This window comes from Gavia stellata, chromosome 6, assembly GCF_030936135.1.
Source record: "Gavia stellata isolate bGavSte3 chromosome 6, bGavSte3.hap2, whole genome shotgun sequence".
In the NCBI taxonomy this organism is placed as follows: domain Eukaryota; kingdom Metazoa; phylum Chordata; class Aves; order Gaviiformes; family Gaviidae; genus Gavia; species Gavia stellata.
The window spans coordinates 47,283,480-47,337,419 of record NC_082599.1 but is presented as its reverse complement, the minus strand read 5'-3'; the positions used below and the strand labels follow the sequence as shown (position 1 = coordinate 47,337,419).

General features: G+C 39.5%; 1 protein-coding gene across 1 annotated transcript; it reads right to left on the bottom strand.

Moving 5' to 3' along the window:
* Window positions 1-4,029: 4,029 nt before the first annotated feature.
* Window positions 4,030-53,424, bottom strand: COL6A6 (collagen type VI alpha 6 chain). The gene is given in 39 exon segments (XM_059819075.1): window positions 4,030-4,202; window positions 6,119-6,390; window positions 6,592-6,685; window positions 7,576-8,247; window positions 9,337-9,427; window positions 12,076-12,563; window positions 12,665-12,676; window positions 13,257-13,293; window positions 14,157-14,192; window positions 17,614-17,676; window positions 18,000-18,062; window positions 18,187-18,222; window positions 20,179-20,229; window positions 20,670-20,732; window positions 22,320-22,382; window positions 23,258-23,320; window positions 24,160-24,222; window positions 29,477-29,512; window positions 30,460-30,513; window positions 31,625-31,690; window positions 32,680-32,742; window positions 32,988-33,041; window positions 33,271-33,315; window positions 35,312-35,338; window positions 35,813-35,884; window positions 38,219-38,272; window positions 39,740-39,832; window positions 39,927-40,072; window positions 40,655-40,733; window positions 43,782-44,128; window positions 47,905-48,480; window positions 48,979-49,049; window positions 49,051-49,513; window positions 49,794-50,280; window positions 50,282-50,418; window positions 51,102-51,692; window positions 52,212-52,397; window positions 53,248-53,344; window positions 53,347-53,424. Coding segments are annotated over 39 exon segments (6,162 nt in total).
* Between the last annotated feature and the right edge of the window lie 516 nt (window positions 53,425-53,940).

Here is a 53,940-nt window from a genome sequence, read left to right as displayed (position 1 = left end):
CAAATTCTGCACATGCATTGCACCTTGCCAAGACGCGATGGCATTCACCTCATGTCTTGAGGAAGAACTTAAAAGACTTGCATTCCATTCACAGTGGGTTCAAATTATGGCCAGGACATGTTACAAAATGTAAAATTTACCCCTTACATGTTTTAGATGAGCTGGGCTCCTTTCTCATTAGAAAAGCACGTCAATTCACCTGTCAGATATGCAGCCAAATTCTGCAGTAGGAGCTAGAAACTAACACAAAGCCAGAAAGCTGGATGTTTTCCCTCAAACGTGCTTCAGATCTTTTCTCTAACACAATTTGGCCCCATTAAATTAATTAAGATATGTATCACTAGGTCTAGTTAATATAAAATGCAATCATGTGAAACATTTTACAAATTAGTACTAGATTATGAGCATTTTCACATCATTATAACCCTTATAACAAAAAATAACCTAATAAGCAAGGGCATTAAATTTACTCACTTTCACTCAGCAGAACGCACAGGCAGTGTTTTGGTCCCATGGCCATCTGTTCTCTATTAGTCACCTTCCTTTTCAGAGGATTGGGCCTCAGAATTCAGCTACTCTGAATAACAAAACTTAGAATATGTGTATTTGGGTTGACATATGACAGTAGTAGCATTAGGTTTAGTAGATCTACCTTCTTGTACTTCTTAAACTACAGATTATTTTAACTAAGGCCCTCACCAGCATAAACATCACGCACAGATTTTCTGTGGCAAAACTAAACTGCTCCCTGAACAGATTTGTAAGTGTGTGGCTTGACTCTCTAAACACAGCCTCTGACAACATCCATAAAGAAGCCACTTCCTTGTTACTTCTGAGAGGTCATGTTTCTTTTATAGTTTGGGACGAATTTGGGATTGAGCAGGGAGGGATTGCTTTTAATTCACTCAACTGAGCAGCAGGTGCATCTTCAGAAGACCACTTTCATTAGAGGAGAGAATGTTACCTCATGGCAGACAGTCATATCCCAGTACAAATAGTCATATCCTGGTTTCTACTCTGTTAATGGACAGCTATTCCTGTATTAATTAATTTGTCTTTAAAAAGCAGGGTTTATTAGCACTGGCACAAAGGCCTGGAGCTACAGTGTTTAAACTGCTTTCAAACTGGAGCCAGCTGCAGGAGAAGACATATGGTGGCACAGGCTATGTAAGCACAGCTGCACAAAGGCACCTCGGGGACAGGGTGGGAGGAAGGGCATGCCCTGATCCGAGGACATCACTACGTGCCACACCATACACTAGAGATCCTTTTACAGTTCCACCATCCATTTACACCACAGCCATTCAAAAGAATGCCAAGGGTTCAAAAAAAGTAGGAGCTAGGTACTCCATTACCTAGAGCAATGTTCTGAAGTTTAAGCACCCACAGCACCAAAAGTACAGTTATCAACTCAGACAACGTTATGAAATTCAGCATCTAGATTTCTCACAAACACCTGTTAAGAGCCTAGAAGCAGCAACACCAGAATATTTCACTGGCATTAAAACTTAGTATTTCACAAAAACATTCTACCATCTGCTGAACACTGATGTTTTACTACCCACTGAAATACAGCAGTCAGAGAAGTCTGGTCAGTTGCCCGCAAAATAATTCTTTTCATATGTTACCTTGTGTAACTGATCCAAATTCCTATAGTATTCTCTATGTTTGTAAAGGGGGGAAAAAAAAAAAAAAAAAGCCTGCAAATGCTGCTTGCTGGACCATCTGACACAACCAGAAGGATGAAAGAGGGGTTAGACAATAGACCCCTAAGCATCCTGTGGTAGCTAGCAGATTCCTCCCTTTGGAAAAGAGCCCAGGGGATCCATGCCATGGATGAAAGAAGGAAAAACAAATTAGGAGGCTTTGAGAGTCACTCTTCAAGGAGCAGCAGCTGTTTGGTCTTATCCTGCCTGCATTGCTCCAGAAAGAGGATCATCAATCAGCCTGTCTGAGGTAATAAGATGTGTGTGTAGAAAGCATGAGCTGGTCAGTCCACACAGACATATGAATTTCTCCTTATCAAGGAGAGAGGATCACACACAGTGGGACTCTTCCCTCACTGAAAACCAAGAATTTTGAGGCAGCAGCAAGACTAGCCCCAGATAGCAAGAGCCAACTGAAAGGAAAAGATGGATTGCAGGCAGCTGAGATCCATCAGGGGACTCCATGTCTCCTGGGCCAAAGAGAACCCGAGATACCAAAAATTGCTCCTGCGACAAGAACAGAGGTGTTTGATTTTTTACTTCTTCCTTCCAAGCAAAATAATTACTTACTTACCTGAAAAAAATGAGAACATTGAAGTTTTAATGAAAATAGGAGATCAAACTGCCAAGCTGTCCTGTCTTAAAGACAATATTTCTGTAAATTATTTTCTGTAAAAAACAACCCAATTCTCCAAAAAAGGCAAACTCACTTCTCATGTACACCTGACTTAAGGGAAGGAAGCCATTGATTTTTGAAAGAGGAGACAAACTACTGCCAACTGGCAGTGTCTGTGGAGAAACAGCTATTAGACACAGAGAACAGCATTTTGGAAATCCAGATATTAAACCACAGAATTAAAAGCACTGTACATATTGTAGTAAAAAGCAAACCCAGGTTCAATTTATTGCTTCACAAAATAAATAGACCAGCTCTAGCTCCCAAACAGACAACTAAGGTGCCTTCCTTAAGTACCATTTCCCAGTCACAAATGTAGAAAAAGAACAGAAACAGAGTATCTCCCACTCCATGGCAGTCCCATTCTGTCACTTGCAAGAAAACCCAGAAGTGAAAGACCACTGGCTTCATCAGCTCACCCATCCCCACTCAGAGTTTGGGTCAGTAGCAGTAACCCAGGAGACATTTTGACCCTTCCTCAGCTGAGCTAAGGGGGGCACTGTCACCTTTAGCACTGAGTTGCTCAGCATTATCATAGCGCTGAGGCTGGCAGAGCCTCCCAAGAGTCCACTCTGTTCAAAGTCACTGTTCACAATAGACTCCCTCTGGGTGACCTCTGGCGACAGCCAAAAGCACTAGGCTCTGGAAATCCAAGTTCATGTATGTTCCACCTTGGCCAGTGGTCCATGCAAATCTAACAAGGTATCTATCTTGTTGTAGACAAATACAGAGAACAAAATTCCACGTGAGTAAAGCCACATCTACAAAGAGCCGTCCAAAGTGACAAAGTTAAATCTACCATGACTTCTACAGACATAAAATGGACAACAGCAGAGTTTGGGTAAGTCAGCAAGTGTGAAAATTAAGTCCCACCCTCCTGTAGGGCATTGCATTTATTATCTTTAATCAGAAGATGTCCTCAGGATTTTTTCTTTCCCTCAAGAACAACCATGAAAATCTGATGTTCTAAAATCAATGCACTTGTCTAACCTTTGGTAACCAGGGAAAGGGACCAATGCTTATTTACATATGAGAAGCCACACTATGAGACTACACTTCAAGAACTAACAGCAGAAGCAAAATATCTGAGAACGATTGATTTTATTCATGTGTTGGATTATTCAGAAAAAAAATAAAAAGCCAAGAATGTGGTAGAAAAGCCTCTAAATCAAAATTAAGTAAGTTCTAGTAAGTCTGTGTCCTTTGAGAGCTAAATGCTTTTTGGTATTTTCTATAAGCAGGATAAACGCAAGTTAATGCATCAAAACATTTTGACATTAGTGTCCCGCATCCAATGTTATTCCGTTAAAATCGCTGATATATTGTTTTATTTTATTCAGTACATTTAAAAAGTGCGCATTTTGGTGTTTATGGAACAAAGTCAAGTTTCAATACTTTTATCCCTTTTAAACAATACACTGTTGGGTAACAGAAGTTTCTCAGTACTCAACATGTTGTATCATATCAACTGAGAATTAGTTTTAATTTTATTTTCACTATTAAGTTACTAGATAATAACTTCACAAGCAAGTATTTCTTTCAACTGAAATGTGGCAGCCGAGTGGCTATGTAAAGCTTTCTCGTTCAATCCCTTTTCCTCATCACCCTGATAGTGCAACCGAAGAATCAAAGTAATTTGTCTCTGCACTAGGAAGACTCTATACACAAGAATCCACATTCTTCTTGTGTTTCAAATCTATTTTTATTGCCTCCACAGCCCCCATACCAGAACTGACCACACATTTTCTGCTCTTTGTTGTAGTACCACTTCAGAACATAATTCTGACATTCTCCACTATCTTGAGCAAGGTCACATGCATCTGGAAAAGGCAAATAAGAGATAGTTTTAATGAAAGAAAGATTCACCCCTCTCAGCATTGTAATTTCAGGGAAAAGTAACTTTAGGGAAAAGTAATGTTCAGTGCAAACTGGCAGATAAAAGAGGTAGCCAGTGTTCAAGGTCTTACAAAGATTCACTAAGTATTCATCCACAAACCCACAATGCTGGCAAGGCCTGAAGCCCCTCTTCTTATTATTGACTTAACCAGAAAGAATGTCTGAAACAACTAGATTTTCAGTGGCATAAACAGAAGGAATGCTAAAAGGTCTTTAGTCTTCTACCATAGACTTTTTACTAAAATTATTGTAAAATGATTATACCTGGTCTATGGGAACTAGGTAAATAAAGGTTTTCAGAATGTCCCTCTTCATTCCAATTTGTTATACTGGTATCCATCAGTAAAAATTTGTAAATGAACATACATAGATGGTTAAATTATCCATGATAGTCCCCTAGGCAAATCCCAGAGTAATATAGATTTAAATTGCATTAAAAGTAGGTGAGACTAGTATACTTTGTAGCAATCTGGTATTCAGTAAGTACAGATCTAATCAGCTTTCACCAATGTGAATTCAGAGTTACTCAAATGAAGTCAGAAGAGCAGCTCTAGACTTTGGTATCTGCACGACATCAAAGGGGAAGCACTGAGAAGTAAAGCAAAATACTGATAAAACAATCTAACCTAAAGATTTAAAATGACATAACCTTCTCCTCCTAATCAACTGAAAAACAATCTCAAGCAATAGATCAGTACAAAGCACATCTCTCAAAAGGCAAGTTCTGGAACTGTGCTACGTTTTTAGAAGTAAACTGTTACAACTCAGGATTGGGAACGGCAGTTCATACGTCTCCTGTAAGGGGCTTAGGTCACTGCTCACAACATCAGAGCAATGCCCCTGACTACTTTGTCACAGGAAATATTTTATTTATAAAGCATAAACAGTAACATATCTTCATGCTACTGAATCTTCTGTGTGACCACAGAGTTCATGCACTGGATAATGGGAGCACCGATTCAAGATTGTACACATGCAATTAGGCCACGGGACAAATTCCATCTGTGCTCAGCAAGTCTGTCATGCACTGTGGATGTATGGCATTTCTAGAGGTACATTAGCTCTTAATTAAAGATCCAATATTAAAACAGTTTTGCAAAAGCATTGGTCCTCTCTCATCAGGGATGGGGCTACCAGACATTCCCAGAATCATTTTTGAGTGGAGAGGGATGAAAAACAAACGGATGGCAGCTGTAGCAACAAGCTACCACACCCAAAGCTACGCAGACACCATTGCCTTTTTTATCACAGAAATTCTTTCCAACTGTAGTCTGAACAATAAAAACACTCAATAGTGTTAAAAGAATGTTGGTGACAAATTATCTCACAATCAGCTTCCCACACCTATTGTATCAAATGGCAAAGCTACAAAGAAAAATGCATAATTAGGAAGCAAAGTAAAAAACATGAAGAATATGTATTTTGATAGGATACCTCTGCTGAGAGATCCTGTTCTTCCTACAGGAAGAGACTGTAGCAGAGACATATTTAGTTCCTCCACGTTGAGCTAAGCTAGCAGCAGGAGTAACTCAGTAATTATACTGCAACTCGGGGATTTAAAACAATCAGCTCTTTTAGTAAAGGGGATTAGAACTTTATATTGTATTATTACAAAAAGTTACAAATCAAAGCTAAAGTGATAATGACACCTGCAGTTCAGCCTTTAATTACAAATTCTACTGTATAAATTTCGACTGAATACAAACATATGGTGACAAAATACATTGGAAAATGTAATTAATGGAAATGCTTCATACTGTGTAAATGTTCAGCTGAGCCCTTCAGAATTTAGGGTCTTTTTACTGAATTAAAAAAAGTTTTTCATATTCTACAATCATACCATAATCAGTATAGGCAGCTCTAGTTTCTACTGTTTCCTCTAAGTTTTCCTCATTCTCCTCCTGAGCTTCTCCATACTCTTGTGGCTTTTCTCCTTCAGCATCTTCCTCTGTGAAATACTCATTCTCCTCATAATCATATCTCATTTCTGGCATTGTGTATACAGGTTCTGTGGCGGTCTCTCTAATATTCTCCAGGACTCTACTTTCAGTTCTTTCAATGTCTTCTAAACCATGACCGTAACCAATTTCATTAGTTCCAGGAAAAGGCATCCTTCCAAGAAGAGGAAAAAAAAAAATTAAGTATTTAAGCACCAGTATGGTCTTGAAAAATGCATCTGGCTCATTCCTTCTGAGTACCATGAAAAAAAATTTTGATCCTGATCCTGCTACTTTGAATATAACTACCAACCCAAAGGTAGAAATCTTATGTTCAGAGACACACACTCAAAAAGTTTAATAAGTAATTCCAAACCTTTCAATCATAGACACTTGCTGTTCTGTGTCTCCCTGATCTAAGTTTTCACACTCTTCTTGAAGTTCAGGTGAAGGATAACTGTTCATTTCTTCTGTGGGGAAAGCACAGATACCATGGGTGAGTTTTAAAGAACTCCAAACACCAGTATGTTTAATAAAAAGCACTACATTATTTTTTTTGTTGTGAACTGGAGTTTGCATCTTTCAGTAAGTAACACACCATATCTAGAGTGACTGGCACTATGTCCAGGAAAACAAAAATTATGTTAGAGATCAGCTAAATGAGAATGACTCCTGAACCAACCTTTTATACTTTCATCTTGCTCTATAATACACCATTTATCCTTCTATAGAAACTTCGACATCTGTGAGTACAGGCTTCTGATGAGGATTTTATATCAGTGACAATTTCCTTCTTGGCATTCTCATTTGTATTTCAAAGCATCTAAGACCTGCTAATCTGCATGAATGTGTCCCGAAAAGTGAAAAAGTTCTTTCTCTGCTCTACAGAGGAGGAATAACTGCAGTAAAGAGAGGTTAATGCCAAATCTGCTAAATGTTTAAACTTGTATCTGCCCCAAAGCCTAAATAGGCATAAACAGCTCAGTAAATCTGGACCTGCGAATGATCAGAGGAGAAACATAGGCCTAAATTGGGAATATATAGCTGTGTTCTCTTAACTGAAGAATGGTCTTTCTTTAGTGAAAGTGGAGTCAACAAAGCCACACATTAAATACAAACTTAAGGGAAAAAAGAACTACTTAAGAGTTTGCCCTAAGGCACTATTACAATATAATGCTGTTCTGTCATTAATGGCACTTCCATTACTGTCCAGCATCTGTGACAAACTAAAGATGAAAGATTGGCTAGCTAAATTATGACTAGAAAATGAATGATAGTGCATATACACTGACTACCTTTTTCTACATAGCATTTCTCTTTCTTTCCATAACTTAAGCAAATGCCACTGTGTGCTACTTACGTTGTAGAAGATTTAGAAATGCCCGGCTAAACCTGTGAGCATATACCATCTCAGATGTTGAAACCCTGCCCAATGTCAGTAAATGCTGGTCTGTGGGGGAGCTTGACAGCTCCATCAGCTGATCGTCACTCACATCATTGCCAAGTGCAACAGTGAACAAGGTGAATCCTTGGCACTTGGCTCCAAGTGAAATTTCTCTGAGCTTCTCTCTGTCCCACGTGCTTGTTTTGCTTCCAACTATTGCAAATATGACCCTGTGTTTTCTTTGTCTGGGGGCTTTAAAGAATACATTTTCAACTGTCCACTTTAAGGCAGAAGCAATAGCTGATGGGCCTCCCAGTTGGTGAACAGACTCTTGTATATGTTTCTTCATCGCATCTTTATTGCTGTATGTGACTAGATCAAACTCCAAGGCCACAGGGGTCTGGTTTCTGTCAGGCAGGAAGCCCCTGGGAGCCTGCTGCACCAGTGCCACTCTGATGCCTCCATAAGATTCGTTTGGCTGTGAGGAAACAACAAACTGATCTAGCATGTTGCTCACAAAGTCTTTGGCTCTCTGAAACTCTTCACTGCTGATGCTGCGAGAGCTGTCCATGATGTAAGTGATATCCATATCCATCAGAACAGGGGGAGAAAAGGGCACCTCGCAGTTGGTACTTGGTTTGCATTTATCTAGACAGGAGGAGCCAATAGGCAGCAAACTATTTAGCAACACAACAAAAACAATAATTTAGAAAAAAATTCACACAGTCCTATTAATCTATTTTATTTTTCTTAAATTCTGATTAAAAAAAATCAATTTGGCAACTTGAAATCTTTTTGTTCTAGTAAGGCAGATGAGTCTTGCTGAACAAGGTTTTGAGATACCATGGGAAATTACTCAGGCATGAGAGCAAAAAATGTTCGTAAGGTAAAACTTAACAGATCAGAGTTCCCTTGAGAAATTTTCTTCTGTCGAAATGTAAACATTGTAAAGGACACTGGAACAAACTCTGTTTTTCACCTCAGACCATTGTTCAGCATTCTGAAACATTATCATTTAGTAGCTTCTCCCCCCTTCACAATGCAGAATTTACATTAAATGAACCTGGTTTCCCAGAATCATAATGCTATTTTAAGTGCATTTCTGTTAAAAAGGAAATGCCAAACGCAATAATTCATTTCACATGTCTGAGACAGCAACTAATTAAACAACTTTTGTGGTTTTGAGATTCTAATTCCTATCATCCACTGAAGGGGAAATTCAAATTTTAACTTCTCAGCAGTGGTAATCTGTAACCAAGGAATGATCTGGCATGGAGGGCAAGCAGGCCCAATTGCAGAAGGGCTTAAACTGACTGGAAGCAGGAATGCCAGAGACAGAACAACTCCCTGTAAGGGAGTGAAGTTTCTTTTGGTGATGACAAGAAACAGCCACAGCATTGTCTTGTAATCATCCTGAAATGCAAGCACTCAGGGGCCACGTTTGGGCAGCAGAGCTGTGCTCTTGCCCCATGCAACCACTCATGGGATCGGTGTTGGTACAAGCGTATATAAGGAATCAGCTCTTAATGCATCTTTGCGGACTCCTTGTAGACCATTTCTGGACTCTCCCAATGCATTGTTCATTAAAATATTTTTTTTTATATATTTAAGAACAAATGTGTTTAAGGGGTACCATAAAAATTCCCCAACACCACACTGCAAAATAAAATCTATAGGATTTATTATTGAAAGGGTAACAAGATGAATACAAGAGCTGGACTTTGTAGTATGTCTTACCGAAGCAAAGTGTACAATACGTGACACTCTCCAAACTTTCATCCTGTTGTCCTTCCCAAACAAATAACTGAAATCTTCTACTATCATCAATCTATGTTTTAAAGCAGACACAAAAGTAACATTAAAAAGATATACGCAAAATACAGATGTTTCTCTTTGTTCTTAATATTCAATGTCATTACTATTTCTCTGTTAAAATTGATACTATCTCTAACTTGGTGGTTTCACTGCTATTGTAATATTGAACAGGTACACAGAAGACTTCTTCAGTTGTCATTCTGGAGCATTCCGATTGCCCTGGCGCATTACAAGGAAACTGCTTTGTGCCTAAAGATTTAACTCCACGCTGTGCCAGATATTGCCAGGTTAGTGTAGTTGCTAATGACAGTTAATTGGTGTTAGTACAGATTATTAGCCAAGAGTATTGCTTTAAGACAGTCACGATAGTTTATTTAAAGCTAGCTTGAGTATTTCTGCATAGTGTTGAACTTAGGTCCTCTGTTCACATTCATTTTATATGTCGTCTTTCTGCTCTTCCTAGATCCTAGATTAGTTAATGACTCAACTTTTATTCTCTGTATGCATACAGCTACCCAAGTCTTGACTGGGGTGGCTGTGTGCTATTATAACACAAATGAGGGGAAAAATGAGTCACTGTGGGATTGCAGTTGAATGAAAATGAAAGAAAACCCTCATGGTTTAAATTCATAGATCAAGAGCTTTTCTGTAAAGGTCACCATATTTTCCCCTTGACAATGCAGAGCACCATGCTCTGGCTTGAAAAATACTTTCTTTTAAAAAAATGGGGAGACAGCTTTATAGGTATGAATGGAAATCTCAGCACAGGTAAAAGATACTAAGATTTTTTTTTTTTGTGCCAGTGAAGGCCTATCACTTTTTTTTTTCTTAATAAAGTGCTACAGAGAAAAGGGTAGGATCTCCTATCTCAGCTCTTTCTGGGACAAAGAGAAATCCTCCACAGTGAAGATGTTTTCTTTGGAGAGAAAATTCTGGCATAAAAAATTCTAGCATTGGAACAACCTATGTGTTGCCTGTAATCAGCTGAAGAAAGACAATCTTCCCCGGTAGAAGGTTTGACCACAGAAGTGCTTAAGGAACCCTGAAGAAGCTCCAACAATATCCTACAATTCCACTGACCACCCAACCCCATCCAAATGTAATTAAAAGGAAAAAACCATTTCCTTGTGGACTATGATAAATAAAAATGGCTGTAAAATATAATAATATTGCAGGAAATTAACCATATATATGGATAAGGTAAAATGGTGAGGAAAGAAAGAATTACTTTTTGCATTAAACTTAAGCTTTGTGCGTATTATACACAACACAATTAACTTCTGATTAATGTCTGTAAAGGATGTTATAGTCAGGCCTCTTCAAAGGAATTAGAATTGGCAATAACTGTTTAAGCGATCACCAAACTGAGGCTCCTGAAGCAAACTAACCAAAGCCAGTAAGTATCTGTGGCTACAGGCTGGTAGGATCATGAAGATTAAACCACCTCTCAACTGCAACGGCAGAAGTCCATCTGAAAGAAACAGGGAGGTTGTATTTTCTTGGGTGGTGGTAGTGAGGCTGGTTGCCTTCCCATCACTGTAACCATAAAGGAGAGCTGGGCAATGAATTTTTTGCCTTTCCCCCTGCTAAGCAGAAGCAGCTTTTTCAAACTTTTATACTCTGAAAACTGATTCATGGAAAGCTGGTACCTTTGTAAATACCAGCTGTCATATGCATTCGGATTTGCATTCTGCTTATACTAAGTAAACAAGATACTGATGCTTGCTCCTGTTTATCCTGTGGAGCAACCCAGTGAATAAACTATAAAATTCCTTCTCATATGCCAGCAGAATTTTTTCATTCTGCTAAATTAACATTCAGCCAGACAAATATGTGAATTGACTAACAGACATGAGGCTGCATGAGAATAAATATAATATGAAGATTAAAGGGCTTAGATGCTACTAGTCCAGAACTTAGACTCCAAGTTTTGCACTTTCTGTCACATGTAGGTAAATGTAGTTCCCCTTCTATGAGGATAATCTTGAAGAAACAGCAGCTGGAAGGAATTTTATTGAAAAAAGTTAAAACTGAGCACAGATAAAAAAATAAATTGAAAAAAGAGAGAACATGGAATCCATATTCTGAAACCTTAAAGAAACTTAGCATTGCTTTCCTTTGGTACTTGAAAAAACGGATTGCTTATTTCCGTTTACTACCTTTTTATATTAAGTCATATTTTAAAATAAAAGCTGTTCAGTTTCTCCTGTACTAATGGCAATACAGCTATCAAAAGGGGGTTTGCTTAATTTAATTTTCTTTTGAAAAAAATGCATGTACTTGAAGCCTTCTACTACTACTTCTTCTAGAAACTAGGGCCACAGTTTGTTAATTAAATGATTATTACATGTCACAACTTCAGAAGAGAAATGGCACAGGTAATCAAGTGAAATTAACAAAATGTTACTGAAATTCTGTGATTTGGCCTAAAAGCACAAGTCATAAATAATTCATGTGCAGAAAGAGGTCAGATGGTGATCATTACAGTCAAGTGAATCAGTGTTTCTTTGTTAAAACAGTAACCTTTAATACACCCCTTTCTAATAAGGGATTGGACAGTTCCTGTAGAACGTACTGGCTTGAGAGCACACTTTACTCAAATACTAGTAGATACTAAGCAAATGGATGACTGACTCAATTTTCTACAGTTTATCTACTTACTGAGAAGGCACGTCTGATATTTGGCACTTCATTGAAGGCAATAACCACTGGAGTGATATCCAAGGCACTTAACTCAAGTAGAGCTGTGCTGATGGCAACATCATCCTGCGATGGACCACTGGCAAAAAATAGGGCAACTTTTCTTGTGAGAATGCCCTGACGAACACGTTTGAAGACATGTCTTGCAACAAATCTCATGGCTGCCCCAATATTACGTTTTCCAGTGGATCTCTCTAGCGGTATTCTCTGGACTGCTTGTAGTAGCAAGTTGCTTTTTTTGAATTCTGAGAATCGGATGAGATAACGCATATTGGTATTGAAAGAAACAATGGAGACACGAGCACCTGTTGGGCAATTGCTTTCACTGATCTTAATGGTCTTCAGCAATAACATAACAATGTTCCTCATTCTTTCGAATGCAGCTGGCGTAACATCTTCAGACATATCAAAGGCAAACACCACGTCAGTTGGATAAACTGGACATGTGTCTGTATATTGAAATAAGAAATTTGTGTGAGAACCTTTCCACAACTCAGTTTTTTCTTCAAGTGTATAAAAGAATGGACATGCAGAGGCCAGATGGGCTTACCTGATGAGCAAGCTGGAATGAAGAGGTGGAGAGCAAATACATTATTTTGGACTCATATTCATTAAAACGGTGACATATTTCACTTGCTTTGACTAAAGAGCCTGATCCAAAGCTCAAACAACTGACAGAATCTGTCAGTGAGAGACAAAACTCATCTTCCACAATCAAATACTCAAAGTAGTGCAGTTTTACTGGATGAGGAATAAAGAAATTGTTCTGGGTTCTGCTGAGCACACAAGTGTGAGAGAGAATGAACACTCAAAATCTGGGAGGACAGGTGATATACAAATATTGCCTTCTCTCACAGAATTCCCCCAAGGGGATTGGCATAATGCCAAAGAATTAATTTAATCCTAAATGAGGACAAGAGACATTTGCTACAGTTTTTGTAATTAAGAGATAGGAAAAATGAGCAAAAAGCATAAACCTGTTTCATACACCTGCTGAAAACCCCTCACAGTTAACAACTACCAGTCATCATCAAACCGAACCCAGATAAAAACTACCAGTCTCAGGGTTTCCAATGGAGGCTATTCCATATAAGAGAATGACTAGGTGGAATCAGAGGTAAAAGAAGATGCTTCCTACTTACGGCATTTTTTTCGTGTAAAATTCACAAGTTCACAAGGCTGCAGGAGCAAAACAAAAAAGCAATTAATGGCAAATCCCAGACTGCAAATCTTACTATTGGTTTGAGCTGACAGTCATATCCCAGCTCCTGAACTCTCACTACAGTAATTCCAGAATCATACCTTCCAATTTCTCTCTATTTCTAATGGTACAGGGGCTCTGCCCCTACTGCAGAAACTAAGGGATTTTTTTTTAGACATGCTCTGTTGGCATTTAATCGTCTTCTGGAGCATTAAGCAACCATTAATCCATTCTTTATTTTGTGTTAATAATCTGATCTAGGAGGTCACCAGGCAATGACACTTCCATAGGAGAATGGGCATTTCAACAGCAACTCACATAGGAAGAGAGAGGTCCACAAAGGAGGACAGGACCCCTTTGGACATAGAACACACCTGCAATAGTATTGCCTGCAGGTAGTTGTCCATGCAAAGGTTAGATGGAGCCTTTACTCAGAAGTGTTCATCTTACATGGGATTAGCATTCTGAAGAAATCCTGCCCTTCTATTCCCAGTGAAAACAGCTGTTGCTGAAGAAATGCCTTCCTTTACAAAAGAGTGAAAAGTAACCCTAAACCTGAGCTGGTGTGTAAACTGACGCGAATGAAGAAACAGATAAAGGAATATTAACGGTCCAAGAGTTTGTAAAACTTTGGACATAGCATTAATCCGTATGCATAATTGTTTCTCATTCCTTGATTATTCGCAAAACAGAAGAACCCACTGCACTCTGACAAGTATTTGAAAAGGATATGGTTTTCTAACAGCTAATTGTGCTCATTGCAGTCACTGCTTACAAATGGAAGAAGACTAAAACTGTTAGTTCCATGCAGTGTGCAGTTAGCTGTAAGGCAATTACTTACTTCCATTAAAATGGTGCCCATTGGTCCCTTGGCACCCTGAAACAAATGAAACACAGGTCCAGAAAATCAGACCCTGATAACGTATTTCCATCTATGACTCTGTAGCCCAAAGAAAATGCAGTCATACAATGCAGATAACCATTTGTGAATTTGAAATATGAGGAGACATTAAGTTCCCAGCATGGATTTCTGCGGACCTGTTTCCAACACAGTTGCAGACTACTTCTCAGACCTATTTCTCAGTCCATTTTCCTTTCTGGTTTTATAAATATTCAATACTTGTTGCCCTTGAGGACCAGCATAATTCAGAATTGGATTTCCTTTCTAAACAGCAGTTTCTGTGCTGTGTTTCAGTTATCTGCACCTTACATCCTTTTCAGCCTCTGATGTGTGATAAGCTTGTCCTCTCCTCTTGCAGGGTACGATCCCTACAGTTCTACCTCTAGACATCCTGCAGACTACACACACATCATGACTGCTCAACCAGCCTAGCTAGCTTTGGCTACTCTGCAGCCTTCTCCTTGGGAGCTGTGGGCAAATGCCAGGATTCCAAGCATCTTTTTTCAAAATAAAGTATTGTTTAATCTTCATAGTAGGAATAAAATACAAGGAAAAAGAACTTTTTTTTCAAAGCAGCTTGAATGTTTTCATCATGTGTGCAATTCAGATGTGTAGCAAGACTACCGAAAATTTTCACTTACTCACAGGGGGCTGCAGTGAGATACACCAGAAAAAACTGAACTCCACACCTGTGGTGGGTGGACCCTGGCTGGATGCCAGGTGCCCACCAAAGCTGCTCTATCACTCCCCCTCCTCAGCTGGACAGGGGAGAGAAAACATATAATGGAAAGGCTCAATGGGTCGAGATAAGGACAGGGAGATCACTCAGCAATTACTGTCATGGGCAAAACAGACTCAACTTGGGGAAATTAGTTTAATATATTACCAATCAAATCAGAGTAGGGTAGTAAGAAATAAAAACTAAATTTTGAAACACCTTCCCCCCACCCCTCCCTTCTTCCTGGGCTTAACTTTACTCCCAAATTCTCCACCTCCTCCCCCCCAGCAGCGCAGGGGGACAGGGAATGGGGGTTGCGGTCATTTCATCACATGTTGTTTCTGCTGCTCCTTCCTCCTCAGGGGGAGGCCTGCTCACACTCTTCCCTTGCTCCAGCAAGGGGTCCCTCCCATTGGAGACAGTCCTCCATGAACTTCTCCAATGTGAGTCATTCCCATGGGTTCTTCACTAACTGCTCCAGTGTGGGTCCTTTACATGGGATGCAGTCCTTCAGGAACAGACTGCTCCACCGTGGGTCTCCCACGGGCTCACAAGTCCAGCCAGCAAACCTGCGCCAGCATGCGCTCCTCTCTCCACAGGGCAACAGGTTCTGCCAGAAGCCTGCCCTAGTGCAGGCTTCCCACAGGGTCACAGCCTCCTTCAGGCATCCACCTGCTCTGGCGTGGGATCCTCCATGGGCTGCAGGGGGAGGGGATGTCTGCTCCACCATGGACCTCCATGGGCTGCATAGGGACAGCCTGCCTCACCATGGTCTTCACCACGGGCTGCGGAGGAATCTCTGCTCCGGTGCCTGGAGCACCTCCTCCCCCTCCTTCTTCACTGACCTTGGTGTCTGCAGCGTTGTTTCTCTCACATATTCCCACTCCTCTCTTTCCCACTGCAATTGCTGTTGCGCAGCTTTTTCTTCCCCTTTCTTAAATATGTTATCCCAGAGGCACTACCAACATCACTGATGGGCTCAGCCTTTATCAGCAGCGGGTCCAACTTGGAGCCGGCTGCCATTGGCTCTATCGTACATAGGGGAAGCTTCTAGCAGCTTCTCACAGAAGCCACCCCTGTAGCCTCCCCGCTACCAAAACCTTGCCATGCAAACCCAACATAATGCCCCACAACATTTACCTTAGTCTCCCTCTACCATAACACTACAGTTTACCAAAATCACATACTTCCTTACATCACCAAACTACAATGCTATTTCCATATTTGTTGCTTCCCCCTCCAATTAACCTTCCATTCTTCCATCTCCTGCCTGAGCTACCTTCCTCATCTCCTCTGCTGTCTTGCCGCTAGCACCATTGCAGCCATTCCATGCTTTTATCTTCTTATGTTTCCCAGCAGGTCCCAGTTTTTCTTTGGTACTGTTCAGCAAGAGTTAACTGTGAATTGCCTGAGCCCTAATGAATGCTCCTTGCAGCAGCTTATTAGTGGTGACTGAGCTGTGCAGACTTGACCCGTATGGATAATCATGCCACCAAGTTAGGAAGGATGGGTAAAACAGGCCTGTTTTGGCTGGCCCTGCCTACTACCTGTACTCCTTCCTGCATCCTTATCTCTTCTACTTCCCAGAGAATTCCCACTTTCCCATTTCACTGATGCACTGCTACTACAATATTCCCATCAAGCCCATACCTCCCAAGCTCCACTCTCACTTTTACATCTGAAGAGGAGATCTTGAGTTTGAAATCTCTCTGAAGACTTCTTGGACCATGAACTGGCAAGGCCAACAGCTGCCTGGCTCATCAGCACACAAGGTCTGTCTGTAATGCATGAGAGCAGCCAAACAGCAGGGAGGGCAATGCATTCCAGCTGGCACTCTTGATCATTCTTGTGCCCAGCATCATAAACTAAAACAGGCCAGGTACGTTCATTGACCAGCACAGTGTAATGACAAAAAAAAAAACTTTGCTTCCTAAGTTGCATGTATCCCGTGGGCCATGTTATACAGATACTGGAAAGATACTGTTATCAATAATGTTCCATATTTAAACTAAAAGAGTAAGCTTAAGAAAGTTTAACAAGAAAATAATTAACAGTAGGGATTGTTTCTGGTCACCATAGAGCTGATTTGCAGAAGTGCTGCAAGACAAAGATAGACACATACAGGGATTTTCCTAACTGCCTACAATGTTAGTCCTAAATCCTACTGAAATCCACAAGCCTTTCCCCTGCTTAGATACAGAATAAAACTTTTTGTTGTATAAAGTGCAGATCACAGACACTGGAAAAGTACATCAAGACATCTACTTGTATATAAGGATTAACAGGTTACAGTCAATTTAAGCTTTAAGTGAGTGCCTGTAATTGCAAGTCTGATTTTAAATGACTTTTCTTTTTAAATGAAAAAATACAGTGGCTTTCAGCAGAACAATCCAGTTCAACATTTTAGTACTCTCTTCTTTTTTAATTAGATATTTATTCAGCCTAAAGACAATACCAAATACTGTGGAATAAATTATGTCCTGCATTGTATCGTTGCAGTTCTATTTCCAACAGCAGGTGCTCTTGTGCACACACATCCACAGGCAAGATGTACCTCTATGCAACTGCCAAGCTGACTAAGCATAGTTTACCAGATGAAATATTATTAAATATTCCATTAATCTAATAGCAAGTTTAAGAGCAATCTAAGAGTGATTTTTTTAAATAAAAATAGATTACCATAGGTCCTGATGGCCCTTGGTCCCCTGGATCTCCCAGGGAACCTGGTGTGCCAGCATTACCCTAAAAATAGAAATACAAGTTTTATTCTTTATAATTATACACACGGATGCACAATTTCAGCAGAGAAAAACCTCTATAACTATATTGTGAGTTGGATCACGCATTTACATAAAGATAGACTACTACCCTTAAGAATTATTAGCAATGAACATCTCTAAAGACTTAGACCTGCATTCTCTCAAGACCTCTTGACCAGGATATGGTAACAAAAGGTCAGCGTGGGAACCAATTTCAAAAAATTTTGGTGATGAATCACTTAAGGCATAAGGGCTTTACTTATAGAACTCTTTATAGAACAGAGTTAACAGATTTATCATTCTTACTCTTCTACCCCTAACTCCTTTGGGTCCTTCAGCTCCTAGAATGCCTGGGTCTCCATCTTCTCCCTGAAAATTAATGAAGTCCAGAACTTTATAGGAAAGGAGAAGACAGACAAAAAGACAACAACTTCCAAACAAGAATAATGTAAAACAAGACATAAAGAAAGCAAACATGCCCATTTAATCGTACCTCTGGACCAGGACATCCTATGAATCCAGACTCTCCCTACCAAAAGGAAGGACAAAGACTTCATAAGAATCTAGAATGTTGTGATCTGCTTAGTGTTTGATGTCTTCATCATAACTTCAAAATTATTCTTAGCATTCCACCCCATTCAAGTAATAGTGGCTACTACTCTGGTCTCAAATTACACCATTTTAGTTTAACACCTTATTAAATTTCCAACAGTTTCTGAAGTTTCGAGAGTATTCCAGTTCTCAAGTGTTTTATCAAAACTAATTTAGGCCTCCTAGTAACATACAGTGGAATTCATGTTCAGCAATCATAAGTAAAGTATAATGATCAGAATTCAGTGTTTGAATGCAGTTTCAAAATGTTGTACCCTCCATACTAAACAGAGATACCATAATATTTTCTTTTCAGTTACTTCAGTTTTCATTGTGTTCTTTGCTCATATATGAGAAATATAAGAAGCCTCACAAAGACCAATCAGAAATGAAGTATATCTTTCCTTGACATTAGAGTAACTATCAGAATTCACACTACTTACATATGTCCTTGTTTTAAGAGTTCCCTCCCATGAAAGTGGACATGCTTGTCAAACATCATATGACTTTATCCCACAATTTCTAGAAAATTACATGCACATAGGTCACACATTACTCTGAAGAGAGTGTAATGTGACTGTGAACCTGAATAATTAATAGCAACCTTAAGTAAAACCTCTACTAAAGGCTGCTCCCTTAGCTATCAGGGGAAACCAGCTCTTTCTGGATCACTATTATGGGGTGAATTGGTTTTTTGTTTGTTTTTATTAATTGCTTTAATTCAGGTCCCTCAAAACCTTGGGCAGACACATCAGTGTATAAGAAGGGCTTTGAGGCAATCCTTTAAAACAATGAATAATGACAAGAAGATTTAACAGAAACCTTTTTTCCTCATTTCTTGTAACAAGGAGGATGTTCCCTGAAATGAAAAAGTGGGAGATTCCAAGAGATTAAAAGAACTAGCCTTGCATATAACATATGTGTTACCTGTGAAACTCTCTCTCCAAAGGAAATTGTTGGGGATAAGAAAGTAAGAAAAGATTGGATACTAAGAAGCACCAAGAGCCATTTTAATAAAATGCCATTTTAGAAAGATGAGCTCATTAGTTGGAGAGGCTCCTGGGAAGCCTTTCATATTCTTTCTGCAGCTTCTGCAGCACTTTGCTTCTCCCACAAAACGGGAGAGCGAAACAGATGGGCCTCCAGTGAGATCCATTGGACCACTTCTGTTTCACAAGCAACAGAAAGGACTAGTATTGTAACACTACACAATCTCTTCGAAAGGAGGACTGCAGCTGTTTCCAACATCCTGACCATTTTGCTCACAGACTGACCCATTGGTGCCACTGGTGCCATGATTTTGACCTCATACTTTCTGTATACTTTTTATTTTAGCTGGATTCTTGTATGTTTTTAGAGAAGCAGGCATTTCACTGCTATTTTTTCAGGGCTGTGAAGGGAATGATAAGAATTTCTAAATATGTAGCAATCCAGAGGTTAATCCTCAGATCTTATTGCTGACCACAGGAGCACAAGGAAGAACATTTCACATTAAAACAGCGAGAATGTTTGAAGAGTATCACCCTCGCCTTGGTAGTCAAGGAATCCCTCCCCTGAAAGAAGAAAAATTAAGAGTCCCACCAATACTTGCCAACAAGAGTGGCTAGTCAAGCAGACTGAAATGGGGAGAAAGCATTGTGTACTCCAAGAAGTACAATCCTCCATATCCATATACACACATCAAGGGAAAGAGTACGAGAGAGTGGTTCTCAAAAGAATATCCTATTGCAGAGTTTTTCACAAGGATGGTTGTGGGAAGGCTGAGCCTCCTACTGAACCTCAGAAATGCACTGTGGCCATGTCTTACATTTCTTTTGAATCAAATATGGATGGTCACGCTTGATTTGACACTGCAGAATGGAGACTGTGAGACATCCTGACTCTAAGCACTCACCTTTGCTCCTTTGCTTCCTTCAGGACCGTAGGCATCTCTACCATCCATGCCCTGCATAGGTTGAATATACCATGAGTTAGCTTTTAATAGAGGATTAGATTCACATTCAATTCCATTTTGGAATAAAGACTTCCCATTACAATGAGATGCCCAGGCTGTTAAGACTGATGATGTAGGGCAAGCTATTACAACACAGTCTAAAAAACAGTAGCAAGTGGTGGCAAAATCTGTAGAGAGAAAACAAGGATTAAGGCCACAGTTCCTCTCCACTGTGTTCCCTACCTCTAGCATATTCTCTCTCTCCTAGAGAACCTGAGAGGAAAGATATTCTCTCTAGCCCACAAGGAATCTGGTGTCCCTAAGCAAACTGAGAACCAAATGTGAAATAATTAATTGTGTCAAATAGAGAAAATAGAAGGGAATGAACTGTACTGATTCAGATGGATGGATATTAAACTATAGGGGCCCTGAATTAGGGCAGAAAGACTCACAGGCATGCCTCTCTGTCCAGCTGGTCCCACTGTGCCCTTTTCTCCAGGGTCACCAGGTTCACCCTGTTATAATTGAAAGATAAAAGACATTAGTTTGGCTCATTCAAAATTCCTCTTTCTGAAATGTAAACTTGTCTGCTAGATTGAAGTGTGCTTATACATTTTATAGACTACTTGATGCCGGTCAAAAGCATTCCATCACAGACCATATTTCATGGAAGGTTCCTTGGGGTGGAACTGGAAAGTACTTGGCAAATCAGAATATGCTGAGCATTCATACAGCTAAACCCCAAAGGCCTTCATTCAATAAAATTCCCATTGTTACACAGAATTACCAGTGAAGAGAGTGTTTTCTAGAAAAAGTTGTATTAATGGTAGCAGGACATAGCCTGGAATTCTACCAGCCTGAAGCATCTGTTGATAGCAAACAATATTTCTCAGACAGGCTGGCTGCACTGTGTTCTTAGTCCTCTTGCAAGTTCTCTTTTCTTCAGTTCCTTCTTTAGTTTTCACTTTCTTAATGAACTTTCTTCTAACAAGAACCCCAATAGTAAACAGCACAAAACCAGACTGAGAAAATGGAATGTATGATGGATTAAATCCCTATGTTTCTTCCCAATTTTTGTCACTGTTTCACTGTATGTTTTCACACAGTGACTCTTCTCATAGTAGCACTTTGACCTTCTGATACCTCTCTGTCACTCAATGTAATAACCCTTCAAAGAGACTGAAAGGCTTAGCTAACTGGTATTATTTGTGCCTTTTAGATCCAGAGATACAACACCTAAAATGAGTTATTTTTATTTAATAAAGTAAGTCTCCCATATCAACGCACATTAATGAAAGGAAACTAAGGGGTAACATTTATTACAGGTAAGTGAACCTTAATGTGGAGCACTTATTAGTATAAGCCTTTGTTTAACTTCATGTTGATTCAGTTCACCTCAACACCTTAATTCCTGTATAACAGACATCATAACAGTCAAGGTTCCTTGAACTGGTTAGGAATCTTTAGAACAAAAAGGTTAAAACAAGCAGCTATGCTTCATTGAACTGGGAAGTTCACATGGGCCATTAGGAAAAGGCTCTTCACTGAGAGGGTGGTCAATCACTGCAACAGGTTCTGCAGGGAAGTAGTCACAGCACCAAGCCTGTCAGAGTTCAAGGAGCGTCTGGACAATGCTCTTAGTCATATGGTTTAGTTTTAGTTAGTCCTGCGAGAAGCAGGGAGCTGGACTTGATGATCCTTATGGGTCCCTTCCAACTTGAGACATTCTATTATTAACTGGTATGTATTTTCAATGCATTGGACAGATTCTAGGCATCATAAAACAACCTCAGGGGTCAGCACTGCCATATCCCTACTGCATTTTGTGAGAAGCTAGGCCCCACTGAGAACCATGACTACAGCAGCAATTAGAACAGCAGTCATGGCAACACTAAAAACTTCTTAGTATAGCTCTGACACCTGTAATCCTACCTTGAACACATCACTGGCTTTCCCATGCAATCTAAAAATGTCTATAAAATTTCACATTCTTCACATGTTCCATAGGAACAACACAAGTATTAGTTCATGCTTCTTCAGTCAGATTCTTGAATGAATGATGCTGTTAGGTTGCTGCAATTAGGTACTTTAACAATCTTTACCTTTGCTCCTCTTGCACCTAACTTCCCAGCAGAGCCAGGTGAACCTGGGGCCCCCAGACTCGCCTGTAATCAGAAGTATCAGTTAAAAGGTGCACAATGAAGACTCAAGGGCTCATTGCACTCAAGGATTCATTGCCACTTGAAATTATTACAGAATCAGTGTAAGTATTAGCACATTAACAGGCTTTTGAGGACCACAGGAAGAGTTACTGGGCAGGTTATCATTCCAATTATTTCCTGTTTTCTGTACGACTGCTTAAAATTCTCAAAATGTTATTAAGTATGACATGAATGTTATTTTCTGTCTACATAGATACCTAGTGAATACATGCATATATGCACAAACAGTATGAATATATACACACACACACAAATGGGCAAGCATGAGCATCATTACATCACTAAAGCAGATGCCCAAGGTTGATAGAGTAGGACATTCCAGTCGAGTTACACTGGTGTAATTCCAGAATCAGAACCCCCAAATCAACAGCATCACACAAGTGAGATCAGCAGTCACTGCTCAATAGTTACAACCTCATCATACCCTAGCATTAAATCTCACAGGCCATACTTTAATGAAACCACTGACCATTATCTAACTTTTCCCTCAACTACACCACTGTACATCCGGATTTATACACTCTGCAAACCATGCTGTTAGTCCTGATACTATAGAACTGAGAATAGAATCTAGAGCTAAGGCTTTTCATTGCAATCATGCAAAAGCTTGGCAACACTGAAGTTCACTTCCTATTCACCCACCTAAGGCTGTTATTTTATCATATGAGGCTGCAAATCAGTTTTCTTAAGTACTATACTGAAAAATCCTAAGTTTCTTCTTTCTGTAAGTTTTTTTAAAACTCTTTATAAAACTAATATCAACACTGAGAATGAAAAGCCCTAATGTGTCCAGCAGGAACATATTATTTAAAGCTAACCAGAGGGCCTGGCATGCCTTGTGGTCCTGGAGGTCCTCTGATCCCTTGTAGTCCTCTTGGACCCTGATGTAAAAAAGCCATTGAAAAAAAGTCAGTTCAATGTTGATAGCTTTCCAATGAAGATTAGATTGCTGCAACAACCAGAATCCAAATGCCTGTTTCACAAGCCTTAACGCACAGGTGAAACTTCTGGCTGTTTGGTTGTAAGGATTTGCCTGTGTGAAGCAGCTGAGATGGTCACTGCCTGGGGGCCATATTCAGAGGGCCACTGCGGTGTCAAAGATACCAAGGGAGCCATAAGCAACCCACTATCAACCAGGCACACTTTCTCCAGATGCCTATATCTTAAAACTTCAAGTTAAGAGCATCTTCAGAGCATCTAAGAGCATCTTAAAACTGGAAGCTACTGTAAGCAGTCTACCACCATAATTCTCTTCAAAATGACTCCACCAAGCAAATCTTTAAAACACAAAGCTTTCCTCATCAGTTTTGTCAATCAGTACACAATTTTCATCATTTCAATGCACCCTGGAAATACAGTACATTCAAAAATGCAATAGATTTTATGTACTTATTGCTGGCAATTTCTGATGAATTAATTTTGAAGATATCTGCTTGACAATATCCTGTAAGCTAGAGATGTGTTGGTTAAATTACTTATTTCTGCTATTAACTATCCTCTTTTCATTTCATTAGAAGCTGCACCCACATAAACTGAAATAGAAACTTGGCACATTTAATTCCTCAGGGTTACAGAGGAGATTTGCCAAGGAAGAATCTTACTCATAATATTCATTAGTTGAAGTAAACAAAGCATTCCAAAAGAAAAACAAAAGATCAAGACTGACAACTCATCTTCTCCGTAGCTAACATAAGAACAACTCAGAAGGTTTTTTAGTTACCTGTGGGCCTGGAAGACCAGAGTCTCCTGGGTAACCTGCTTCCCCCAGATCTCCTTGCTCACCCTGCCAGAACAAAATCAAAAAAACCAACAACCAAATCAAATAAATTAACACCTGTCATAAGTACATCAATAGATAATAATTTTGTATCTGCACAGAGTATCAGTTGACAGAATGTTTTTCAATGCTCCCAAACAGCTTTCAAGCAGCTTCAAACTCCTGTTGAAGAAAACTCAGTTAAGAAGCAAAAGAGTTGAGTAGCTTTTTTTTTTTTGTTGTTTAGGGTATGTGATGAATATAAAAGCTGCAGTGCAAGAGGTCAGTTCTACCCGCTTTGAACTTTGCTAAGTGCATTTTACAGCAATATTCCTGCATTAAACTTGTCTTTGTCCACTGCAGAGACCATGAGAAGCCATAAAGCCAGGCCCACAAGGGCAGATCCCCTTCACCCTTATCCATGGAGAACTACTCTGAGGGGGAACCATGACTTCGTGATTCATCCTAGAATTAGATGTCTTTATACTCCCCATCTTCCACTCTGGTTGCTCAGTGAGGCAAGTAAAATCTTCCTTGATGATGGAAAAAACCCACTTTTCCAGCTCCCATCTACATAAAGTTGCCGTCTAAGGATGAGTCAGTTTAGCTGACATCCATAAGAAATACTTGCTGTCTACTAGACTGAGTAAAATGATGCTAATTAGCACCCAGATATTCCAGGCCTTGCAGATGTCCTTTCACTGGAGAAATTACAAACATATGTCTGAAGATTCTCGGGAAACAGATGGTTCTGGAAAGAATCTCCCAAGGAAAATTACATTCAAAAGGCTGTACTCTCATTCTCCACCACATGAATGAAAGAAAGATAACAATACCAAAAAAAAAAAAAAAAAAAAGGCATTTGAGCAAGCTTATTTGTAGGCAGAGTAACAATACTGTAACATGGAACATCAGTTAGTAGATTGCTGCCAGGCTTATGCCAGCTGTAAAAAAATTAAATTAAATAGATTTGCACAAAAATAACTTTGACTGCAATGGAAATAGACAAATTTCTTAGGCACACTCTACTGGAATTCAAAACCATTAGAAAGTTTTCAGGTACTTAAATTAACTTTGAATCAAACCCAGAAGAGCTGCTGTTCTTTTCTTTCTTTTTTTTTTTCCCCTTTTCCTCTCTGTCATGTTTTCCTTTAGTTTAATCTCCTTTCCATCTTCACTGTTTTGCTTTGCTTTTGGAACACAGACTGCAGTGTTGTTCTTGTCTGTGACAAACACCTCTCTGAGGCTACAACACACCTTCTGTTCCTTCCGTCCGCAGACTATTTCTGACTGTTAAGAATGGCTAGCTGTGCTTTTTTTTTTTTTTAAACTATTTCAAAAAGTTAGTCTGCCTTTTATCACAAAAAGCAATAGATAATTTGAGCTAGAAGTCCTGGGAAACTGTCCATTTCAGCATATGGTGACAAGTGCTGTGTTCATGCTGACTGCAAGGGAAGTTAAAAACTTTGTTGACAGGGGCATTAGTTCAGTGTCTTTTATTAACAGCTAAACCAGTACAAGTCCTTAGGCATTAGCTAGGAGAATTCTGGCTCACTGCCTGTAATTTGATTGTTTGTCCCTGAGTACAGCATCACCAATATCTATCTTCATCTGAAAGAGGGATTAATTTCCATTCCATCCCATTTCAGCACAAAAGCTTCCTCTTCCAGAAGGACTGGCCATACCATGTTTCTTTATAAACCCAGAACACATGGTCCACAGAAGCACCCTTGAAGACCCTGCAGACATTAGGACTACACAGTTCTGCTTCCTGCCCAGGGACACCAGGAAGCCTGCACAATGAAGTTCTCATACCTCGTGCTTACAGAGCTACACCCTGTGGCAGCTTTGCAACACCCTGCCATGCAAGAGATCTCAGTGGGAGGACACAACACCCAAAATCTCACCCAAGGATGGATGCCAGTGTCATATTGCAGGGTTTACTGCTCCATCTAGTTCCTCCAGGAGAAGTGGAAGACAGATGAGGGTAATTCTCTTTGCCATTTGCTTTTTATACCTCTTCAATGAACAGGTTATTTACATAAGCTGTGCTCTGACTATGAGTTAGGACCTAGCTTTTAATGCCTGACCCTTGCAAATGTTTTTTGTTATACTTCTAGAAGTCAAAGCTGGTCATCAAATACTTGTCATTTCCTAGTGAAAAATTAATTTGAATCAGTTTAAATGTAAAAAACCTGTGTTACCTGGCTGCAGCATGCAGGAAGACAGTAATAAAGGTACAGCAACTGCTCAACAGGAAGCCCAGAAATGAGAGTCAAATCAAACACCGTGCTGCCGAAGAAACATGACTATCATAAAAGACACCCCATCCCTCCCAGTAGCCTTTTTCCTTTACTGAAACTATGTTCTATATTGTATCATTATGGTTATTCTCACTATTATTTATTAACATTTTACACTTGGCCTTCAGTTTAAACACTTGTTGCTGTTGCAGAAAAAGCACTCAATCCATGCAAAAGTTTAATGACAAGTCATGAACCTTTTGACAAATTAAGAACACAGCAAGCACTTCAATTTATACACTGCATCTGCAATTAAAAAGATGAGAAACATACCAAACTGAGCAAACTGTCACCAGGTGTCCTCTAACAGCATGTTTTGTACAGGCCAAACGCTTTCATATTGTGAGCTTTGATAAAGGAAACAGGGCTTTGGCACAGACTTTGAAACAATTGCTACTTGAGGACTGAGACCAAGAGGGCATGCACTTCATCCTGTCTCCTCTTTGATACTAGTACTGCACTGGAATTGTATGAGTTGGCTTGGAAAGAAGAGATGGGGTACAGCAGGTCTGAATTTTACCCTGACCATGCTTGTGAGTGAAGTGTTGCATAGAACAACCTCTACTCAAAATGCTGGTTTGCACATTTATTCAGAAGCTACAACTCTGCCCATTCCCCAGACTCCATCCAACACAGGGCAGAACTTCAAGACATATTCCATCCTGCAGGTACTGTCAGCATCATACACAAAATTGTGATGTTTCCCTGGGTTTATATGCACTAAGATAAAGGGGAAATGCTATACCAAGCCATATACCATATTCCTTTATCTGTGTTAGCAACTCTGCAGAGAGACTGGATCAAATGTGAACTACTTGTGCTACAGCAATGTGTTTCCTGGAATGATCATACAACCTATACTTGAGAAAAGCAAGCAATAGGGTAGAGATAAGGGATATATCTTGCAAGCAGATGTATGCGAGTCATGGTTTTAGATGTTCGTATAGACTCCTGCCAGGGTGATGGACAAAGGAAAATGTTGGTTTACCCTGTTCTAAAAAGAAATAAAATAAAATAAAATAAAATAAAATAAAATAAAATAAAATAAAATAAAATAAAATAAAATAAAATAAAATAAAATAAAATAAAATAAAATAAAATAAAATAAAATAAAATAAATCTGAGTCTTCTCAGGTTCCTAGAATTTAACTTTTACTTGCACTAATCCACTCTTGAATATAGCTGCTTTTAGATTTGCTTTGATAACTGTATTTTGTAATTTATACCCTGGGACAAACAAGCTTTCTTTTCCAAGAACATTATCTAAAACTTCATTTAAGAGAACGGCAGTGATGTCTTTACCTATTACATCTCAGGAAAGTTTCCTTTCGTTGTGGTTCCATGGGGTATAAGTCTAGGAAAACCAGGGCTACCACCTACCAATGATGAGAGAATTTTCCACCAGAGAATCTTTCTGGAACGATCAGTCAGCATGCACTGGAGTTGACTTATACCTTACATCCTATACAAGCATTCAAACTACACTAATATTCTCTTACACATTGTCCTGGTTTTGGCTGGGATAGAGTTAATTTTCTTCCTAGTAACTGGTATAGTACTGTGTTTTGGATTTAGGATGAGAATAATACTGATAACACACTGATGTTTTAGTTGTTGCTGAGCAGTGCTTACACTAAGTCAAAGACTTTTCAGCTCTTCAAACTGCCCTGCCAGAGAGGAGGCTGGAGATGCACAAGAAGCTGAGAGGGGACACAGCCAGGACAGCTGACCCAAACTGGCCAAAGGGATATTCCATACCATATGACATCACGCTGAACAAAAAAAACACTGGGGGGAGTCATCCAGGGTGGGGCGCAGCCTCTACTCAGGAACTGGCTGGGCATCGGTCAGCAGGTGGTGAGCAATTGCATTGTGCATCACTTGTTTTGTATCTTATTTTATCATTATTGTTTTATTTTCTGTCCTGTTAAATTGCTTTTATCTTAACCCACACATTTTACACTTTTTCCAATTCTGTCCCCCATCCCACTTGAAGGGGAGTGAGCAAGCAGCTGTGTGGTGCTTAGTTGAAGGCTAGGCTAGGGTTAAAGCACAACAGGTATCTACTTGGGAAATTAAATTGTTTTCAAAATCTTGATTCTTTTACAGGCTTTGAGCCAATTTTCAGAGCTGCAGTTAACACCGTTATGTTTATGTTTTACTAAAACACCATTTAGAACTTGCCTTAATTTTGTCTCTGCTGCATATATAAACTTCCCAAATAAAGACTGCAATGAGTCAAATGTGGTATTATTTGGGACAACTCTCTATAGGATTGATTCTTGTGTGTTGGGACAGAAGTACAAATCTTGAAAGAGCTACTTACTTCAGTATGTATAGCACCACACAAATCTGATTTGGCTTTGTGCTGTATTTAAGAAGCTTACAACAGAAGGTCATTCCTCCTTCTTCTCAGACGTCAGAATCTGCCCTTGCATACCATTTTATTTCTTTCAGCTTTGGCTGAATAGTGATAATGCATATGCACTATATATTGCCAAACATTCCTTTGCAATATACATATGAAAATGCAATAATTTCTAATGGAATCTGAAAACGTTCCTGGTGAGAAACCCAGGCGTAAACTTTCATGATTCTTTTTTCCTGTAATCAAAACCAGCAAAAGTGTTGCTTTGCATGAGGATACAGCTCAGCAGTTTGTTTCCCCTCTGTTACACCACCGCCACACAGGACAGCTAACCCAAAGGTTTGAGGAACACTAGAAAGATAGTTCTTTGCTACACCCCTCTGTCCTTTTATTTCAATGAAAGCTCCTTTCCAATTCTAGATCATTCAAGTCAGGAGGGCCTCTGGGACATCCACGTGAGATCCAAAGGCTGCCTTGGCTTGAAATAGACTTTTGATTGCTAAACACTTGTGTCGTCGATCACACTGAAATTTCTCCCTTAACAGGAGCAAACGCTGAGGCTGGACATGTAGCTGCATATAGATAGGAAGCAGCAGTGTGAGCCACTCACCTTTATACCTGGAAGGCCTCTTCGACCTGCTGCACCCTAGAAAGGAGTGGCATGAGAGATTACATCCAGAACACTGAGCAATATGTGAAACAACAGCTTATAATAATATACATTATACATACAATCAAATCAAAAACAGCTTATAGAAAGCAGAGATTATTTCTAAAGAAAGGTTTAAAGTAAAAATGAGAGAAGAGTGGATTTGGGACAGAAATTCTTAAACTAGTAAGCCTTATTTAAAAAAAAATGGCTTTAGACCCTTAGCAACTGCAGAGGGAAGGCATCTCAACAACATTCTGGAAACCATCTTCCCAAATCAGCTGCCCCTTGGCTAAAATAAACAGAACAAGAGCCCTCTTCTCTCCCTCTGAGCTAAGTGGTCTGCACCACTTCCCGCTCCACACTGCTCAGCAGCAGTAGTGAACGTTACTGTTAAACCTCACATCACTAGAGGTATTTAGGATCTTTCTGCAGCCTGGCTGAGGAGTGATCATCATTCCAGACATTTGCATTAGGAATCTTTCTGACAGACTAGAAGAGGCCCTTCATAGGTTCCAGTCTCCAGTGAATTACAAAGAAAAGCTTAGCTGCCAGTGAGTTTATATATAGGCTTGAATACGCATATGGAACTTGCAGTCAGAGAAAGGAAGGAGGGATAGATTTATCTATGGTGAAATTATGAAGCAATTAAGGCTCATAGAAAAGGTCACATTGAGTTTAAGCCTTGTGACTTCACGTGACTCAGACCTGAAATTAATGGGAGAGCAAATTCCTGATTTAAAAAAATCCTACCACATTGCAATACACATAAATTACTAAATTTGAAGCCAAATATGTTTCACTATGAAAATTTTAGAACATTTTTCTTCCTTCTCATTGCAGGAGTTTTAACTGTGGGATAAAAGGAAGAGGAGAAAAATTGGGTTTCTCAGTGGGAACCGCATTGTATCTTCTATCAGTTATGTCCAGATTACTATTCTTACATCAGGGCCAGCATCACCCTGCTCTCCTTGGAGTCCATGTGGTCCTGGGTCTCCCTGCGAAACAAAGTAATGAACAAGATCTTTAAATACCGTTTCTTTTTCTTGTATTTACACATTCTTCTTTACATGATTCTTCTTTGTTTCTTCTCCTAAGTAATTTCATTGCGATCAGTTGTATCATGCTAAATGATGATTCTTGTTTTCTGCAAATGATTTACAATTGAAAATTATAAACCAGAGAGATCATGCTTACTTTTGATTTCCAATCCATCGGTTACTAACAGCTGATACTTGGACAAGGCTTTTGTGAAATAATTTTTGTTGACTTCAGTCTTTCAGTTAGACTTGAGACGAGAGTTTGATGAGGTTTGTTGCCAAAAAGTCATCAAAACACAATTATTCTCTGAAGAGTGACCCTCACATTTTTTCTACTGCTTTCAGCACACTCTACATAGACATACGCACACACACGTGTCTGAACATGTGCACACAACCCTGCTTGTTCAAATAGAATCAAACTTCTAAAATAGTGGATTTTTCTCACGTTGCTAGTTCTCACCCTCTTAAGATTTCATCCACCACCACTTATGTACTACTGTCCAACTACTTATCATCTTTGCTTATTCTTTCCAAACAAAGTGTGACAGTAAAACAGGCTTCGCTTTTCTGTTATGCTTCTTTTCTTGCAGTATTGCACCTTGTAAAAATTCAGACATCACTATATAAGCACATATCCAAGCTCTTATATTTTAGATACAGGTCAAAATGGAGTTTATCCACCACCCTGAGGAAATAGCAGTTACGTAGTAAAATGAGTACAGCCTGCTGATACCCAAAGCATTTTCCCAGCATGGTTTTTAACAGTATCCTTACAACCCATTACTAGAAGCCTCTCAGGTTAGTGATGTAAATTTGTGGTAGAATAATATATTTATACTAAATCCATATCTTCCCTTAGTCCCTTACACTATTTCCATAGTCTTTGTTATCCTTTTAACTTTTTTTTTTCTTTTTTACAGTATCAAGCACTTCTCAAAGCTTTCTGTGTTGCAGACATACACTAAAGGCAAAATACAAAATAAAAGAGCTGCTTAGTCACTGGACAGCCAATAGAATTTAGCAATTATGCAAATCCTCTCTCTGTAATATAGACCTACTTGCTTACCTGCCATGCTGGGTTCCCCTTTTCACCCTTAGGACCAGGAACATTATTACTAGTCCCGGGATCTCCCTGGAAAAGTTAAGCAGAAAGCTCAGCATTTTCAGTGAGAACACCTTTATTACTCTGATTACAGAGGCAGGATATGGAAATAGGATTAATGAGATTTATTATTGAAGCCAACAAGAAATACAAAGGCTATTTTAAATGAAGATGCTTGTAAGAACACTATATAGGCAGTTCTGCAAAGTCAAGTTTCTTTTGCAAAGAGATGAAAAGAAATATTACTAAAGGGCAACAAATTAAACCCTGAAAATGTGAAGCTATTCTGGTTGTTTGGGTATAGTTAATTGAGTTAAGATCACAACTAGTTAGTGAGTTTCAGATAGGGTTACACTAGAATGGAGTTCCATTTAGCCACTTAATGCTAGACACAGGTGAAATCCTGATCTATCAAAGAAGCAAGTTACCCTGACACCTGATATTTTTTTTTTTTAATAAGCATTAGAAGACAGGAGTCAACACTGTATTTGACCGTTCGGAACAAAAGAAGATTTAAAGTTGTGATACAAAGAGTGTGGTGTCTCCACTGAAATTTTAGTCCTCAAGGACTGCATTTATATAGGGCTCTGGAGCATGCAAGGAAAAAAAAATATCAGCATGAAGTAACTTGCCTTTGCATCATTATAAATTGCTAACCAAGAGTCAGTGCACAGGGTTTTCAAGTGATCCAGAAATACCTCTGTAGGGTGGGAACCACCAGGGAGGACTAAGTAGCTCCAAAAGGAGTTACGTTGCCCATGGCAAAAACAAACAAATAAATAAAACAAAAATGCAAGGAACAAGCAGGAGACCTGAGGCTTAAACATCTGCTTCCAAACACATCAGTCCATCTGCATCTAAAGAGTTTAGGACTCCTGGAATATGCCACACTTCTTGCAGAGTACTGCACTATCTAGGATTGTGAAAAACTCTTCAAATTGCTTATATTTCAGGGAGGTCCACCACAAAATCCAGGCACAAATCAGTGCAACCTAACAAAACTGAAGGAATACACTTACATGATCTCCTCTTAGACCAGATTCTCCTCGTTCACCTGGTTCTCCTCTGGGGCCTTTTCTGCCCTAAATTCATAAAAAGAGCACAAGCAATTCGCCTACAGGTAAAAATAGTATCTGTGGTAGAGGAAGGCCGGATAAGAGAACACAGATCTGTTTAAGTCAGCGAAACTACACTGATTTACAGCAGGAGGCACATCATATTAGAGAACAGACAGCTACTAAAAACAACTCACAGGCGTTACAGACAGCATTACACTTTGGAAAGATGTTTCCATAAAATCTAAACATTACTATAAAGGATACTTCACCCGTTTTCCTGTGTTGCCTTTCTCTCCAGAAGGTCCAGGAAATCCGAGTTCTCCCTAGACTCACAAAAGGGGCAGAAAGAGGAAAAAATTAATGGTTGTTCTTTCTGATAAATGTGGTTCCCAAATTTTGTCTGGCAGAATCCAACTTTAATCAAATATGCAATTCTAAACACTAAACAACAGAATTTCTATTCAGGTTTAAAGCCCATTCAAAGGCACAAAAATCTGTACTTTTGAACCCTGAGGTAGGTGTCTTTAATTGCACATTTAAAGCAATGATTACCTGCTCTCCATCAGTGCCATCAAATCCACTCTCACCATGTTCACCCTGCAGCAATAAGCAAAAAAAAACCAAACAACCCTATTAGCATCAGTCCACTTGCCTCTTTGAGCATGGGAAGAAAGGTGCACCCTGCTTTTGGAAACTTGACTAAGAATAGCGGTTTTCAATGGCTATCAAGAATAATTAAGAATAATAATTATAATTAGGAATTAATAATTCAGATTTAAAATTAATTACTAATTTTTAAAACAATTCATAAGTAAGAACAATGGTTATTAAAACTACAGCTCTTCATCAGCATTTAAATTCTGCTTTTCTGTCTGTTAGTTTTCAAATCTTTTTCCCAACTGCAGCACCTTCAAAATCTCGATATATTCCAAAATATAACTACTAGTATCTGATCTAATATGCTGATAATCTTCTAATTCTGGTGTCAACCATCACATATGTTTGTATTATGCTTCTTTTTTTTTTTTTTAAATAATTTCATACTGTGAATGGTGTATTGAAAAGCTAGAAAGAATAACCATGATAAAAACAACTACAGAAGACTGATCTTAGGCTTTAGGACTTGTTAAAGAAACTCCATTACTGTTTCAGCAATGTGATGCTTGCTGCATAAACAGCAGTCACATTTCCATTCAAACACACACTGCTCTTCTCTTCCATTTGTCTGCAAAAACGAATCACCATATTGCAACCATTTATGGAAGCCGTTTTCTCACAAAACACCCATCCCAACCTTAGGGAGTCTGTGATGTTAACTTGCTATTCAGATGAAGAGTGAGGCTTCTGAACAGAGTTATAACTGTGAGAATCTTATTTATGTATGCTCCACAATGTTTCAGACCTGGCCAAATGACACACTTAATTTTTAAAGGATATTTTGAAGTGCCTCTTCCATCTTGACTGGTATAAAAATGAAGGAATTAACTGTGATTTTTTTCTTTGTAGTAAGAAATTAAATTAGCAGGGACCACTACCCTGAAAGCTGAAAGGATATTCAACAAATCACTGAAAGTGGCACAAGAGCATGTTGTAAATGCTAGTTAAACCAACAGGAGTCTCACTCCTATCTGTACGATACTACAGATACAATTGCTTTGTAAATTTTGATGCTAAATTGACTTTGCAAAACCACCTAGTTAAAAGTTCCTGAGGAAATTTTCATTCATTTGTAACAGTTTTATATGTACTGCAAGAAAATTAGCTGGCTGTACATTTTGGTAAGACTAATGTCACAAACAAGAATTTCTTGAATAAGTATTCCAGAAGAATTCTGAACACTAAGTAAGCAATCATGACTTCTATTAATCTTAATTTTTTCTTCACTTATTTCCTACCTCAGAAAACCTGAGTCAAACTTCATAGTATTAAATATTCAGTATTGCCTTTTTTCTCCAAATAGCTGTACTAAAATGCCCTGCAGACTTCAATGAACTGCCTCAACCTTATTAAGTTAGCATTACTGAAAAGCATTTTTTATGTGCTGAAAGTTTCATAGTTTTAGTTAAAATAAAATTAGCAGATATAATGACACAACATAATGAATAAGCAGAGTTGCAAGATCAGCGGATGACAAAAACAACTGAAGAGAAGTTTGGATATTGAAAAAGTGTCACTAATGATTTAGTGAAAATGCTGTCCAAATCTGCAATAAATATTAGTCAAAATCTTTTTTCCCCCCTTCTGCTCTGCTTCCTCAACAACTAGAATATGAGATTCAACTGACCAGAATTACCACCTTGACTGATTATTAACACAGCCAGTAAGTTAATTCTTTTCCAGTCAATTAGACTAAATCTACTACGACTGCAACCATGCTAAAAATACAAGACTGCTGTTTTTTAATAATGTGATACCTAACAGCTCACACTTAAATCCATCCTTATACAACCATAGCAGAAGTACATTAAATGCTCTGAAGTTTTTACACTGTTTTCCTTCCTTGTGGATATTTTCATCTTACAAGGTAACATGAACTTAAAAGGAAGCAGAACACCATTCTCAAAGAAAATTGATCACACATGAAAACACATACCTGACTTCCTCTATAGCCTCTGGATCCCTAAAATTGAAAATAAACATAGATGAAACTTGGTGAAAGTATTTTTATTGAGCTTGAGAAGCAGGGCACAATAGCTTGCTGTGCAGAGGCATGCTGGGCTCAGTATTTGTAGCCCCTACTGTAAAAGCCCCTACTGCCACATACAGGATTGACCCCTTTCCTGTGAGAAGACTGTACAGCCTTCATTTTCATTCCCGCTCTGTAAAGCTTTATAGTTTTACCTAAGGCCAGCCTGGAGTTGGTGGTGGAAAAGTCACTGGCAAGTTGCTGACTCAGCAAGCTCCTTAGCCATTTGACCATGCTTTGGTTACACAAACACCTCTCCAAAGGAGACCATAAAAATTGCCTGCTATTTTTACAGCTGGGTCTTGCTGTCCATCCATGCTTCAGGAAGACAACATGGATTTGTCCTCAGTACAGAAGACAAGCTTGTGGGAAACAAAATTAGGAAACGCTTTGAAGTGACATACATGCCTTATGCCCTCTGGCACCTGGACATCCCCTGTCTCCTTGAGTCCCATTGAAACCAGCCGGGCCTCTCTCTCCCTAAGAAACGAAAGAGAATGTTCCAACTCATCCATACAATGATGGCTACTAGTTAAGTTATCACATAAGATTAAAGCAAGACAGAATTACATCACCATTCACTGCACTAAGGACACAAATGGAAGTCACCTGGAAATTTTCACACTGGCCATAAAAAAAACAGTCAATTACTAGTTTGAATTGCACCTTGTTCTCTGCTCTTACTATCATGCCATATTTTAGACTGCACTACCAATCTCTGACTGAAATCTCTGTACTTGAACGTAGGCCTTTTGATGGGTTGTTTTTTAACTGAATATTGAATGCCTTTCCTCTAGCCACTGATCTCTGAAGACTTCTATTCCAGGTTTGTTAGGATGGAAGCTCTAAAAAAAATTGGAAAGAGAGCAGCATCTCCCAGCAAATCCCCTTAAAATTGCTGTCTAAAAAGGTAAACAATGACAAATGAAATGAGAACAAACACGCAGTAAAACCATGCAAAAGAGAAGACAAGCTTGAAGAGCCTAGGATCAGAAGAACAAAGACCATTCTCTGTCTTTTCTCTTTAAAGAAAGGTCTCTCCGAACTAGCAAAAAAGCAACATGGATCACATTCTAGATTAAGTTAGACAACGGTGCCACAGAACAATACCACAACATGAAAAATCAGAAGTTTAAGCATTTTGGCCTGGCTGCATTACCTATGTGAAACATTAAGACTAATTCCTGAGCTGAGTACTACACCATGATAAACCAAAGTTGTCCAGCATTATCTCTTCAACCTTCTTTCCTTGTGGCATCTTCTGTAGTCTATTATCAGCAGTCTGCTTTCTGCTGTGTATTTACTACATTCAGGTGTTTGGGATGCTTCAAATTCTTATCTTGTGGCTGGACAAAAGTTTAGCCCTTAGCAGGGAAAATTTACAACATGGAAGTCACTTGTAGGCTTCGCACACAGGAGATAAAGAAAGTTTCTGAAAGTGCAGACATGGCTTCTTTTCATCCTTCCACAGTAAAGAAAAGGAAAATGAACAGACCAGAAAATTCAGAAACAAGACTTTTGTAATTTACCTGTTCTAGAAGATTAGTCTAGATTCTCAGAAGGTCAAAAATACAAACTCAATTTCATACACAAAACCAAATTCAAAATTGTTTTCACCTCACCCCTTCACCACTTCGAAAAATACAAGATTTAGAATCTTTCAAATCAAAATGCTGTGGTGAAAATTTTGGGCCATCCCATTTCAATGTGTTCAAAATGCTTCTCATTTTAAAAAACCCTCGGGGTTTGAATTTTAATTCCTACTTAGATCATATCATCAGATCATTCATATCTGTGAAAGGATGTGAAAATAGTTCTATTCCTGAGTAAAATAAGTATTTTTAAGTCATTCTGGAAATTGCTTATATGGAATTTTTTTATATCATTCAGCAAATCAGGCCACCTGAAAAAAAATTAATTCTGTGGAAATTGCTCAAGTAGTTACAACCAGTGATTTCCAAAGAAATTGTAAAACCACCATGACAATGCATTTTCTTGATAGTCCTAGATGACAACTGTTCTTTTCCACTACCGCCTTTGTCTGAATAGACAGTTGGCTTGCCCCAGGCTGCCTCACCAAAGGCAAATTCAGGCTGACCAATCTACTGTGAGAACTGGAACTACTCCACTGTGGATTTTACAGTTATGTACAAAGAGAAATTCTCAGCTGGTTCTTGGTTTGCAGGCTTCTCACCTGTAGTTAGGAGTAATATTGATGTCATGGGTGCAGTGTTGTAAACCTAGTTCTGGTTTATGCTTATGGTGCTAAGGAAATTATGTCTTACTCTTTGCAGGATTTTTGTTCGTTTGTTTCTAGACAGCAAAAGAAGAAATACTCCCAGTGGGTTGGGCTTTGGCTTATGCACATTACATTGAAGTTTAAGTCAGGAACAGCACACTGCAAAGGATTTGGCAATTACCAAAACACACTACAAAATTTAGCTTTGTTATCCAGTCACAAGATATTCACTCATGCTAAGAAGGGAAGGGATGGCCTTTTCTATGAGAACTATCAGCACAGAATCTGGCTACAGTCTGTCACAAAAATTACTGTATGAGTTAGCCATAAATATGCCACATAAGATGCTGGTGTGTGATTCTTTTTAACTGATTCTGTTTCTGCATTAGAAGTTAGTACTAACTACAGTGAGGTGCAGATGCACAGAGAATCAAGTCTGTATATTTACCTTCAGATACATGCTGCTTAAACATATTTTAGGTTAACACTGATGAGCACTAAGTGACTGTGTAAGTGCAGACAGGTTCAGGCACCAAGCAACAACATCTTAGCAGGAAGGAATAATGTTTACTTACAATCCCACCTTCCTCACCAGGATGGCCAGGAGATCCTCTGTAACCCGTACTTCCCTGAAAAACAGGAAATTAAGAGATAAGTAACACTGTTCTCCAAGCACACTGGGTTCATTCCTATCAGATTACTCTGCACACGGAGATAGAAAACATTTCCTGAAAAGTAGATCTGGTTATGCTGAGGAGGGCAGGCTCCATCAAGTACATTTACACAGACGCTCTGCACAGTCCTACATACTTGACATGGCTATTAAAAAAATAAAACAAACAAAAAACTCCAACAACGCTGAATACGAAATTTCAGTGTATTATTTCAGGAAACTGCCTGATTGGTTAACAAAGCTCATTGTGATATTTGGTCAACTTAAGTATCTTCCTTAGTGATTTGGAAAAGGAAACATTATACAGTAATGAAATTCTAAGGTGAAATGAAAAATGTAAGGAGTTGAAAACTTGTTAGGACAAAGATACTGCAATACCTTACAAAGACTTCTAGGAATAACGCAGCACTGTATTTGAAGTGATGCAAACCTCATACCCTCAGAGCAAAAACATAAACAGAGAGAAACTAGAACAAACAGAATTTCCAGGAATGAAAATGAACAAAAATGAGACATGAATTTGTGCAGCAAAAACATGCTTTTACAATTGTAGGCTGTACAACCCAGGCATCATGTCTGTCTACCTGCAAAACAACTATGTCTACATTCTGAACAGTTTTGTCTAAGCAGGTTAATCTAGACATTTCAGTAAAACAGAAAGGTGTAAGAAAATCAACAAGAGTAATGGAAGAAATCAGTAAATTGGTTTATGAATAAATATTAGAAGAATATACTTTTGCTAAGAGATAACCAAAAATGTATTTAACTGCAACCACATAACTGAAAACTGGGAACTACAAATAGAATTTACTTAATGTGTTACTGGAATAAGTAGAAATAGTGGAATGAATAGTAGTCAAATGGAGACTACATACACTAAAAACCCTAATAATGAAGTCTACTAGCGTGGTGTAGAAGTGGTGATATCTGTAATACTCAAAAGGCTTAAACAGACAATATAAAATCTTAAAGGAAATAATGTAAATTAGTACTATATTAGATCAGAAGAAACTTACAGAAGAGGGTATTTGGAATAACCAGAGGCACAAAAGGATAAGGCTCACACCTAGTGAAGAAGGATTATTTTTTACTCTCAGCTTGTCGGCTAGAAGCTTCTCATTCACAAGCGCTAATAAGCTTCTTGGTTAATCACACTTAATTTTTAAATCCCTCTCCATTTTCTGCTGAATTGGTGAAGGAGAGTGCTTAATGATTTTTATATGTACAAATGATCTTCATTACAAAAGTACTTTTGCAATAGGAACATGCAGCAGAGAAATTATCACGTTTCATGTTTCTCCTCCATTTGTCGTAACAGCAAAGGTCATAGACACACGCATGCATGCTCTGAAATACTACAAATAATGAAAACACTTCGAAAAACAAAGCAATTCTTAACTAATGTCTATTTTAGCTCTCCCACCTTCCTTCCAGGACTTCCCTGGCCACCATGATCACCATTTTCTCCAAGGCATTTACAAACAACCTTACAGCATTTCCTTTCTGCAACAGCATCCTGAAAAATTACAAGCAACATTTCATTTATGTATATTAATCATAAAACAAAGACTGATTTTTACCCCTTTTGTTTATATTACAGAAGTACTTACAAGGTTTCTCTCCAAGATGTTTGCAATCTCTGCAAACCCAACACTCAGAGGTTCATTGTATCCAAACCCTCTGCCAAACTCTATTTCCTGAAGTTCAGTCAAGTTCTGTGTATTGTCCAGGCCAACTAACAGAAGTGCATCAAGACCTTCAACGTAAGCATAGATTTAAATTAGTGAATGCCTGAACTATATTATTTAACGAACAATATCATTGTGAATAACAGCAGTTCTCTAAAAGACTCTTACATTTTACAGCTTCAACACAGTATGTGAAAAAAATCAAGCTATTGAGAACAATGTGTAAGAGAAAAATCCAGACCAGTAATTTTCCAATTAAATTCTCTCCCCGGTTGTCAGACCAGACTACCGCTCAGTGCCCAAAGAGAAGTGTAAAACTGTTTTCTCCTGCAGAAGTCAGAGTTGGGTGCTGCACTCATCAGTGAGAAGGGCTGCCCTGAATTGCCCCAGCTGCTGGAGCTGGAGTCCAGAAACCAGAACCATTCCAGGCCCTCTGCACCCCTAGGCATGTTTCTGGCATCATATGCCAAATAGTGGCAAGCCATCATGTACACTGGTTCACATGGAGAAGCAAACATTCTCCCAGTGACTCCTGAGGAATGCCATATGAGCATGGTGAGGTAATGTTAGGTAGAAAAGTTGCAGTGGGGGAGCAATACATTGGGCCATTAGTAGTAGGAGGCTGGAGCATCAATGTGGTACTGTAATACCTTTAAAGCGAAGGGAGTCAGCTGCTTTTCTGAGCTCTTCCAGTGAATCATCCAGCCCATCTGAAAATACTAACAGAACCTGTCAGGAAAGGGAGTAATGCCAAGTCAATTGAGAAGGGACTAAAAGTTGAGTCATTGTAAAAAGTACAGTTTGCACTGAAAACTGGCTATGAGGTGGTCAGATTGCACGACACCATGCTAGATCTGAAACGTGTGCTGAAAAAGTGCCGAGGAGCAAGGAGAACAGAACACAAAAGCCCCTCTTCCCTGACAGCACTTGCATTTGAGGGATTCGTCTTGCTGACCGGTTCATAGCATTGCTATTAATTATTCCTGTCATCTTCTTAGTATGCTAGGTGGAAGGCAAATGCTGCTGTGACTTATCCACTGAAGAGCTTTCTCTGATGTCAGAAGAGTTCTCTTACATGTGAATGTAGAGAAGAACTTAGAGCAAACAAAAATTTCCCTTTCTGCAAGAGCAGCTCCACTTGGCTGTCACCTGAGCCACACCAGGAAGTGCATCCTCTCTAGGTCTAATCCTCCCTCCCCGCAGATGCTTATGTCTCCTTGCCCTTTCCAACATAGGCAGTGCACCACCCTGCTCCATTCTGCTGTATTTTTCCTTAAGACATAAGGCTTAACTCACAGAAGGACACTAATCCTGACACTTTGTATTGGCTACGTTCCCACCTTTTCAGGCCAAAGAGCTACAGTTAAGCCTCTTTCAGGGCTGAGGAAAGCACAATTTCTTTCTTTCAGTTCCCCTCCAACCTACTAATCTCTTCCCATTTCTCTCCTCACCTTTCCCCTTCAAATGAACAGAAGTCTTCTCAGGCCCCACTCATCCAGTGGATTATGTTTCCCAGAAAGAGGCTGCACAAGTAAACACCCTCCTGCCCCCAGCAGTCATGATTAAGTCCTCCTAAACTCTCTGACCAACAAGTGGACAAGCACAGCTAGAGCTCCTTCCCTCCCATCCTTCTTATTTTACATTCCCTATACAATGCACAGCTTCAACCAATGCGAACTCCAGAGAACTACTTCTGTTAAGGCAATTTTTTCCACAGGTAACAAAAGCAAATTAAGTGACTGCCACACCAAACATCCCACTTCTGTACTAAAGCAGCAAGGAGACCAGAATTTAAGAGCGGGCAGAGTTAACTCTCATGGTGGAAAGTTCCCAAACAGCCAATACGGAGGCACTGGTACTGATTCTACATTTGCTCAAACAGAGTGTGATACAGTGGAAAGCCAGACCATGGATGGGTAAACACATCACAGACTGTTAGAAACAACACTGTAGGCCTGGGCTTGATGCTTTTTTTCGGCCATCTTTAATTTTAAAAACATGGCGGGGGGAACGTAAATGTAGGGTGTTAGCATGGGCATTATGTATGTTTACAAAGCTTTCATTTTTATAAAGCTCTTGTTGGAACACGTCTGAGTCTTGCTTTATCAAAAAGGCTGGAATTAGGTCCAACTCTTTTGCTGAAAAACAAACAAATAGTAAAGAAAAGAAGAAATGCAAACAACAGAGAATCACTATCCCTGAGGAGGCTTATAACTAATAATCTTTACAGAACAAGCATGTTATTGCTCAGGATCCTAGGGAGATTAAATTGTGATTTCATGTGCATTCTTGTATTCTCAATTTGCACGTAAACAGTATCAGAAAGGAATATTAATCCACTGGTAAAGTGCTGACATACAAAGCTTACTTATTTCTAGTAATAATGCATAAGCAGAAAGAAGCCTTGCTTAACTCTAATCTTCAACAGGGATCTAACAGAACTGGCAGTTAGAAGAAAAAAGGCACTGCTTTTACTTGTATGTCAAACAAATTCTCTCTACTGAGGCCCAAAAGAAGCAAAATTGCATGTGGTCATGTTCCCTGTTCAGAATAAAATGACATTTTAAGAAATCTTTGGGAAAAAAATAGTATTAAATATGCACCAAATTACAATCTAAATTGCTAAGCCATACCTATACAAATGCTGTAAAAAAAATAGAATGCCAACTTTCATCTGAAAGCATGAGAATTTGTAACAACATGGCTTTCTCACTCCATGTCAGATTAAAATTAACACCTTATAAAAGTTAAAATAAGGTTCATAGAGGAAATCCCGTATGTATTCTGCAAGGGCTAACCTGTCCTTCCTCAGTAGGAAGGTCTCCCTGCATGGAGACCTTAGTAAGTGATAATATTCAAACAGCCACTACAGGACATGCTCTACGTTTTACTGAGTCAGTGCCTTATTAAAAATAAACTGTCAGGGCAATGACCCTGAAACACTCCAATGAGATCTAACTTTTTTCACCTAAGTGGGAAGATTCCCCATTCACTTGAGAAGGGTTAGATCAAGTCTCATGCTCCTCCCTTCACCTCACTTCAAGACGGATGAATTAACTACACCATCTTTGCAGATTTTCCTGATCATCGGTTATCCATGAGCAGAACTCAGATTTGTTATTTTGCATTATTTGACAAGTTAACTACACAAATAAACTTCTGCAAACAAATTTCTTGGACGATGTTTTCTGTGACTTCTGCTTAGAGCTGTCATTATTCTAGACAGAGATTCAGGATCAGGATTTACAGTTTCTGAAAGAGAGGTGCTTCCACTACTCAAAAAGACATTCCATGATAGATATAAGAAGATTTTCTGTATGAATACTCATGATCATATGTATTAACCCAAACATTCTGGGTACGATCTCACTGCAGGAGTGCCTAGGGAATCGGAACTGATATATGCAGTTATATCAGGGTGAACAAAAGAACAGGATGTTCTATATAAACATAAGGAAACACGTTTTTACCCTGAGGGTGACTGCGCACTGGCACAGGTTGCCTAGAAAGGTTGTGGAGTCTCCATTCTTGGAGATATTCAAAAGCCATCTGGACACAGTCCTGGGCAGCCTGCTCTAGCTGACCCTCCTTGAGCAGGGGGGTTGGACAAGGTGACCTCCAGAGGCTCCTTCCAACGTCAACCATTCTGTGATTCTGTTTATTGGATTCATCAATTCCTCAACTACCTTTTTGTCTCCATGGAATACTCAGCATCAGAGTCTGTAAACATCAAACTGCATAATGGTGTGAACATACATGTTGGAAAATTTAAGTTACCTTAACTTCAGCAAAGGTCACACTAAAGAACTTCTCAAGTGCCTGTAAAAAGTCTGCATTCAGGTAGGTGTCCACAGTGGTCTGTGCATCCAAGAACTTCTGGATGATCTCTTCATTATAGTCTTCAAAATCAGAGTCAAAGATGAATTGTTTGGTCTGTGCCAATACTTGGAACTTGAATCTAATGTTGACTGGAGAGCCAGCATTACAGCTGGTATTTGGCAGTGATTTCATCTGGAGTAAAAGCTTAGGGAGAAATGCTTGCAATTTCTGTTTCAGAAGCACTGTAGATGCTGGCTGCTTCCGCCTTGAAATATCAATTGCTACAGAAAGATCTATGTCACAATCTGAAAAAAGTAGAAGAAACAGGAAACTATAAACACACAATATTTGCAATCTTGTCTTTTCTCAGAATCATGGGAGCGGAACAAAATTCAGTATGATAGATTTAAAACCAGAAGTCAGACTCAGTGAGCTGGTATTTTATGTTTATGGAAAACCTATCAGCCCACCAGTTTCAGTGGGGCTATGTGAACCTGCAGATAGTACAGACTACGTTACTGGACATATGTACATACCCAAACTGTAAAACAGGTCACTGTTCTCCAGCTGTCAAATGTCCTCAAAGGGCCTAATCTTGCAAATGTTTCTGTGAACTTTGCTACCGGCTAAGAATATGCAACACAATTGCAATGGGAAGCCTGATGGCTGACTGTGCTTTATCACAAGACCAGATGATACATGCAAATATAGAACAGCAGGCCAAAGAAACAAACATGAGAGAAAGACGCAGCATTGCCTACATGCAATGTCATATATACACTGTGAATAACAACTGCTGTAAGATGAGGGCTGCCTCAGATATGGAATTGCTTGCATAGCTTCTGATAATAACAGCAAATACTGTGATGTGGTTAATTCCCCCCCCCCCCCAATCATCTTGTCCTCATCAAGCAGCTAAACCACTTGACTTATTTCTTTTGTACCTTGATTCTTCATGTGTCACGCTGAATTTTATTCTGTGCCCCTAGATGTGTTATCATCCGTTGTTGTACCTCTGCAAGGAAGTCAGAGGCATGAAATTTTATCTGTAAAACAGCACTGCCCCTAATTTTGTTCCTTCTTCACCCATTGACTCTGAAACACTTACCAAACACAAGGTTGTTTTCCATGTTTGCTAGTTTGGGCTAGTTCCCATAGACCATTGTTCCATATAAGCTTTACAGTTTTAGGGGTTTTTCCCTCACTCATGAAAAAGATGAGTGTGTTCAGCTCTTTAACAAAATAAATCCAGAAATAATTTCACCTCAGAGTGGACATCGCTGTTTCAGTATTCTTACTTGTGGTACAAACTGCCCCCTAGAGGTTATAATTTAGTGGTAAGCAGCATGGAAATCTTTAAATGTAAAAGGTCATGTTGGATGAGTTTTTATGGCTAAAAAAATCTGACATTCAGTCCTCAGAGCAACATAAGAAACTTATACAGCTTTTCTGTTTAGTCCACAAGAAAAAACTTCTCTTAAATAGTTAAATATATGTCTACATATATCTACACACCCCCCTCAGTCATGCCCCTTAGGCAGGTTGTGAGGGTGCACATTTGCTTTCAAGATTCACCGAACACCTGTGATGCAAAGGCCATCACCAGTTCAGGGAACACCATTTTTCTAATTGTGAGGGATGTTTCTGATTAAACATTTTCATGAACAAAATTTATTGGCTATTTCTTCCAGTATGCGTTCATGTCCAGCACACACAGAGTATGTTTTCACAATGAGATTTTTCTGAGATCTAGGTCTTTTTAAGCACATAGTTTGGAAGGAGTGCAAAGGGCAACCATGGACTCAGCAGTTTAGCCCTGACAATTGGTCAGCCCCACTGCCTACCTCTTAAAACATTCCCTGCCAACTCCCCAGTGTACCAGCAATAATACCAAAACAGCAGTAAAGCATTCACTTTTGTGCTATTGTGTTGTGCGTGAGAATGTGTAAAAGAGCTTCTGGTAGGTACTCTATAGTCTGTTGATAAACTGTATTTATTTGCAGGAGTAAACACCTCCGTGTAGCTACCCTCTTTTTCTAATCACCTGTTCTGTCACACACATCCACATTGTTAAACTGCCCCATCTAACTGCTGCAAAGGTATCTTTTTCCCCTGTTGACTTTCTGTACCTTGAATGCAGTTTTTTAAATTTGAAAAATCTGGCTGTTTAAGAAAGGGTGACTGGAGAAAGGGGAATTAATAGATTTATTACAGGAAAGGAGGTCAGTGAATATAGGAAAACAGATGACAGGACCAGATAAAACAGGCTTCACAGGAAGTTGATCTTTGTTTTATGAGACAAATTTATGCAGAACTTAACAGTAAATACATGCATTGGTGAGAAGAAAGCCAATACGCTTTCCTTAACTTCTCTCTCTCTCTAAACAAAGTGTGTCTGTATGTATGTATCAAGTTTACTGCTGCATCTCCCATTAAATCTCCGTGTTCTCTGGCCATGAAACACCAGGAGGTGCTACTGCATCAGCAACGGTCATGCTGTTCCATGGCAGTGCACCCCCCTTCCACAGCAGCCCTCTCTCTCTGTTTTCAGGAGCCAGGGGTTGCTTTTTCAGCTGGACATTTCCTCAACTCTTGATGGGAAAAAGAGGGAGCAGGGGTGCAGAACGCATACTGAAACACGCCCAGCTGTCCTCCTCTCTGAAAACCACCCGAGCAGATATAATTCACACAGAGAGTAGCTTCTAGCTTTAGGAGGAAAGGCTCAGCTCTTCATTTTGGCCCCCAACAACCCAGCAAACACCAGCCAGTTTCGCTGTGTTTAAGATCTCACCAGCCCAGGGTGCAGGAGAGGCAAAGTTACCTCTTTGTTCAGCCACTGTTAGAAAAAGCCTTAGACAAGCAGTGTGGTCATCCCAGTGTTCCTTTGTCACAGTAAGTTTCTGGTCACTAAGGGAACAAAACTTGGAGAGCTGGGTAGGATCAGTTTTATGGCATAACAAAAGAGCATTTATCCAACACAGAGCATTTATCCAACACATGTAAAATATCACCTATATGGTAAAAACACAGAGAAGGCAACAAGGAGCTTTAAAGGACAGCCACAGTCCCTGTAAGGACAGCTGCAGAGAACTGCTCCAGCACTCTCTTCCTGCTATTCCCAATCAATGCCATCCACTTACACCACAGTAGGTCCCCCTGACCTTCAGTGGAGGAAAAGCTCAGCTTTTTGATTTGTCATTCACTAAATTTTTCTTTTGCAACTTAACGCATCTACAGTATTATCTTACTACATAACTGGCATGAATATGTAATTTTAAAGAGCACTTTTGTATGTTTTCTGCTTCAGTCTTCTCACCTGACAAGGTCACTGATACTTCAGCCCCAAGTCAGAATAAACTCAGACACAAAACCAGCACCTGACATCTGATAAGAGTTGCTACATTAATCAAAGGCAATTCTGAACCTTTATTTTCTTTGCAGTTCAGAGCCTCTCAGGCTGTGTGGCATCCAAGCTACTGTTGCAACCAAGAAGATGTAGTGAGAGATACCACCTCTGTTTCTTACATAGCAGAAGCTTTTGAGTAGCATCTCAGCACTGCTGTGGATTTGCTGCTCACACCTTGTTAATACCTCCCACATATCCAAGGATGGATTTTCTCACACCCCCTCTCTACAGTGCCTCTGTGAGACCTAAGTTTTGTCAACACTTGCTGCTGACAATCACACTGAAGGAGTATGGTCAGCTGTAGATGACAAAGTTAGGTTTTTGGAAGGCTCTTTTTTAAGTATCAACTGAATTGTCTATTTCTCTCTTTTGATTAGGATACCTTGGGCATATCTGCTCTGGCTCCTTTCAGACACTGAGCAGCTATGAATACAAATGCTAGATGTGAAGCACTGTCTTACCTCAGAAGCTATTTACCATAGCAAAGAGTGTAATGGTTCTTGACTGAAGCAAGGTGCAAGTCTAGAAAGTTGCAAGACTGAGTAACTTGAGCAGTATTCTTGGACAGAATAGTTGCATTGCTGTCCAGCTAGCTCAGGTACTTTTATCAGGGACTGCATATAGCTGTGTGGGTATTTGCCATTATTCACCCAACAAAACATTTATGTTGCTTACCCTAGCTAGGAAGATCTTTGGATTCACAGACCTGATTAACAGTACTCCTCTCGATGGCTTTCAGTGCATCAAAGTTTTCCACTGTGAACACCCTCCTTGCATCACCAGCTATTAAAAGCAGCTCAAAGGAGTTTATAATCCCTATGCCAACTGCAAAGACATGGATCCCATCGCTTCTCAAAGTCATTGCTGCATTCTTCACCTTGTCAGCAGAGTACCCACCTGTAATCACTACAAGGTTCTGTGAGACTCCTTGGCTCTTGCAGCCTCTATTGGTAGGCTGAAAAAGGCTCTGGACAAGCCTCAGCCCTTTGCCAGTTAACGTAGAGGACTGCAATTGCTCGATTCTGTTGATCTGTTCCTTTATCATGGTGTCAGTATAGAACTCATTAAGAGAAAATTCTTTCTGGGGCTCTTGGCTGTACTGGACTACTCCAACACATGCTTTGCCCCTAGAAATAACAAAGCTGTCCACAACTTCCATTGTGAAGATCTTCATGACAGAAAAGTTACTCTTTGATATGCTTTCTGATCCATCTGTGAAGAATACCAGATCTGCCACTTGACTACTGCAAACTTAGCGAAAAAGCAGAGGGGAAAACAAACAAACAGAAAAAAGAAAAAACCCAACCAAAACAATTAGTGATGAACATAACCTTGGCAGTGTTTATCTTTTCCTTGTTCTCTGCAGTGTAAACCTTTAGTCACAGAAGCTGTTGACAGCAAAGCCATGCAAGGGAAACCCCTCATCTACCCTACTTCAACCCAGAGACCTTCCATGCATAGATAAAATTCACCTTTTTCCACTATTAACTTTCAGAAGAAATCACAGATCTTTATGTATCATCTAAAAGACCAGCTAGCAGAGTCATAACAAGACAGAGATTGTAACCAAAGTCACACCCTCAGCTGAAGGAGGTCAGACTTTACCTACCAGTGACTGTAAGTCAGACTAACTACCACACTCGCCACACTCATCCTCTTGCCACTGTGAGAAAAAACCACACCTGAACTGCATGACTTCTGTGGAGAAAGACAGCATGTTGGTACCCCTGAAGTGGAGAGAATTCTTGCCTGTCATTTTCATTGCAGAAACAGAGTTCCCTAACATTTTCATTGTCAGTGCATCATAGCTCTGTGCAAAGTAATCTTTCTTGATGTTCAGTAATCTCTCCAAGTTCTGCTCTGCTTGCTTTGTTCACTCCAACAGCAGTTAAACTGATTCCACCTCCCTTCAAAGCTTTTATGGCCATGGAAAGGTTGGGTCTATCCAATGGTACAGTTGGTTCATCAGTAAGAATAAGGATCCTGGTGACAGCAAGGAAAGACGCATGCCCACCCTAGTTCACACCAAATCTCTGCCTGGCAAAGCTCAAAGCTCTTGCTGTGAAGGGCTGGCCTGGCAGAGGCTTCAAGATGAATACTGCTTCCCTACTCTGAGACTCAGAGAAGGATGAATTCAGTGAGAAATGCATCTCCCACTTGGAGCTACAGACCAAAACATCAAATTGAACTTTATCCACCCCAACCACTGAGTCATTAACTAATGCTTCTACGAGCTGCTGCACATTTTTGAACTGCAGATGTGTAACACCAGATGACCCTTGCACTACATGGGGGATATGGGACCCCTAGCCCCTAAGGCTGACCCTAACCCTGACCTCTGACTGTGACCACCAATGCCTGAGCCTGACCCCTGAGCCCGATTCTAAGCAGGGCAGCTTTTACCTTGATGATATCTGGGTCAGTCACCACGAGAACTTTATAAACCTCACTAAAATCTTTCTGAATGTTAATTTCCTCTTGCATTAATTTCCTCTTGCAGATGGTGCACACACCAACAGCAAGTCTGACAGAACCAAAATGACAGTTATGTATGTACTTCTTACCTTTTTTCAAACTTCGCAACTGTACTGGGACTACAAACATTTTTGTCACAGTCTCACTACAAAGCCATTTCTTTATTTTCCATCCAATATTTGACAACTGTAGAAAAAATTTCAGGGTGGTGACATGTTTCCTTGGGGGATAAGTTGTAATTTTATCAAGCTTGCTACTCTCTGTGATATTCTGGATGCCCACAGCATAGACAGTAACACCTTTACATCTTAGTTTAGATGCTGGTTCAGTTTAATCATCCAAGGACTGGCCATCAGTGATCACCACAGCAATCTGCTGCACTCCTTGTTTTTTCCTGCTGCCTGCTTCTGGAGTAAAAACCTTCTTCCTCATGAATTCAATGGCTGCTCCAGTGTATGTTTGCCTGCCTTGATATGATAAGTTCTTCAAGTAATTCAGGATTTCCAATTTGTCCTTGAACGCGTCCAGGGTGGACTCTAGCCTCAGCTCATTACTGTACAGCACTAGCCCAACTCTTAATGTTACCTGGACCAGTACCTAGGGCATTAACAATTTTTAATAGAAAGGTCCTTATCAGCTGCAAGGTTTTTGACCCAATTTTGTTGGATTCATCCACAAGGAACACAATATCTGCAACAGTCACACTGAAACACACTAAAAGCAAAGTAAACATAAGGAAGATAAGATTAACGTAGGTCACACCATGGAATAATTGGTGGGATAATCAGAAAAGGTTGCTACAAAAAGGATCATCTCAAGGTCACAGGCAAGATGGTGCTACAACAAAACATGAAACCTAAATCCCTATCAGTGCCAAAGAGCAGAGGTTTATATATCGATTTGCACAGTAAAATAAATACCTGAAATAAACACCATACCTTAACTGGTCCCTTACCCACACTACAGGAAAGTCTTCAAGACAAATGCTTTTTTCACTCTCCTGCAGAGTGACTGCTAATCAGGACAACCCAGGATATTAACAAAGTAATTCTGTGGTTAAATACAATCTCTCCTATGGCCATTGTCTACAAACTAAATCCAAGCAAAATTATCCTGTCAGTCAGAACAGGCAATTCCACTGCAGCCAACCCCTCTAGACCACTGCCCTGCTCCCCTTGGTTAATACAGATAATTACAACAAACCATGCATAGGCAAGTATTGCCACCACACAGCCAAAGTTGGTAAATATTTTGTCCATACAGCACCTCTGTAAAAGCACAACTGCCAGCCATTTGCACTCTGTTCTTCTCTCACAGCCACCTGAGAAGTTGCTCCAGATTACCAGTGCATTAAAAGCTACTCAGGCTGCTGGTTTTGCTCTGGTGATACATCATACCTGCTGGTACACTTGGATCAAGGTCATAAAGCTTCTGATGCGAGGCTTCCATATCACTGACAATGTTCTGCCAGAGAAGGTCAATGCTCTCCCCTTCATAAGTCATGCTAGAGGAGGGTCTCATATTTTCTTCTTCCTCATCAAAGTATCCAACATCAGCTGAGAAAACTTTTACCCCCATCTCTTCTAGCATCCAGGCTGCCTCCATGATCTTGTCTCTGGATCCAGAAGGTGTGATGACCACTACAACCTGTGGAGTGCCTTTGCTGAGCCAGCTTCCAGCAACATCCATGAAAAAGTTTTCCTGCAAAAACTTCATGGCACTTCCAGTATTCGATGAGCCTCCAGTGAATGCAATGCTGTGCTGAATGTGGTCAAGCACCTCTTCTTTATTTTCATGTGTGTTCAGTAAAAACACCATCTGTCCTATGCCACTAAACTGGACTAAGCCAATCCTATACTTGTTAAGCCCAACATCTAGCTGTCTGACTATTTGGGAGATGAAGCGTTTTACTTTCCCAAAGGCTGAAGGGCTTATGTTCTCAATGCAGTCAACAAGGAAAATAACATCAGCATATTGTTTTGCAAATGCTACACAGAGGGAGAAAAAAAGTGACAGATGGGTTGTCGAAAGGAATACTGTCAACCTCTACCCAGACCTGGCTTTAAGTGTAAGCTAAATGAATGGAGCTCAAAGCACATGAGTAACTTTTCCTTTGACAGCAGGTCAATGCATTCTTATGATTGTGGTTCACATGCAGAAGAATATACAGCAATTACCATATGCTTTTACTACATATGAGTTCTGAGCAGGCTGTGTATGGAAATCATGTGAATTTTGTCATCCCTCCTTTGGCTAAGAATGGTGTTGCAGAAGGATGTAGCCTCTGACCATCTGCGTGATGAACAGGGGAAAAGAAGGAACTAGCAGGTGCTGAGAATTTACCAGGATAGACAGAAGGATTTTTCTGCAAAAGGCCAATAGGTCTGGGATTCTGAAAAGCAATCAGGAGGCAAAATTACTCTTCTATTAGATTATACATCCTGTAAGAAAACAGGAAAGTTACAAAATATTTCTTCAGTCCACAGGAAAGCTTCTATGGCAGGTACCATCCTCCTGGTAGATGGATCCTGGAGCATAGGGACAAAGAACTTCAAAATCATGCAAGACTTGTTGTACACAATGGTTAATGGCTTTGATATTGGGCAAGACAAAATCTGTGTCGGTATGATTCAGTACAGTGACGTGGCATACACCGAATTCTTGTTGAACACTAACTATAACAAAACTGATATCTTACAGAAGATACAGAAATTACATTACAAAGGAAGAGGCACCAAAACTGGGCAGAGCCTCCAGTTTATGCTGGAGAATCACTTTGTAGCAAGTGCTGGTAGCTGAAAGGAAGAAGGGGTTCCTCAAATAGCTATGGTGATAACAAATGGACAGGCTGAAGATAATGTTCAAAACCCAGCCACAGCAATCAAGATGCTGTGATCACATTATATGCCATAGGTGTTAAAGGTTCTGCCTTGAGCTTCAAGAAATAGCTAGTGAGCCAGCTGATAGACTCCATTCTGCAAGCATATATTACTATATATTTCTTAATTGAGGGGAAAAAAAATAAATTCACACCAACTTAAACCAACCTTTACTTTTAGTAAATAATAAACTCATGTGTTGCCACACCTTTGAGAAACATATGATGCTAGTAGGGCATGGATGAAACAGTTATTTCCCTAAACCAGCAGTCATGAAGAAAATGTTCTGCAACTGGACAGAACACTTCCTCCACCAGATCTTCCAGAAGATCTGACTACCAAAATAAAAATGCTAAATCCTGTGACTTATTTTGCTCTTGGTGGTCTTACAATTGTAAGAGTTTTTCATTCCTCTTGAAAATACAAAACCACAGCACTCATGAACAAAAACAAATTTTAATAAGCTGTTGCATTTAATTTTGCATATTTTAGGACAACTCTCCTATCCTAGTTTAAATATATGTTTCATAAAAATATACCACATTATCCCTAGTTATACAAAGAATAAATTGTCATCAATTCTTCATCTCTCTCTGGCACTGGGTATAAATGGAAAAAATTAATTTTGCTATCAACTTGAAGAGTAATTTATTTAGTGTATTACCAGTCTGCTGTGCATCTATAGAGCAGAAGTTGGAAACAAAGAGAAGAACAAGAAGTGGTTTCCAGTCATCCATTTTGAAAACCTCCCTAGAAAAAACAAACAAAGACAGTAAGAAATACAGAGCACAATTTTCCTCAGAAAGGGATATTTAATTGCGGGGGAAATCGGTAGGTGCATTTTATTAACAACATGGAGGCTTTCTAGCTGTATACAATTTAAAGCAGCATTTTAAATTCATATTTTCTTCCCTCAGCTTTGAACACAGAGCTGTTAGAGTTTGACACTGATTTACAGCATACAACCAAAATGAACTATTCGCTATTCTGCTCTCACACAATCATGCTTTGTTCTGATTCTGATATTTACCACAATCCAAAATTTAACTAAAAGCAAGCTATTCACAATGTAAGATTAATGGGAGTTATGCTTCTAAGATTCCCCTCTAGCCTTGAAATTCCCCATCAACACATCTATTTCAAAGAAAAATTTGGTGGTGGTATCTATATACAATAGACATAGATAAGAACAAGCATTCATTTACAAATGAAATATGCCAGTTGGCCAGTAATAAAGGGACTTGCCATATAAAAGTACCACAACTCAATGCTATGGGAAAAGGGAACGAAAATCTCTCAGCAAGAAAGTACAAAAGTAAGCTATGTTGAGCTTAAGCACACTAAACAAGTGAGAACA